Here is a 72,089-nt window from a genome sequence, read left to right on the forward strand (position 1 = left end):
AGTTAATCCCACTATTCTTTAGTAATAGAGTAGCTCAAGAGTTGGCGGTGGATGGTGGTGACTAGCTGCCTTCCCTCCAGTCTTACACTGCTAAATTAGGGACGGCTAGTAAAGACAGCCCTCGTGTAGCTTTGCGCGAAATTCAAAAAAGACAAACAAACAAATAATTGAGTATTCACCGCATTTGGTGCAACAAATATTTTATAAGCCTATCTGTCTTATAAAGAAAGTTGTTACATAGTTACAAACACTTCATGTTTAGAATACTTTGAAACAAAAAGTAAACATTTTGTTTACATCAAGTTTTGATAGTCTATGCAATACTTTTCTTCCTATAAATACACAGGATTTTATTATTTTCATATCTACGTAAATATAAATTCTTAAGGGTAAGAAAAACTGTATTTGATGTTTCGTGTGTATAAGGATACCATAACTTTCTAGTAGAGATGGTTTATCCTACATTAAAATTAAAAAAAATAAATAATAATTTAATACTTAACCACCCTGATAAAACAAAATAGAATCTTTTTTATCACAGAAACATAAAATAAAATTTGTTTCCAGCAAAAACGATACAAAATTTTATCACAGCTTTCAAGTAAAAATGTTTTAAGTATCATTAAATGAATTAGAGAGTTTTGTTATTGAAATAATCTGTTTGTTTTTTTTAGAGCAAAGACACATTAAGCTATCTGCTGTGTCCACCAGGGGAGGAATTGAGCTTGGGGTTTTAGCAAGACAGTTAAAATTATAATTAGACATCTCTGTAACGAAATAATTTATCTGTAACGACTGAAAGCTGTTTTATTGTCACAGAAATCTTTAGACTACAGTCGAGAGTTACATATTTTAGAGTTACGTAGATGTAACTAAGAATTACACGTATTCAGTTGAGAGTTACAGTTAAGGGTTACATAACCTAAAGATTCACGTATTTAGTCGAGAGTTAAGGTTGAATAATAGAGGTAGATCTCAAGTGTCGTTGAACGTGGCCCCTAGTGTGAAATAATGAAAGTAAATCGAATTATCAGTGATCGATATCTCTAACAGAAATCATTGACCCTGTCTTCCGCCACGTGACGTAAATGTTCACTGAGGTCTTTGCGCTATGTGATACATGTACAACCGCATTTCCTTCGCGCACAAGCGCTCGAGACAATAAGTAACCACAGTCGTAGTTTGCAACATTACCAGTTTATTACTGTCTCTAATATCTACTTTAATGTCACAATGATCGATAGCTGAAGGCTGCTGCCTATTTTATCCTACGAAAATTTCATAAACAAATATTAAGATAGTAAATAAATTAATTATTCAATCCATCATCACGCTACCAACCCTTCTCTGTCGTTCGTTAGCTAAAACGTTGTCTTTTAGTGTGAGGAAAAATGAATTTTTGGACTCAGTATCATCTGGAAACGAGGAAATTAACTCGATATGAGTTTTCTCGCTGTACGTTCTTTATTCTTGCTACACAGTTACTAACACATATTTGTGTCACTAGATGGCGGCATAAACAATTCATATTTTAAGATCATATATGGTGTTAGTAAGAGTGATGAAGAATACCTTCAACTGTAATGTATTACATTCATGGGAAGGAAACTTATTATAATTTAATATTGTTAGTACAGAAGAGTCGAAGTGAAAAGACTTTTCAACAATTACAGATGTTAGAACGACACATGCTAAGAGAGTACAACAACAATGTACAGAGTACAATAACACTAATATACTGCTGGTTCTTCTACAGCAAAACTTGGGTCATTAAACCAACAATTAGGTCATTATAACAATACTTAGGTCACCACAACAACAATTAGGTCATTATAACAAAACTTAGGTACCACAATAATAATTAGGTTATTATAACAATTCTTAAATCACCACAACAATAATTAGGTTATTCTAACAATACTTAGGTACCACAATAATAATTAGGTTATTATAACAATACTTAGGTACCACAATAATAATTAGGTCATTATAACAATACTTAGGTACCACAATAATAATTAGGTCACTATAACAATACTAAGGCACCACAATAATAATTAAGTCATTATAATAACGGCTCGGCATGGCCAGGTGGTTAAGGCACTCGACTCGTAATCTGAAGGTCGCGGGTTCGAATCCCTGTCACACACGTGGGGGCGTTATAAAGTGATCTTCAATCCCGCTATTCGTTGATAAAAGAGTAGCCCAAAAGTTGGCGGTGGGTAGTGATGACTAGCTGCCTTCTCTTTAGTTTTATACTGCTAAAATAAGGACGGCTAGCGCAGATAACCCTCGTGTAGCTTTGCGCGAACTTCAAACCAAACCAATTATAACATTATTTATTATTGCTCAGTAATTACGTCATTACAATAATGCCTATTTATGTCCAAAACCTGGTAATGTTAATTACAAAGGATAACCTGTTTACTATCCTTCCAAGGTTAACGTGAGATTATACAACTGGCGGTTACAGACATTACACCTGAGCCATCTGAATATGAGACAGTAAGTTTTGTTCATTTTTAAGGAGAAATCTCCACAACAAGCTATGTATAATATGCCTACAGCAGAACTCGAACTGGGTAGTTACCGTTATAAGCCGTCAACCTTATCGCTGAGTCAGAAAGCTTTGTACACTATACGATCGGTGTCTTTAGGAAGCCAATCTCTTTACAATGTATTAAATGAAAACCGTATCAACCAGTTATTTTTATCATAATTACATGTATAAAATTAGTTACCATATCAAATAATTATTTAACAACAGCTGAGTATAAAAAACCCAGCAAGCAAAACGAATAAAAATTGACAATTTAAAAACCTGTCTGTCTGTGTGTCTGTGTTCTCTTACAGCAAAGCCACATCGGGCTATCTGCTGAGTCCACTGACGGGAATCGAATCACTAATTTTAGGGTTGTAAATCCGTAGACTTACCATTGTACCAGTAGGGTGACAAACCTGTAAATAGTGATCGTAATAAAGTGAAGAAACAAATGGTGTGCTCTGGGTTTAATTATAACATTCATTTCACTAACATAACTCAGATATTTTATTATCCTTTGTATTTTTATATAGCCCTATTACATAAAATAGACCTCTAAGGTCTGTTGCAAAATACAGAACTAAAAACACTGTGAAACCACTCTCTCCCCCTAGAAGTGATTTATATGCAGTTACATTTCTGCGTTATAAAACTAATTAACGATTGTGACTCATATTTTGAGACATATGGATAATGTTAAGTTTCCCTCAAAAGATGGCAGCACCATAGTTTGATAGTCGGGCGCATCAAGATTTCCAAGTAATTCAAGTGCCGAAAACCAACCTATTGAATTACTAAGCGAAACACCAACAATTCAAAGTATTGGTTGAAATATATTATGCACATATATATTAATAATACGTTAATACGGTATGACAATTCACAAATTTCTGAAACAACAACTTTATTGTCTACCACCTACCTGATCATGTCAACGGGGCTAGTCCCTAGACGGCTCTGACTATTCCTACAACAACTCTTCAGATTACCTGACTGGTCTATGGATATCCGCTTTTAATATTTCTATAAACATATATATATATAGTTTTTATAAATGGTAAACATATTATACACGTACTTAAATATTAAATATCTTTTCAATCCAATTCAACTGGCCCGGCATGGCCAAGCGTGTTAAGGCGTGCGACTCGAAATCTGAGGGTCGCGGGTTCGCATCCCCGTCACGCTAAATATGCTCGCCTTTTCAGCCGTGAGGTCATTATAATGTGACGGTCAATCCCACTATTCGTTGGTGAAAGAGTAGCCCAAGAGTTGGTGGTGGGTGGTGATGACTAGCTGTCTTCCCTCTAGTCTTACACTGCTAAATTAGGGACGGCTGGCAGAGACAGCCCTTGAGTAGCTTTGTGCGAAATTCAAAACAACAAACAAACTCAACAGATGACGCAACATACCAACAGGGTAGATGCGCGACAGTATCTGAAGCTATCTATATACCTTACATTGGTATAGCATAAAAGTAAACAAAAGAGAATATTCCAAATCATGAATTTTAAAATGAAATATGGGCTCTGTTATCAAAAGTACTAAAACAGGAATCAAAACCACAATCACAAACTTATAAAACTTAATCCCAAATTTGGCAGCAGTAGACATATGTTTGTAGGCCTAAGTAAGAATTACATTTTATAACTTTGTAGTTATGTTTTTATTGCTTGTAAACCTTATAGTTATCAGTTATAGTTGAAAACGTTTAGTTTTTGTATCCATTTCATGAACATATAAAATAAACAGAAAAAAAAATAAAATTTTAACACGAAGGTAGGAATCGTTTTAAAATTATCCAATTAATACCAACCACCTTACTTGATTCTGTACATTTACTCTGTTTTGGATACTTCTTATAACCACCTTACTTGGTTCTGCACATTTACTCTGTTTTGGATACTTCTTATAACCACCTTACTTGATTCTGTACATTTACTCTGTTTTGGATACTTCTTATAACCACCTTACTTGATTCTGTACATTTACTCTGTTTTGGATACTTCTTATAACCACCTTACTTGATTCTGTACATTTACTCTGTTTTGGATACTTCTTATAACCACCTTAATTGGTTCTGTACATTTACTCTGTTTTAGATACTTCTTATAACCACCTTACTTGGTTCTGTACATTTACTCTGTTTTGGATACTTCTTATAACCACCTTACTTGATTCTGTACATTTACTCTCTTTTGGATACTTCTTATAACCACCTTACTTGGTTCTGTACATTTACTCTGTTTTGGATACTTCTTATAACCACCTTACTTGATTCCGCACATTTATTCTGTTTTGGATACTTCTTATAACCACCTTACTTAATTCTGTACATTTACTCTGTTTTGGATACTTCTTATAACCACCTTACTTGATTCCGCACATTTACTCTGTGTTGGATACTTCTTATAACCACCTTACTTGATTCCGCACATTTACTCTGTTTTGGATACTTCTTATAACCACCTTACTTAGTTCTGTACATTTACTCTGTTTTGGATACTTCTTATAACCACCTTACTTGGTTCTGCTCATTTACCCTGTTTTGGATACTTCTTATAACCACCTTACTTGGTTCTGTACATTTACTCTGTTTTGGATACTTCTTATAACCACCTTACTTGATTCTGTACATTTACTCTGTTTTGGATACTTCTTATAACCACCTTACTTGGTTCTGCACATTTACTCTGTTTTGGATACTTTTTATAACCACCTTACTTGATTCTGTACATTTACTCTCTTTTGGATACTTCTTATAACCACCTTACTTGGTTCTGTACATTTACTCTGTTTTGGATACTTCTTATAACCACCTTACTTGATTCCGCACATTTATTCTGTTTTGGATACTTCTTATAACCACCTTACTTAATTCTGTACATTTACTCTGTTTTGGATACTTCTTATAACCACCTTACTTGATTCCGCACATTTACTCTGTGTTGGATACTTCTTATAACCACCTTACTTGATTCCGCACATTTACTCTGTTTTGGATACTTCTTATAACCACCTTACTTAGTTCTGTACATTTACTCTGTTTTGGATACTTCTTATAACCACCTTACTTGGTTCTGCTCATTTACCCTGTTTTGGATACTTCTTATAACCACCTTACTTGGTTCTGTACATTTACTCTGTTTTGGATACTTCTTATAACCACCTTACTTGATTCTGTACATTTACTCTGTTTTGGATACTTCTTATAACCACCTTACTTGGTTCTGCACATTTACTCTGTTTTGGATACTTTTTATAACCACCTTACTTGGTTCTGTACATTTACTCTGTTTTGGATACTTCTTATAACCACCTTACTTGATTCTGCACATTTACTCTGTTTTGGATACTTCTTATAACCACCTTACTTGATTCTGTACATTTACTCTGTTTTGGATACTTCTTATAACCACCTTACTTGATTCTGTACATTTACTCTGTTTTGGATACTTCTTATAACCACCTTACTTGGTTCTGTACATTTACTCTGTTTTGGATACTTCTTATAACCACCTTACTTGGTTCTGTACATTTACTCTGTTTTGGATACTTCTTATAACCACCTTACTTGGTTCTGTACATTTACTCTGTTTTGGATACTTCTTATAACCACCTTACTTGATTCCGCACATTTATTCTGTTTTGGATACTTCTTATAACCACCTTACTTAATTCTGTACATTTACTCTGTTTTGGATACTTCTTATAACCACCTTACTTGATTCCGCACATTTACTCTGTTTTGGATACTTCTTATAACCACCTTACTTGATTCCGCACATTTACTCTGTTTTGGATACTTCTTATAACCACCTTACTTAGTTCTGTACATTTACTCTGTTTTGGATACTTCTTATAACCACCTTACTTGGTTCTGCTCATTTACCCTGTTTTGGATACTTCTTATAACCACCTTACTTGGTTCTGTACATTTACTCTGTTTTGGATACTTCTTATAACCACCTTACTTGGTTCTGTACATTTACTCTGTTTTGGATACTTCTTATAACCACCTTACTTGGTTCTTCACATTTACTCTGTTTTGGATACTTTTTATAACCACCTTACTTGGTTCTGTACATTTACTCTGTTTTGGATACTTCTTATAACCACCTTACTTGATTCTGCACATTTACTCTGTTTTGGATACTTCTTATAACCACCTTACTTGATTCTGTACATTTACTCTGTTTTGGATACTTCTTATAACCACCTCACTTGATTCTGTACATTTACTCTGTTTTGGATACTTCTTATAACCACCTTACTTGATTCTGTACATTTACTCTGTTTTGGATACTTCTTATAACCACCTTACTTGATTCTGTACATTTACTCTGTTTTGGATACTTCTTATAATAATTCTACGAATTACCAAAGTTAGTATTTTGTTTGTTTTTCCTGTTTATATAAATAGTTGTTACAAAGTTTCTGAACTTTCTGGTTGGTCTATCACAGTCTCTGAAAACTGGTAATGTCAGTTACAAAGGAAGCGATAACCTATTGACTGTCCTTCTAAGGTTAAAGGTTAAAGTTTAGCGTGAATTGTACAGGTTCACATTTTTACACATCAACGTTCTTTGAACATATCAGTGTGGCCTGTGAATTTTGACATTATTTCTCATAAAACTAAATTACGTCTACTATTTAAATCATTATATCAACATTCTGTAATTATTTTCTCAGCGTCAGCACAACAACACAAGCAAACAGGCAGAACAGCATTTTCACACATGAACACAAAGAGTTGTCTTCAGCTAGACAAATAACTGATCAAGAAGTTATGTTGACTTAAAGTTGTAACTAAAAAAATAAGGCTTGTGTCGAACTAAAGTTATAACTAAAGATATAAGGTATATGTCGAACTAAAGTTGTAACTGAAGACATAAGGCTTATGTCGAACTAAAGTTGTAACAGAAGACATAAGGCTTATGTCGAACTAAAGTTGTAACTGAAGACATAAAGCTTATGTAGAACTAAAGTTGTAACTGAAGACATAAGGCTTATGTCGAACTAAAGTTGTAACTGAAGACATAAGGCTTATGTTGAACTAAAGTTGTAACTGAAGACATAAGGCTTATGTCGAACTAAAGTTGTAAGTGAAGATATAAAGCTTATGTTGAAGTAAAGGCATAACTGAAGGAAGACAACTTATGCTGAGGTGAAGTCGTAACCAGTGAAGTGTGACTTATGGTTAGCTAAATAAGACAATTTTCTGTCAGTTCATAATATCAGACGGTAATGATGAATTTACAGAAATCAAAACTTACAAAGACTGGAATACAAACAGATTCTGAAATTAACAACAACGTTTACCACTTTAAAAGTGGAGTAAGAATATATGTAGGTAAAAACAAAAGAATACTTGATAAAAATATATTATATATAGAATCTTAGACAGGGAGCTAAATATTCCTTTTTAGGTATCCACTATTCAAAGTTTTCTTTTTATATAATGTATCGTTTGTTTGTTTTTTGAATTTCGCGCAAAGCTAGACGAGAGTTTTCTTCGCTAGACGTCCCTAGTTTAGCACTGTAAGACTAGAGGGAAGGCAGCTTGTCATCACCACCCACCGCCAACTGTTGGGCTACTCTTTTACCAACGAATAGTGGGATTGGTCGTCACAATATAACGCCCCTACGACTGAAAGGGCGAGTATGTTTGGTACGACGGGGATTCGAACCCACAACCCTCAGATTAGGAGTCGAACGCCTTAACCCACCTGGCCATGCTGGGCCGTTTATATAAGTTAACAAGTGATTCTTGGTGTACGTGAATGGTTAATAATGAAGCTATTAGTATAATAAAGTGAGATAAACTTCTTTGAAAATTATTCAGTTCAAATAAAATATTTTATGTGCTTTGATTCTTGGAAACGAACGAACGCTATAAATATTTTTTGAATCCAAACTGTGTAACTTAAACAGAAACAAGATGTTAAACAAACAGATTAACATCTCATAAAATAACTTTTTTTTTACTCTTCGCTTGTTTTTTTAATTATATTTTTACGACACAATATACGGATTATAAAGATATTTTTAACCTGGCATCGTACTCTTACGAAAGTCTTGTTTATCTTTTATAGAGGGCTCTAAAAATGCTACCCTAGCGGCAGTGAACCTCGTTTTTCTCTCCTACCTTAGGGAATATGAGCGGGAAAGCTAAACACGTATTATTTTAGTAATGCTTCAGTGAGAAAAAGAAAAACCATTCGTTAATAAGACCTCACCAAACCCCTTAAGGTTTAATACAGAATGGCATAGGCTTAAGGAACAGTAGAGCCTTAGAGAAAAGACAGCATCGTGCAACGCAACCGTTTATTATACGAGATTTAGAGCCCCTTCACCTATTCCTAAGACACCGAAACAAATAAATAAAAGTTGAAGCCATTGTTGTTACTAAAATGCCATACTTACAAGTTAAGTCTCTTCGTTCAATCCGCTTCAGTGAGTTGCTGAACTAATGAAGCGTAAATCCAGACATTTACAACTGTTTCTAACATTCTATCGAGTCTCTTCATGACTTCGACACACATGAATTAGGCTTAGGAAAATACCACAGAACTTGCACTTCGTAAAGCAGTGGTTTAGTTTACTGTTAAGCGAAGGTATGCTTTGTTTCAGGTTGATAGAGATGTCAACGCCATCTTGGGTTAATGACATCTTCACTGATCTCGTGTCTTAGACCTTTCCATGGTTGGTAATACTCCAAGACTTAAAAAAAAAACTAAAAGAGGCTGGAAGATGAGTGAGGCTGCGTTACGTGTTTTCTTGAATGATCGTTGATGCACAAACTTAATATTTTTTTTTTATTCTAAATGGTAGATAAATGTAAAACAAATGTTTGAGGAAACGATTAGAAACAGATACGGAAATGTGGAAGGTCACATAATACAAGTTTCAAAAATCATTAAGCCTAATAAAAATCGGGACAACACACGGAAGTGTTGTATAAAATATAGTGAATTAGTCGCAACAGCCACTAAACCTAATAACAATCAGGACAACACAGGAAAGTGTTGTATAAAATATAGTAAATTAGTTGCAACAGCCACTAAGCTTAATAACAATCGGACAACACAAGGAAATGTTGTATAAAACGTAGCAAATTAGTCGCAACAGTCGCTAAGCCTAATAGAGATCGGAATACACTATTATTTTTTATCGCCATCATTTAGAAAACAAATTCTTTACATTTTATACATTGCTTATTAGCAGAAACAGTTAATCAATTATTGTACGGGAAGCATTATTTAAAGTTAGATTCTTCTCATAATACAAAAGGTTCTATCTCCTCACAAGTAATCCTTTTGTGTTATACAAGAAGTTACATTTTTCGTTACAATAACGAAACGTCAGCCTCTGTGCAGCTCTCCTCTCCTGTCTAAGTTAGAGCGTCTTCACTTCGACGTATTTATAGAAAATATAAAATACGAAAAAACAGAATCTCGAGAGACCTTTAAAATAAGACCAGAAATACAATATTTGAACGTAAAAAAAAAACAAAATATAGAATGTATTAGTCGGATGCAGAACCTTTGGAATTGTTTGTATGTCAGAGTAAAGCTACATATAGGGCTATCTATACTGTGCCACTGTTCGTTATAAGCCGAGAGCTTACCGCTAAACAAAAAATGGGGTTATATATTGGAGAAACCAGCAAAGCTTTTCAGATGTAAACTAACGAGAAAAAAAAAATCCATCTCTTTCGTAATGAGAAAAAATCGATTTTTCCTGAATATTAGTTTAGCTAAAACTGAAGCAGAAAAGGAACATTCTGGATCAACAAACGGAAGAGCTGAATAATCAACTTGAATCGTTATGACGGTAAACAAATTGTGGAAACACAGTTCTATTGTTTTAACGTTGTCTCTCAGTTACCAGCATGTTTTGAGTTATGGAATGATAATAATTACTTGTATTAAAGAGTTACCTGCGCCCTGTCTACTGTCAGCTAGCAACAGATTTAAAGGTTTAGACACATTATTAAATTTGTTTGCTCGTGGTTTGTAGCGATGCAAGTCCGCAGACATACAGCTCTGCTACTAAGAAAGAGGGGATATTAAACTTACCTATGCTACAAGACATCGTAGTAACAACGGAGCCTACGCGGAATTATTCTGTCATTCGCAATTTTGGGGGGACAGGTCTCCGCTAAATCCTTATTCGAAAAATATGAATCTTTTCAGTAATTCGAACGATAGTAGAACAATGACTGTTATATATATGTGTGCCTGAAAGTAATTAGCTAATCCTAATTCTCAGCTGTTCTCGTTTCATTGATTGTGGTCATGTTGAAAGTCAGATTAGCTAAGCCTACTTTTCAAATACTTCTTTGTGGTCTAACAGATTTTTTTTTCTTAAGCTTTCGTCAATGCAACCCAGAAAGACGTAACAGACCAAAGCGAAATTAAAATTTACAACGTCTTTTTTAATTACTCAAGTTTAAAATTCTTTTTTCATTATTTCATATTATTATTTATGTCTTGATCTTACATTTGTGAGCGTAGTGGTACACTTACTCCATTAGATGTATCAGATGTGGAAAATAAGAACAGTAGATTCTAACGTGCAGCGACGTGAGAATCTCGTGCTGCCATTATCTACAAATTTCATTGTGCTCTTCAGGTCAAAAAGGGAGAGTGGATTACCTGGATCTGGACCTCGAATCGTAAAGCAAAGAGCAAAACAAACATAAAACAACAAATTAATAAATCAGTTTCTGCAACTTAAACAAAAATTTCGTGTGAAAAATATTTTTGAAATGTTTATTTGTGATTAAGTACAAAGCTTCACAATGGACTATCTGTGCTCTGCTCCCACGGGTATCGAAACCCAGATTTTAGTGGTAAGAGGCCACACACATGCCACTGTGCCACTAGGAGTTTTTTAAATATTAATTTTTATTAATTATTTTATATTTTTGAGTTGAGCTTGGCCTATTAATTGGAGAGTATGTGTGTCTGGACATTGAATCCAAAGGGTCATGGCTCACGTCCCGTTGCCACATATTTCAATCAGATGGGGGTAACGCAAGAGTTGGCGGGTGGGCCGTTTTGATTATCTATCTTTCCTATAGCATATAAATTCAAAATTAAGGATTGATATATACGGATTTACCTCTGGTAGCTTGGCATGAACAATTGAAATGAAACAAGGGAACAAAACTTTATATTCGCCACAACAAATTAACTGTCAGGCTTAAAACTGTTTTATCGAGTCGATGTCTTAACTATGGATCAGAAGAGTCTCTTTCGTAGCCACACTTTTTTATTGTTCCCTCTTAGAATATAAAATAAACTGTGATCGTCCATATTTCCATATAGTACTTAATACGTCACACCCCAGTTTTTTATAAGGCTTATTTTTAAGTCTAATATTTAAATCTAAATGTAGATTACAACAGTATTAGGTTCTGATCCAATGTTTAAACATCGCTAGTGAAAAGTATTGCAGGTAATTTAATGCTCCAGATTTAACTGTAAGTTTATTTATGAACCACTAGGTGGCTACAAACATACATAAATTTTGACGGGCGTTAACAAATCAAGTATGTGTAATCTCGTACTCAGTCATATGTAATCTCGTACTCAATCATATGACATAGAAGTGCGTGATAAAAGGTGAAAAACGGTTGTGAGCAGCGACTCATTCAGCGGTTTTTTTTTTTGTGTGTGTCCAAGTGCAAAGTGTTAGCTCATAGTTCCGTTATTTCTTGTCCGGTTTGAGATCTAATTTCAGTTTTGGACTCAGAATGTCAAACCCTTTCGGTTGGTGTATTTTACTACTGTCTAAAAACAATTTCAATTTGAAGACAGGTTCGTAGAAGTCCTGGCAAAGAATAAAATCCAACAGAGTACACGCGCACCTCCAGGACTACTTCCTTTGCAGTTTTATTTTCCACCTCATACACTCCGGGACTACGTCCTTTACGGTTTTATTTTCCACCTCATACACTCCAGGACTACTTCCTTTATGGTTTTATTTTCCACCTTATACATTACAGGACTACTTCCTTTACGGTTTTATTTTCCACCTCATACACTCCGGGACTACTTCCTTTGCAGTTTTATTTTCCACCTCATACACTCCAGGAATACTTCCTTTACGGTTTTATTTTCCACCTCATACACTCCAGGACTACTTCCTTTACGGTTTTATTTTCCACCTCATACACTCCAGGACTACTTCCTTTACGGTTTTATTTCCCACCTCATACACTCCAGGACTACTTCCTTTACGGTTTTATTTTCCACCTCATACACTCCAGGACTACTTCCTTTATGGTTTTATTTTCCACCTCATACATTAAAGGACTACTTCCTTTACGGTTTTATTTTCCATCTCATACACTCCGGGACTACTTCCTTTACGGTTTTATTGCCCACCTCATACACTCCAGGACTACTTCCTTTATGGTTTTATTTTCCACCTCATACACTCCAGGACTACTTCCTTTACGGTTTTATTTTCCACCTCATACACTCCAGGACTACTTCCTTTACGGTTTTATTTTCAACCTCATACACTCCAGAACTACTTCCTTTACGGTTTTATTTTCCAACTCATACACTCCAGGACTACTTCCTTTACGGTTTTATTTTCCACCTCATACACTCCAGGACTACTTCCTTTACGGTTTTATTTTCAACCTCATACACTCCGGGACTACTTCCTTTACGGTTTTATTTTCCACCTCATACACTCCAGGACTACTTCCTTTACGGTTTTATTTTCCACCTCATAGACTTCAGGACTACTTCCTTTACGGTTTTATTTCCCACCTCATACACTCCAGGACTACTTCCTTTACGGTTTTATTTTCCACCTCATACACTCCAGGACTACTTCCTTTATGGTTTTATTTTCCACCTCATACATTACAGGACTACTTCCTTTACGGTTTTATTTTCCACCTCAAACACTTCGGGACTACGTCCTTTATGGTTTTATTTTCCACCTCATACACTCCAGGACTACTTCCTTTACGGTTTTATTTTCCGCCTCATACATTCCAGGACTACTTCCTTTATGGTTTTATTTTCCACCTTATACATTACAGGACTACTTCCTTTACGGTTTTATTTTCCACCTCATACACTCCGGGACTACTTCCTTTGCAGTTTTATTTTCCACCTCATACACTCCAGGACTACTTCCTTTATGGTTTTATTTTCCACCTCATACACTCCGGGACTACTTCCTTTACGGTTTTATTTTCAACCTTATACACTCCGGGACTACTTCCTTTACGGTTTTATTTTCCACCTCATACACTCCGGGACTACTTCCTTTACGGTTTTATTTTCCACCTCATACACTCCAGGACTACTTCCTTTACGGTTTTATTTTCCAACTCATACACTCCAGGACTACTTCCTTTATGGTTTTATTTTCCACCTCATACATTAAAGGACTACTTCCTTTACGGTTTTATTTTCCATCTCATACACTCCGGGACTACTTCCTTTACGGTTTTATTGCCCACCTCATACACTCCAGGACTACTTCCTTTATGGTTTTATTTTCCATCTCATACACTCCAAGACTACTTCCTTTACGGTTTTATTTTCCACCTCATACACTCCAGGACTACTTCCTTTACGGTTTTATTTTCAACCTCATACACTCCAGAACTACTTCCTTTGCAGTTTTATTTTCCACCTCATACACTCCAGGACTACTTCCTTTACGGTTTTATTTTCCACCTCATACACTCCAGGACTACTTCCTTTAGGGTTTTATTTTCCACCTCATACACTCCAGGACTACTTCCTTTACGGTTTTATTTTCCACCTCATACACTCCAGGACTACTTCCTTTACGGTTCTATTTTAATTCAATAAATCTTAGGCCTACTTTTGTTATATAAGTCTTAACTTTAATACTTTCTCAACAACTAGAACAAATATACTACGTATATCTCTTTTCATTCTATGTGATTGAAGTCCACTACGCATGCGTTACGATTCAGAGTAGATGATCTAAAGAAACCATTGCACGCTGCTTCGAGCTTTACTGCCACCTAGCGGCAGTGAGGAGAAGTTTGATCGGATGAAAGTTTACGATCGAATTCACTCATAGTGACGTATATAACAAGTGAACAATAACAGTATAAATAATAAAAAAAAAAAAAAACGCTGTTGCTAAATTGCTAAATGCCGTATCATGAGTAACTCTTGATGGTCAAGGTTTTATTACTTGACTTTCTACAACCTGCTAGTAACAACAAGAGGAGGGCTCTTCAGATCGTATCAGAAACTTTCCCTCGCCACCGAACATAGAGTATTGTCAATTTCTAAACTCGCTGGTGAGGGTTGTCAGTTTCATAGCACGTGATGGTATATCAGATCTGAATGTAAGTAGGAAATAGATTATTTGTGCATCAATGTTTGTGTGTTGACGTGGTTATCATATATCATAATTATATATATATATTTAAGTTGTCATCTATTAAATGCGGAAATACTTTAAGTGACATTAATTTAATGTTACAGATAAATCTAGATTTAATGTTTAACCCTATTTCTTAAATTACTGTCATATTTCTTAAGCCACTATCCTATTTCTTAAGCCACTATCCTATTTCTTAAGCCACTGTCCTATTTTTTAAGCCACTGTGTCAAGAGTAAACCACATTCGCAAGCGATATCGGAATATTTTCGCAGAGATTTAATTAGTTCATGACTGGCTATAGAGATATCCATATTATTACATAGTGCGAGAATACTATGGATCTTTGTATTCCCCGAGTGTACCACGAGTTGTTTTCAAACGAACAATACAGCTGACCTGTCGTTCTGGTCATTAAATCAATCGATAACTGAAAACTGATAACTTGACAATTTGTTATTCAGTTTTTTCTTCGAAACAAGTTTTGTCAAATCTAACTAACATTTACGCGACTGAATACGTTTCAGTTGCTCCAATGTTTTTCTTTCGTATTAAACAATCTCATGACAATATGTCACTTATAAAGTGAGATAGTATAATATAAATTAATTGTTATGACAATATATCAGACGTCATGTGTTATTACATAACATAGTAATGACTAGGAGATATAACAGTATATCAGTCGTCAAGTGTTATTGCATAATATAGCAATGGTCAGGTGTTATAACAGTATATCAGTCGTCAAGTGTTGTTGCATAATATAGCAATGATCAGGTGTTATAACAGTATAATCAACTCTACCTTTGAACAACTGACCAGAGTCATGGAAGCTGCAAGACTCTTGTTCAGAGTTATGTAAAACGAGTAGTTTTGATATGACTAGATATAATCCAAATATCTCTACAGCTCTGTTGCACGTTGTATGTACATAACCAAAGTTAAGTTCCAGTAACGTAACTAGTCTCTCAATTCTTGCGTGGTTTCGGATAATCCGGAGCTGCTAATTATGCTGACCATCAGTGAAGGAAAGGAAGTTACTCAACATCACGCACCGCCAACTCTTTAGCTTACATTTTTTATCTACATAGCACTCTTAGAACGTAACCAGAACCTCTTAGAACGTAACCAGAACCTCAAAGCACGAAATGTTAAATTTATTTTACTTCTAACGGGACACAGACTTGGATTCCACAGACTGATAGTTCACGCTTTGATCTTTAAATCCTGTCTACACTGGTGGTACACTAAACAGATATGTTTTCTTATCATAAATAATTATTTCATTTAAACAAATGAAAATTATAAGGCGATATGAGAGGAGACGGTCCGGCATGGCCAGGTGGGTTAAGACGTTCCACTCGTAATCTGAGGGTCGCGGGTTCGAATCCCCGTCGCACCAAACATACTCGCCCTTTCAGCCGTAGGGGCGTTATAATGTTACGGTCAATCTCACTATTCGTTGGTAAAAGAGTAGCCCAACAGTTGGCGGTGGGTGGTGATGACTAACTGCCTTCCCTCTGGTCTTACACTGCTAAATTAGGGATGGCTAGCGCAGACAGCCCTCTAGTGGCTTTGTATGAAATTCAAAAACAATTATGAGAGAGGATTATTGTACAAATCGATATTTTAACCAGTTTTTAACAGTATTGTTAAACAAATATCAAAACCAGTTTAGAATAAAACCTTTATCAAACTTACAAGTTTGGGAAATAATTAGAGAAATTGTGAAGAAAAAATAATTGAATGATAAAGAAATATAAAAATATTTATCAATAACACAAGTAATAAATTAATTAGATCCCAAAACGTACAGATAAACCCTAAAACCTATTAAAATATCCATATAAACCACGATGAATTACCTACACACTGCATCCATGGAAATTGAACGAGTGTCACACCGAGCTATGGATTAGCCTAAAACACCTGACATGCGATTAGCCTAGATTTCGTGTCAGATAAAGCGGTTAAAGTAGGACGTTGCGTTTTGTTTTCAACGTTGTTCTGACCTATAAAGAGAGCATAACTTTGAAACACGAAACACTGCGTGTTTGTATGTATTTGTTTTTACTTAGCTACTATCAAGCATTTAATAACTGTACGAGACAGCAACACTGTACACCAAGAATACTGAAAGGGCTTATTACCGTTGTTAAGTGGGTGCCTGACAACGGTAACTATAGTGACACAACGAAGCAAAAGCCTACTGAAGATTGCAAACCTTTGGCGGTCAAATTCTGTATCCCTGGTTCTCACCATACGTATAACCACTTTTGTCCAATGTCCCAGACCTCGTGTGTTTGGCCTTAATAAAATTGTTACAGTGTCTTTGATACATATATGTTTCACCAGTATCATGGTACAAACCGGTATCCCAGTTGTTAATAAATAAATGAATATATATATTTAGTCTTAGCTTGAATGTTAAAAACATATATATATGTAATGAAACGTTATCAGAACAATGTTATTGTAAGGAACAACCGACGAAAATTTGTTAATCAACACGAAAAATGAAAACGTAAATTTTCGGAATAAAACAAGTTAACACAGAATTTTACTTCCTATTTCTAAATACCGAAAGATGGCGCTATATTCGGACTTGATAATCCATCACGTACCTTCCTCGGGTGATTTTCTTCCTTTGTTTTGTTTGTTTGTTGTAGAGTAAAACCACGTTGGGCTATTTGCCGTGTACATCGAACCCCGGATTTTAGCGCTGTAAGCCCGTAAACTTACTCGAAGCGATAAACATGTGTTACGACCCACTGGGGTCTTCGTGTTCCAGTTGGCTACAATATTAACTGCAGGTGTCTCTACTTTCATATTATTGTGAGGTGCACACCACAAAAAATTCTCCATTATTGAGAAATACTTGTTGTTTATTTAGCGACACAAGTACAGAACTGGTAGTTATTCGAGTCAACAACTTATCCCTAATCCAAATACATTTTCATCCTGGAGTTAGTGGAAGTTCACTGTTATTAAAACATGAAATGAACTTTAAACACAACAGAGAAATGAAGACTGGTGATGACGAATCTGATGAAGTAAGAGTGGTTTTACAACGTGTTTCTTTTGTTTGTTTGGGAATTTCGCGCAAAGCTACACGAGAGCTACCTACGCTGGCTGTCCCTAATTTAGTAGTGTAAGACTAGGGGGAAGGCAGGTGGTCATCACCACCCACCGCCAACTCTTGGGCTACTCTTTTATCAACGAATAGTGACTGACCGCCACATTATAACGTACCCACGACTGGAAAGGCAAGCGTGTTTGGTGTGACGGGGATTCGAACCCGCGACCCTCGGATTAGGAGTTGAACGCCTTTACCCACATGGCCATGCCGGACCTTGTTTCTTTTGTATAGAAGACATAAACATAAATATAAACAGAGATGAGTGAATATTTTACCGTACTGAGTCAGATACAGAGATGATGGACTTTTCAGAGACAGAGGTAGAGAACATTATTTCACAAGCAAAACGTTTCTAAAAGAAAAAAAAACAAGAAACGTTACTTTGCGTTTACGGATATTTACTAACGGTACTCGAAGGAACTGTGTTGGAAGAAATCTTGTACAATGCCCTGTAGGTTATCACCCTAACCCTTCTACTCTCCCACGCCGCTTATGTTAACATCCAACCATTTACTATGGCGCCCCCTACAGGGCAACAAATATTTTAATTGTCTGGTGCAAACGTGATTCAACCACTTTGATTATTTACCTCATGGGAATAATATATTGTCACTCACGTACTCGGGCATTACTCTCTGTTCCGGATCGTGATGGACGTTGACCTATAGAATATTTTCGCGTCCATCATATCTATATATCTATAAAATTGTTTTTTTATTTATTTGTGTACGAATGCGTTTGTGAAGAACCAACAATGAAGTTGTTTTACTCTGCAACGCCTGAATTTTCCAAAAAAAGACCAAACTTTGCTTGTCGTGTCGAAACGTTGCGTGTCTTTTGAAAAGAATGTTCACTGTTTCGAGTCTGTTGTCAACTTTCGTTCGGTGTAGAAAAGAAACAAAACAGAACGTACTAAGTGGAGTAAACGTGGTCACGTGAATCGTTGTTTTTACTGTCTGAGGAAGAAACTGTTCACCTTTTAAACAATGGTAATGCTGTAATGTGAATATTAATCCCAGTATTCGTCTATAAAGAGAAGCCCAGAAGTTGGTGGTTGATCGTGTTCCTTTATGTCTCTATCACTTCTAAATTAGGGACAGCTGGTGCAGATGGTGGATTTCTAATGATACCTTTCTTGTGTCGTCGTTACCACATGGTAATAATCGTGGATTTCTAATGATACCTTTCTTGTGTCGTCGTTACCACATGGTAATAATCGTGGATTTCTAATGATACCTTTCTTGTGTCCTCGTTACCACATGGTAATAATCGTGGATTTCTAATGATACCTTTCTTGTGTCCTCGTTACCACATGGTAATAATGGTGGATTTCTAATGATACCTTTCTTGTGTCCTCGTTACCACATGGTAATAATGATGGATTTCTAATTATACCTTTCTTGTGTCCTCGTTACCACATGGTAATAATCGTGGATTTCTAATGATACCTTTCTTGTGTCCTCGTTACCACATGGTAATAATCGTGGATTTCTAATGATACCTTTCTTGTGTCCTCGTTACCACATGGTAATAATCGTGGATTTCTAATGATACCTTTCTTGTGTCCTCGTTACCACATGGTAATAATGATGGATTTCTAATCATACCTTTCTTGTGTCCTCGTTACCACATGGTAATAATCGTGGATTTCTAATGATACCTTTCTTGTGTCCTCGTTACCACATGGTAATAATCGTGGATTTCTAATGATACCTTTCTTGTGTCCTCGTTACCACATGGTAATAATGGTGGATTTCTAATGATACCTTTCTTGTGTCCTCGTTACCACATGGTAATAATGATGGATTTCTAATCATACCTTTCTTGTGTCCTCGTTACTACATGGTAATAATCGTGGATTTCTAATGATACCTTTCTTGTGTCCTCGTTACCACATGGTAATAATCGTGGATTTTTAATGATACCTTTCTTGTGTCCTCGTTACCACATGGTAATAATGGTGGATTTCTAATGATACCTTTCTTGTGTCCTCGTTACCACATGGTAATAATGATGGATTTCTAATCATACCTTTCTTGTGTCCTCGTTACCACATGGTAATAATCGTGGATTTCTAATGATACCTTTCTTGTGTCCTCGTTACCACATGGTAATAATGGTGGATTTCTAATGATACCTTTCTTGTGTCCTTGTTACCACATGGTAATAATGATGGATTTCTAATAATACCTTTCTTGTGTCCTCGTTACCACATGGTAATAGTGATGGATTTCTAATGATATTTTTATCGTGTTCTCTCAAAACTTTCGGTTACCAGCAGTCACCAACAGCCAGCAAGCCTGGATTGGTAAAGGAAACAGTTGTTTCTTAATGCTCTTATTTTCGTAATTTATAGATAAACAGAAAAGGAAACACATGATAACCAAACATGTTTGTGTTAGAACAAAGTCACATTGAGCAATGTGTTATATCTACTGCAGGGAATCTAACCCCGGATCGTGGTTCTACAAAAATTAACCATCTCTTTGTATTTAATATGGCTTGTTTGTTTGTTTGTTTGGAATTTAGCGCAATGCTACTCGAGGGCTATCTGCGCTAGCCGTCCCGAATTTAACAGTATAAGACTAGAGGGAAGGCAGCTAGACATCATCACCCACCGCCAACTGTTTGGCTACTATTTTACCAACGAATAGTGGGATTGACAGACACATTATAACGCTCCCAAGGTTGAAAGAATGAACATCTTTGGTGTGACAGATACTCGAACCCACGACCCTCAGATTATGAGTCGAGCGCCCTAACCACCTACCCATACTAGGCCAAGAGGGATAACTCTATTTATTGAGTGAGATTACCTATACGTAGGACCTTCTTACAGTAAAACATGAGTCTGAATGTTTCATGTGTTACTGTGTGTTTTAAGTTTCCTATAAACCACATTATTAACTTTAACACGTTAATGATCCCTGTTAAAGAATTAACATTGAACTAATATTTGTAAATATATAAATTTAGGAAAACAACGACTCTTGTTTAGCGACATCTAGTGACTCAGCGGTAAATCTGAGGTTTGCAATGCAAATAATCTGGTTTCGAACCTCGTGGTACACACTGGCCTAACACACCAAACAGACGACCTCTAGGATTGGCTCCCTCCCGGTGACGCCGTGATAATTCTGAGAACTTATAACTCTAAATTCGAGTTTCTATTCCAGCGGTAAAAGAGCACTTGTAGCGTGTTGTGTAGCTTTGCGCTTATAAAACGATCATTAGAGATATTTCTCTAAACGTGTTTGAGGATTAAGAGTAATATTTGGCAAGTTCTGTACATGTGTTAGATGTTTAGAATTAACATGACAAAAATTGTTTCGGGTGTCAGTCTTCTCCACTGCCATAGTGCCCTACTTTTTCGTTTAGCGTTTTTGAGCAAGAGAGAGTGGTCATCGAGAGGTTAACAGCCAGCAGAAACAAACGTACAAGTTGTCATGTTGTAATCAACAGGTACCCACGCGCTAACAACGCAAAAGCGTGACATGTCATTCGAGAGCGTGCTGAGCGCGCGCGTTTGATAAGCAGAGCAGTTTATTAACCATCCCAGATATAGAGAGGTCCACAAAAATACAACAACAACACACTATAACCAGATTTTTACTTTAAAATATTTGTTTGGTGACCGATTGAGATTTATTTTAAATTTTACACTTAATATATTTGTACAGTTAAAAAGTAGATTTACAGCCCAGTAAATCAACGCCAAGTGTACGGACTTACAACGCTAAAATCCGAGGTTTAGTTCTTCTGCTGGACAGCAACATTACATAGCTTTAGTTCTTACTGAAGTTACAATGTCTTCCGACAGGTCTCTCTATAAAAAATAAGCAAATAGGAATTTATTGTTTTTAGGCCTGACACTCATTTATCCTTATAGCACCACCTTGCGGGTTTTCTTCATTCTCTGCTATATCAAACAGATATATTTTGGTAATAATAACCAACTGTTGTATTTCTATCGTAGTTAACGAGTACCACACATGTGTTTGGAATATAACAACAACTGATTGTTTTCTTATTGTTGTAACTGACATACACCTCACATGTGTATATTTTGCTATTAATAATTGACTGTTTTATTTTTATATATCACACATTCTGAGTTTTGTTTGGTTTTTACAGCTCTGCCCCCTAAAAAATCATTAAAATAATTGAGAATAATAGTTGAGTCAGAGTGAATGTGTGGGTGGTTGGGTGGGTGGGTGGTGGTGATTCACAGATGGTTTGTTTTTGAATTTTGCGACAAACAATTCGAGGGTTGTCTCCCATTCTAAATTACGAAGGAACAATTCAAAGTAAGGCAGCCAGTTAACACCACCCACCATCAACCCTTGGGCTACTCTTTATTAACACCACCCACCACCAACTCTTGGGCTACTCTTTATTAACACCACCCACCGTTAGCTCTTGGGCTTTTCTTTATTAACACCACCCACCGTTAGCTCTTGGGCTACTCTTTAATAACACCACCCACCACCAACTCTTGGGCTACTCTTTATTAACACCACCCACCACCAACTCTTGGGCTACTCTTTAGTAACACCACCCACCACCAACTCTTGGGCTACTCTTTATTAACACCACCCACCACCAACTCTTGGGCTACTCTTTATTAACACCACCCACCACCAACTCTTGGGCTACTCTTTAGTAACACTACCCACCACCAACTTTTGACTACTTTATTAACACCACCCACCACCAACTCTTGGCTACTCTTTATTAACACCACCCACCACCAACTCTTGGCTACTTTTATTAACACCACCCACCGTTAGTTTGGCTTTTTTTATTAACACCACCCACTGTTAGTTTGGCTACTTTTTAATAACACCACCCACCACCAACTCTTGCTACTTTTATTAACACCACCCACCACCAACTCTTGCTACTTTATTAACACCACCCACCACCAACTCTTGCTACTTTTATTTAGCGCCGCCCTCCACCAACTCTTGGCTACTTTTATTAACGCCACCCACCACCAACTCTTGGCTACTTTTATTAACACCACCCACCACCAACTCTAGGCTACTCTTTAGTAACACCACCCACCACCAACTTTTGACTACTTTTATTAACACCACCCACCACCAACTCTTGGACTATTTTATTAACACCACCCACCACCAACTTGGCTACTTTTATTAACACCACCCACCGTTATCTCTTGGCTTTTTTTTATTAACACCACCCGCCGTTAGATTTTGCTACTTTTAATAACACAACCCACCACCAACTCTTGGCTGCTTTTATTAACACCACCCACCACCAACTCTTGGGCTATTTTATTAACACCACCCACCACCAACTCTTGGGCTACTCTTTATTAACACCACCCACCACCAACTCAGCGGCTACTTTTATTAACACCACCCACCACCAACTCTTGGGCTACTCTTTATTAACACCACCCACCACCAACTCTTGGGCTACTCTTTATTAACACCACCCACCACCAACTCTTGGGCTACTCTTTAGTAACACCACCCACCACCAACTTTTGGACTACTCTTTATTAACACCACCCACCACCAACTCTTGGGCTACTCTTTATTAACACCACCCACCGTTAGCTCTTGGGCTATTTTTTATTAACACCACCCACGCTAGCTCTTGGGCTACTCTTTATCAACTAAAATGGGGATTGAACGTCACATTATAACGTTCCTACAGCTGAAAGAGTCAGCATGTATGGGCATCGCAGTTGAATCTGCAACACACGGGTTGCGAGTCGAGTATTCTTACTTTATATATAGATACATATGTTGTCGTGTTTTCCAGATTTTAATATTCAAACATTTCTATCAAGTGGAAGCAAAACGATATATTTCTCGGGCACCACGTGCTTTGAATCAAGTATTTTAACTTTAAATCAAGCATTTTAACTTTAAATCAAGTATTTTAACTTTGAATCAAGTATTTTAACTTTGAATAAAGTATTTTAACTTTGAATCAAGCATTTTAACTTTGAATCAAGTATTTTAACTTTGAATCAAGTATTTTAACTTTAGATCAAGCATTTTAACTTTAAATCAAGTATTTTAACTTTGAATCAAGCATTTTAACTTTGAATCAAGCATTTTAACTTTGAATCAAGTATTTTAACTTTGAATCAAGCATTTTAACTTTGAATCAAGCATTTTAACTTTAAATCAAGTATTTTAACTTTGAATCAAGTATTTTAACTTTTAATAAAGTATTTTAACTTTGAATCAAGCATTTTAACTTTGAATCAAGTATTTTAACTTTGAATCAAGTATTTTAACTTTAGATCAAGCATTTTAACTTTAAATCAAATATTTTAACTTTGAATCAAGCATTTTAACTTTGAATCAAGTATTTTAACTTTGAATCAAGTATTTTAACTTTGAATCAAGCATTTTAACTTTGAATCAAGCATTTTAACTTTGAATCAAGCATTTTAACTTTGAATCAAGTATTTTAACTTTAAATCAAGTATTTTAACTTTGAATCAAGCATTTTAACTTTAAATCAAGTATTTTAACTTTAAATCAATTATTTTAACTTTGAATCAAGCATTTTAACTTTGAATCAAGTATTTTAACTTTGAATCAAGCATTTTAACTTTAAATCAAGCATTTTAACTTTGAATCAAGCATTTTAACTTTAAATCAAGCATTTTAACTTTGAATCAAGCATTTTAACTTTGAATCAAGCATTTTAACTTTGAATCAAGTATTTTAACTTTGAATCAAGCATTTTAACTTTGAATCAAGCATTTTAACTTTAAATCAAGTATTTTAACTTTGAATCAAGTATTTTAACTTTTAATAAAGTATTTTAACTTTGAATCAAGCATTTTAACTTTGAATCAAGTATTTTAACTTTGAATCAAGTATTTTAACTTTAGATCAAGCATTTTAACTTTAAATCAAGTATTTTAACTTTGAATCAAGCATTTTAACTTTGAATCAAGTATTTTAACTTTGAATCAAGCATTTTAACTTTGAATCAAGCATTTTAACTTTAAATCAAGCATTTTAACTTTGAATCAAGCATTTTAACTTTGAATCAAGCATTTTAACTTTAGATCAAGCATTTTAACTTTGAATCAAGCATTTTAACTTTAAATCAAGTATTTTAACTTTGAATCAAGTATTTTAACTTTTAATAAAGTATTTTAACTTTGAATCAAGCATTTTAACTTTGAATCAAGTATTTTAACTTTGAATCAAGTATTTTAACTTTAGATCAAGCATTTTAACTTTAAATCAAGTATTTTAACTTTGAATCAAGTATTTTAACTTTGAATCAAGCATTTTAACTTTAAATCAAGTATTTTAACTTTGAATCAAGTATTTTAACTTTGAATCAAGCATTTTAACTTTGAATCAAGTATTTTAACTTTGAATCAAGCATTTTAACTTTGAATCAAGTATTTTAACTTTAAATCAAGTATTTTAACTTTGAATCAAGCATTTTAACTTTAAATCAAGTATTTTAACTTTAAATCAAGCATTTTAACTTTGAATCAAGTATTTTAACTTTAAATCAAGCATTTTAACTTTGAATCAAGCATTTTAACTTTGAATCAAGCATTTTAACTTTGAATCAAGCATTTTAACTTTGAATCAAGTATTTTAACTTTAAATCAAGTATTTTAACTTTGAATCAAGCATTTTAACTTTGAATCAAGTATTTTAACTTTGAATCAAGTATTTTAACTTTGAATCAAGTATTTTAACTTTGAATCAAGCATTTTAACTTTGAATCAAGTATTTTAACTTTAAATCAAGTATTTTAACTTATGAAACATGAAATATCAGTGTGAAAATAGTGTTATGGCTGCCACTCGGATGCGTCTAGAAACAAAGACCGAGATGGCTTCCCGCCTGATTGGAACAGATATTATTGTTACTGACCAGCTTCCATCCGTGGAAATATTTATTGTTATTCAAGTTTTTAGTTCCGCAAAACTCAGTCGTGTCAAACAGTTCCGTACTATCTATAATTCTCTATTAAATAATATGTATAATAGACAGCAATAGTATGACTGGAAGACACCAGAACGTTCAGAAATGTATGGCATTTTACTTTAGCAGTGACAATAACTATTGGCATAAGTTAAGACTAACCATTAAGTTGATTTATTCAGATGCTTGACAATAAGGTGGTTTGGAAGGATACTTAAGGTCCTGGTACAAGACCCCAGGACAACAAATAAACTCGGACACAAGCAATCACAGAGTGATAAAATCTGTCAGGGGAAGAATAGAAAGTGATTTTATTAGGCCTACTGACGATAAGTATGTTCAAACAAAGAAGCACTAAATGCGCATGCTCTGTGTCAATAACCTTGCTCACTGCGTGCGTAATGGAAATTGAGCTAAACAAACTGCGAACGCGTGCAATTAAAAATTATAACAAAATTGTCCACCAGAGGGCATTGAAAGAAACTTAACTTGTTGCAGAAAACAGTCATTTTTCAGAGAGTTTTAGATGATATTACGTCACCTTAGACGTATCTGTTTAGTTCTATATCAACTTTTATCCATTTCTTATCGGTATCTGTTTGTGAGATGACCTTCCAGTTATCACGCCAGGTACACGAATCCTAGGATGCAAGGGTCGCGTCCCGTAGCTGCAAAATCGTGCTCAGTACTTTAAAATCGTCGGTTCGCTATAAGAGTGATACTCAAACCTCAATATTGGGCAGAATAAAATAGCCCATGAGTTGGCGGTTGGTACTGTTGACCAGATTAAACAAGATAACTGTTATATTGATTAGAAGAACTGACCACTGTGTAAACTGGACTAGGTGACAATTATGATGAGTAAGAAAACTGACTACTATGTGTGTACTAAGAGAGCTAACCACTGTGTAGACCAGACAAGTTGATTATTTGGACAATACGAAGTCACCGTTGTGTAGATTAAGTGAACTGACCATTATGTAGACTGGACAGACTCACCGTTTTGACAGCTAAAACAAAGGTTTTGTCTATACGTACGCATTGACCACAAGAAACAAACAATATAGTTTCAACGAGAATCGATATTGGCCGATGATCGTCTAAGATATTTATTACCACGTTTTTGACGAAATTCTGTTTTTGTAGAAACACAACAAATCAGTCGCACCTTTAAAAGTAGGCATTGTTGTATGTTGGAGTAAACAGTGTTATGTGCTGGACATAAACAGTGCTATCTGTTGGAAATAAACAACGTAATAAATTATGAACAATCTTACAAGTTAGAAATAAACGTGGACAAAGTTAGTGGGCAAAACCTCGTTACAAAATATTTAAAAAGTGAGTAAAATAACAAAAATCACAGAAAGTGATAACAAAAGAAACAGAATTTAAAATGATGGAATTTATTAGTAGTTTAAACTTGTTTATACACAAACAGCCACATTAGAAAGCATAGTGTTAAGGGATATCTGTCCCTAGTCCTATTTCTGAATTACTCACCAATCAGCAACGCTCACTGTCCGACTTTTAAATAATTAACTCGATAGACTGTCACTCTTATAACTCATCCATAACTTAAAGTGCAGTGAGTGTTCAATAGTTTCGCGATGTAAACCTTGGACCTATCGATCTGATACCCGACACGTTAAACAGCATTGCGTATTCTATTCAAACGAGTAGCAGTATAAAGGTTTGTTCGTTTAAGGAAAGAATTTGAACTGAAATGAATTCGAAATTTCTTGAAGGATTGTTTGTTTTGGTTTTGAATTTCGCCCTAACCATCCCTAATTTAGCAGTGTAAGACTAGAGGGAAGGTAGCTAGTCATCTATACCTACCACCAATTCTTGGGTTACTCTTTTACCAACGAATAGTGGGACTGACCGTCACATTATAACGCCCCCGCGGCTGAAAAAGCAAGCATTTTTGATACGACAGGGATTCGAACTCGCGACCCTCTGATTACGAGTCGAACGCCTTAACCCACCTGGCCATGCCGGACCTTCTTGAACGAATGGACATTAGTTAATAAAGCGTGAAACACTTTTGTGATTCACACGAGAGAGAGCAAGAGAGAGTATATTACGTAAGAGAGAATAAAATGGCTGAAAACAAACAGACGATATGCGAGAAGTATAATCATGTTTTTTTGGGAAACATTTATGATTAGCTTGTGAAATAGTTAAGCCTATTTTGTGCCTTCCAAACAGCAGAAAATATACCTGGTTCGATTGTAATAGGGTTAACTCTACATTCTGCTTTGTTAATAGTGCAAAATATTTCTGGTTAGACTATAACATAGTAAAGTCTACTTAATTCCTGCTAAACAGTGGAAAATATTTCTGGTTAGACTGTAACATAGTTAAGCCTACTTTGTCCTTGCTAAACAGTGGAAAATATTTCTGGTTAGATTGTAACATAGTTAAGCCTACTTTGTTTTTGCTAAACAGTGGAAAATATTTCTGGTTATATTGTAACATAGCTAAGCCTACTTTGTACTTGCTAAAAATGCTTTGTTCTCGTTACTTATCCTAATAAAGATTTTTTTCCTGAAGTTTAAACAAACAAAGTTTCAGAAGTAGGGTTTCACTGTCGTTTATCATACTTTTAATTCCCAGAGTTTGAACTGAATTTGTTCTTTATGAATTGTAATATGATGTCTTTTTGTCAAGCTCCTACATAAAAACAACAATTTGTTATTGGTAGGTACGTTACTGTCTAAAGTTAACTAGGAATGAGCCTGATAGCTTGTGCATCGACATGTATATTTCTGTCTAAAGTTAGATAAGAATGATACTGTTGTACTTTGTGTATAATTAGGTATATTTCTGTCTAAAGTTAGATAAGAATGATACTGTTGTACTTTGTGTATAATTAGGTATATTTCTGTCTAAAGTTAGATAAGAATGATACTGTTGTACTTTGTGTATAATTAGGTATATTTCTGTCTAAAGTTAGATAAGAATGATACTGTTGTACTTTGTGTATAATTATGTATATTTCTGTTTAAAGTTAGATAAGAATGATACTGTTGTACTTTGTGTATAATTAGGTATATTTCTGTCTAAAGTTAGATAAGAATGATACTGTTGTACTTTGTGTATAATTAGGTATATTTCTGTTTAAAGTTAGATAAGAATGATACTGTTGTACCTTGTGTATTATTAGGTGTTTATGTGCCAGGAGAGTGAATCCTATCTTATTTATGACAGTATTAGAAGTGTTAGACAGTTCGTATGGAATTAGGACCGTCATTTATCTTTAATAACGCGTGTTAGCGTCACAAACTACCATTGGATGATTTTATTTATGCTATTGTAACATTTAGAAACTATAGGCTTGTCCCTTAAACCTCATTAGACCAGATGGCTTCTCATGTCTTCTGTAGCTACATGACTCACGTTTTATATGCTTCTCTTTGTAGCTGTTTGACGTATTGTAAAGTACCACATGTTTTAGTTTGTTCTCTGACCATTAGGGGGAGCATGATCACTTTTATTAAAATAAAACTGCTTTTCTCAGTTAAACCTCAAAACTCGAACCCATGATACGGCTAACTAAGCTCTATTAGAAAATAATCTGATCCTGTGTATACAACAAATAGCTTCACTCAAATAAGAAAGAACCACGTGCTTGATAGTTGAGTGACCAAACTGGTCAGTACTCTATATATGCAAAAACGGCTCGTTTGGATTGAGAAAATATTTTACGTAGAAGAGCGAACAACGTTTCGAACTTCTTCGGTCATCGTCAGGTTCACGAAGAAAGAAAGAGGTAACTGACCGGAAGCTGACCACATGTTTGGAAGGGGTTGTGTAACTGAGTGTCGGATTGTAAAGGGTGGTGTTAGATGTTTGAATATATAATTTTATTTTATTATATTTAATATAATAATATTTAATATATTTAATTTAATACTATATTTAATATTTCCATTAAAAACCTAAACCAAGACAAAAACATAGAAATTATAAAAGCAGATAAAGGTAACGCTATAGTCATAATGAACACGAATGAATACATCCAAAAAATGAATAACATCCTATCAGACACGAACAAATTTAAACCAATACACACAAATCTAACCAAGACACACGAGACGCAACTGAACAAATTACTACTACAAATGAAAAAAGCCAACACAATTTCACAAACACTTTATTCCTACCTACGTAAAACCGACTCACGCACACCGCAAATATACGGCATCCCCAAACCTCATAAGCCAGATTGTCCATTACGACCAATAATGTCCACATACGAATCGTTTAATTACAATCTTGGTAAATACATAGCATGGGCATTCTCCAAATATGTAACATCAGCCAGCTCATTCATCAAAGACTCTTTTAATTTCAAGTCTAACCTAAATCAACTTAATCATAAAGCCTTAATGGCCAGTTTCGATGTTATATCCCTCTTTACAGAAGTTCCAACCACTGAAGCCTGCAAGATAGCCTTAGAACTCTATATCCGAGACCCTAACCCAACTATAGACATTCCCAGTAACCAGTTAGCTAACCTCATAGAATTCACCACGATAAAGACAAACTTCATGTTCAACAACCACAACTATATACAAACAAATGGCCTAAGCATGGGCAACCCAGTATCACCAGTTCTAGCCAATATTTTTATGACACAAGTTGAAACACAAGCAATTAACACAGCATTACATCCACCACTATACTGGTACAGATATGTAGATGATACGGTTGCTGGATTCAGATCTACAGAACACATACTTAATTTTTTCAATCACATTAACTCTATACATCCCAACATTAACTTCACATGTGAACAGGAAGAAAGCAATCAAATATCATTTCTTAACCTCAAAATTACAAGAACCGACACACAATTCAAAACAGAAATCCACCGAAAAATCACCCATACTGGACTATACATTCCTTGGGACTCAGCACATGAAACAAAACAAAAACTCAACATACTAAGAAACCAAATAAACAGAGCCATAAAACTATGCTCACCAGATAAAATTAACGATGAATTAGACAAAATAAAACAATACTTCATCAACATCAATAAGTTTCCTCCACAAACCGTAGAAAACATTATACGCACACACCTAGACAGAAAGCAAAATCAACCAACAAAAGTAAATATATCTCACGAATCAAAAACCACGAAACCATATACTGCTGTATACCATATATTCCTGACATCAGCAAACAAATAACCAACATTTGGCAAAAATTAGTAACAAAATATGACATTCCAGTTAATACCAAATTTATTCAAAAACCAGGCACAAAACTGAGGTCTATACTATGTAAAAACTACACTGACAAACACCACACCAACATTATTTACAAAATACAATGTTATAACTGCCACGACTTCTATATTGGAGAAACAAGTAGAAAAATGGAAACCAGATTCAAAGAACACAAAAAGTCACCTTCACACGTTTTCAAACACTGCAAGTCAAATAAACACAACATAACCATAGAAAACACTCAAATACTAAATAAAGAAACAAACATAAACAAACACAAAATTAAAGAAGCCTTACTTATACAACAACTTAAACCCAAAATAAACCAATACAAAGGAACACCTTTATACCTATATTAAATATAATAAAATAAAATTACATATTCAAACATCTAACACCGCCCTCTATATTCCTCTACATTCAACCTCTTCCAAACGTGTGGTCAGCTTCCGGTCAGTTACCTCTTTCTTTCATTGTGAACCTGACGATGACCGAAGAAGGTCGAAACGTTGTTCGCTCTTCTATGTAAAATATTTTCTCAACCCAAACGAGCCGTTTTTGCATATAAATTTCTCTACAAGTGGGTTTCTCGACATCACTGATCAGTTCTCTCCTCCATGAGTTCTATACAGTAACAGCGCCCTCCAGAGGCCGGAAATAAAAACAAAATACATTTTGTTACGTTTAAGTTTTCACCCATTTAAAGATAATTTTGAAACAATAAAAGAAGAATACATTCTGATCAAACAGAAACTCGGTGAATGAATTGCACAGGAATTGTACTCTGAGCATCAAACACTTCGACCGAACGTTTGTTATTGTTCATTGTTTTCTACGATTAAAACAAGCAATCAAAAAAAAAAAAAAACGAAACAGAGAAAACACTCATTCAACAGTAGCCACGTATGCCATAGTTTTATTCTCTGTTTGTTTTGAATTGTGAGCTAGCTGACCCTAATTTAGCAGTGATAGAGAAGAGAGAGAGCATACTAATCATTAAACAATGTCCACCTCCAAGCAGTTAATGTAATTTTCAACATTTTCGTTTGAATCTGTGATGTTTTTCCATGAAATTAACGGTAACTGCTATACATTGAAACGATCCTCTGAGATTTTATATAAATAACGTTATTAGGTGATTTGACAAGTGAAATAAACTAATTAGGTATTCTGTTAATTAACAGCACTACGTGAAAAGCTGGCGGTGAAGGACATTAAAAAGAACATTCTAGTAATAGTTTAATTCTAAAATCAGCGTAGCAAGTGCTTTCACGTAAATACCGTGTAATGAACTGTCTCACATTGTCTCACGCATGATGGTGTAGGGGATACAGAAGGGGCAGTGTCACGTGCTCTTCCATAATCTAGCATATAATCGTGTGAAAAATAACGTAAGTTTCCCATATAATAGCGTGAAAATTATCAAAGTAAAAAATACAGGTATGGGAGTGTTAAGAAAGTAGCGCAATGAAACTAATTTAACTCCACAAACAGGTGTATTTTTCTTTAATCCAGTAAGACAGGATGAAAAACGGACAACAGTATCCTTGGGTCATAATGGGTAAAGTCTGTGGTCATAGCAAACAAAATCGTTTAGGATATTCAATTGTACCGATTTAATTCGCGATGTAATTTATTAGGACGTATTTCATCAAAGTCAACTTACTAGATGTCGCTGTTGTTGTCCTGGTCTGTGTGACAATATTTATTTAAATATGTAAATTTTTATAAATAAATAATTATATTTATTATTATTATTATAACTTGGTTAAAATACATTCTGATATGTTGGAACAGATGAGAAAGTCGTGACTTTCAATATATATGTGAGTCTATTGTTTTTATATTACAGAAGAATAATGCCGATCAGGACTTTTGCTTTTACAACAGTTCTGTTGGTAAGTCAAACACGAGAAATATTTGTATTCTGTTTCGTGAAGAACTGAATGTTTTTAATTTTCATTTTATCCACTTACTTTGTTCTTTAGTCGAATCCAATTAACCATCTCATTTTTTTTCATTAATTACCATTATTATATAATTTTAATTATAAACACCCGTTTTCTTGTAACGGTAGTTACACAGATTTTATGTTAAACTTGTTCCAATTCTCTTACTTTAAATTCAACAATATTTTATCCTTGTGAGCATGTCAAGTAGTTTGTTTTACTGCCATCTAGTAGTTACATTTGGTACTAAATAACAGTTCTTTATTTTTTTATAAATATAATTAATTGTTAACCAACGACTATAGGTAATGATTCTATTATTCCATTATTAGAATATAATATATTGTTGTGATATGAATCCATTTTCTTTACTACACCGACACAGTTTTACAGTATGTAAAATATTAATAATACTAACAATTATTATGTTTTCATCTCTTTAATCTGACTCTTAACAACTTTTAGATTTCCGTGACGGGGGCACAGAATTTTCACTCAAACGTCAGCCACGTGGACAAAGATGTCGGCAGCGAGATGGTCACGAGCAGGACACGAGGTAGTTAGTCCCGTCTTAATAATAATTTAAATGCATCTCAAGGAGTTGAGATAATTGCTTCGTGTAAAAGACTTGTAGAGTGGGAACAAAGCTGTACGACTGTGAGAGGCATAAGTTGAACACAGGGTAGGAATTATTAAAAACATTACAGATCTTGACGTCACACGAAGTGGTCCAGGAACATGCAGTGGACCAACAGTAATATTTGTTTGTTTGTATTTAAGCACAAAGCAAGCCATGGGTTATCTGTGCTGTGATCACCATGGGTGTTGAAACTTGGTTTAAATGTTATAAGTCTTACATTTACCGCTGAGCCATTAGTAAGCAAATATTAAAATCGTTTAGACTTTAGACGAGGAACAAACTGAGATACCTTGCAATTATGATGTTCAGGTATTAACAAGTATGATATCCAAGTATTAACAAGTATGATATCCAAGTATTAACAAGTATTATGTCCAGGTATTAACAAATATGATGTTCAGGTATTAACAAGTATGATATCCAAGTATTAACAAGTATGATGTCCAGGTATTAATAAGTGTGATGTCCAAGTATTAACAAGTGTGATGTTCAGGTATTAACAAGTATGATATCCAAGTATTAACAAGTATTATGTCCAGGTATTAGCAAGAATGATATCCAAGTATTAACAAGTATTATGTCCAGGTATTAGCAAGTATGATATCCAAGTATTAACAAGTATTATGTCCAGGTATTAGCAAGTATGATATCCAAGTATTAACAAGTATTATGTCCAGGTATTAGCAAGTATGATATCCAAGTATTAACAAGTATTATGTCCAGGTATTAGCAAGTATGATATCCAAGTATTAACAAGTATTATGTCCAAGTATTAATAAGTATGGTGCTCAGATATTAACAAATATTATGTCCAGGTATTAATAAGTGTGATGTCCAAGTATTAACAAGTGTGATGTCCAGGTATTAACAAGTATTATGTCCAGGTATTAACAAGTATGATGTCCAGGTATTAATAAGTGTGATGTCTAAGTATTAACAAGTGTGATGTCCAAGTATTAACAAGTATTATGTCCAGGTATTAGCAAGTATGATATCCAAGTATTAACAAGTATTATGTCCAGGTATTAGCAAGTATGATACTCAAGTATTAACAAGTATTATGTTCAGGTATTAACAAGTATGATATCCAAGTATTAACAAGTATTATGTCCAGGTATTAGCAAGTATGATATCCAAGTATTAACAAGTATTATGTCCAAGTATTAATAAGTATGGTGCTCAGGTATTAACAAATATTATGTCCAGGTATTAATAAGTGTGATGTCCAAGTATTAACAAGTGTGATGTCCAAGTATTAACAAGTGTGATGACCAGGTATTAACAAGTATGATGTTCAGGTATTAACAAGTATGATATCCAAGTATTAACAAGTATTATGTCCAGGTATTAGCAAGTATGATATCCAAGTATTAACAAGTATTATGTCCAGGTATTGGCAAGTATGACATCCAAGTATTAACAAGTATTATGTCCAGGTATTAGCAAGTATGATATCCAAGTATTAACAAGTATTATGTCCAGGTATTAGCAAGTATGATGTTCAGGTATTAACAAGTATGATGTTCAGGTATTAGCAAGTATGATATTCAAGTATTAACAAGTATTATGTCCAAGTATTAATAAGTATGGTGCTTAGGTATTAACAAATATTATGTCCAGGTATTAATAAGTGTGATGTCCAAGTATTAACAAGTGTGATGTCCAAGTATTAACAAGTATTATGTCCAGGTATTAATAAGTGTGATGTCCAAGTATTAACAAGTATGATATCCAAGTATTAACAAGTATTATGTCCAGGTATTAACAAGTGTGATGTCCAAGTAATAACAAGTGTGATGTCCAAGTATTAACAGGTGTGATATTCAGGTGTTAACAAGTATTATGTCCAAGTATTAATAAGTATGGTGCTCAGGTATTAACAAATATTATGTCCAGGTATTAATAAGTGTGATGTCCAAGTATTAACAAGTGTGATGTCTAAGTATTAACAAGTGTGATGTCCAAGTATTAATAAGTATGATATCCAAGTATTAACAAGTATTATGTCCAGGTATTAGCAAGTATGATATCCAAGTATTAACAAGTATTATGTCCAGGTATTAGCAAGAATGATATCCAAGTATTAACAAGTATTATGTCCAGGTATTAATAAGTGTGATGTCCAAGTATTAACAAGTATGATATCCAAGTATTAACAAGTATTATGTCCAGGTATTAACAAGTGTGATGTCCAAGTAATAACAAGTGTGATGTCCAAGTATTAACAGGTGTGATATTCAGGTGTTAACAAGTATTATGTCCAAGTATTAATAAGTATGGTGCTCAGGTATTAACAAATATTATGTCCAGGTATTAATAAGTGTGATGTCCAAGTATTAACAAGTGTGATGTCTAAGTATTAACAAGTGTGATGTCCAAGTATTAATAAGTATGATATCCAAGTATTAACAAGTATTATGCCCAGGTATTAGCAAGTATGATATCCAAGTATTAACAAGTATTATGTCCAGGTATTAGCAAGAATGATATCCAAGTATTAACAAGTATTATGTCCAGGTATTAGCAAGTATGATATCCAAGTATTAACAAGAATTATGTCCAGGTATTAGCAAGTATGATATTCAAGTATTAACAAGTATTATGTCCAGGTATTAGCAAGTATGATATCCAAGTATTAACAAGTATTATGTCCAGGTATTAGCAAGTATGATATCCAAGTATTAACAAGTATTATGTCCAGGTATTAGCAAGTATGATATCCAAGTATTAACAAGTATTATGTCCAGGTATTAGCAAGTATGATATCCAAGTATTAACAAGTATTATGTCCAGGTATTAGCAAGTATGATATCCAAGTATTAACAAGTATTATGTCCAAGTATTAATAAGTATGGTCCTCAGGTATTAACAAATATTATGTCCAGGTATTAATAAGTGTGATGTCCAAGTATTAACAAGTGTGATGTCCAAGTATTAACAAGTGTGATGACCAGGTATTAACAAGTATGATGTTCAGGTATTAACAAGTATGATATCCAAGTATTAACAAGTATTATGTCCAGGTATTAGCAAGTATGATATCCAAGTATTAACAAGTATTATGTCCAGGTATTAGCAAGTATGACATCCAAGTATTAACAAGTATTATGTCCAGGTATTAGCAAGTATGATATCCAAGTATTAACAAGTATTATGTCCAGGTATTAACAAGTATGATGTTCAGGTATTAACAAGTATAATATCCAAGTATTAACAAGTATTATGTCCAGGTATTAACAAGTATGATGTTCAGGTATTAACAAGTATAATATCCAACTATTAACAAGTATTATGTCCAAGTATTAACAAGTATTATGTCCAGGTATTAATAAGTATGGTGCTCAGGTATTAACAAATATTGTGTCCATGTATTAATAAGTGTGATGTCCAAGTAATAACAAGTGTGATGTCCAAGTATTAACAGGTGTGATATTCAGGTGTTAACAAGTGTGATGTCCAAGTATTAACAGGTGTGATATTCAGGTGTTAACAAGTATTATGTCCAAGTATTAATAAGTATGGTGCTCAGGTATTAACAAATATTATGTCCAGGTATTAACAAGTGTGATGTCCAAGTATTAACAAGTGTGATGTCCAAGTATTAACAAGTGTGATGACCAGGTATTAACAAGTATGATGTCCAGGTATTATTAACAAGTATGATATCCAAGTATTAACAAGTATTATGTCCAGGTATTAGCAAGTATGATATCCAAGTATTAACAATTATTATGTCCAGGTATTAACAATTATGATGTTCAGGTATTAACAAGTATGATGTTCAGGTATTAACAAGTATGATATCCAAGTATTAACAAGTATTATGTCCAGGTATTAGCAAGTATGATATCCAAGTATTAACAAGTATTATGTCCAGGTATTAGCAAGTATGATATCCAAGTATTAACAGTATTATGTTCAGGTATTAACAAGTATGATATCCAAGTATTAACAAGTATTATGTCCAGGTATTATTAACAAGTATGATATCCAAGTATTAACAGTATTATGTTCAGGTATTAACAAGTATGATATCCAAGTATTATCAAGTATTATGTCCAGGTATTAACAAGTATGATGTTCAGGTATTAACAAGTATGATATCCAAGTATTAACAAGTATTATGTCCAGGTATTAGCAAGTATGATATCCAAGTATTAACAAGTATTATGTCCAGGTATTAGCAAGTATGATATCCAAGTATTAACAAGTATTATGTCCAGGTATTAGCAAGTATGACATCCAAGTATTAACAAGTATTATGTCCAGGTATTAGCAAGTATGATGTTCAGGTATTAACAAGTATGATGTTCAGGTATTAGCAAGTATGATATTCAAGTATTAACAAGTATTATGTCCAAGTATTAATAAGTATGGTGCTTAGGTATTAACAAATATTATGTCCAGGTATTAATAAGTGTGATGTCCAAGTATTAACAAGTGTGATGTCCAAGTATTAACAAGTATTATGTTCAGGTATTAATAAGTATGGTGCTCAGGTATTAACAAATATTATGTCCAGGTATTAATAAGTGTGATGTCCAAGTATTAACAACTATGATATCCAAGTATTAACAAGTATTATGTCCAGGTATTAATAAGTGTGATATTCAGGTGTTAACAAGTATGATATTCAGGTGTTAACAAGTGTGATATTCAGGTGTTAACATGTATGATATCCAAGTATTAACAAGTATTATGTCCAAGTATTAATAAGTATGGTGCTCAGGTATTAACAAATATTATGTCCAGGTATTAACAAGTGTGATGTCCAAGTATTAACAAGTATGATATCCAACTATTAACAAGTATTATGTCCAGGTATTAGCAAGTATGACATCCAAGTATTAACAAGTATTATGTTCAGGTATTAGCAAGTATGATATCCAAGTATTAACAAGTATTATGTCCAAGTATTAATAAGTATGGTGCTCAGGTATTAACAAATATTATGTCCAGGTATTAATAAGTGTGATGTCCAAGTATTAACAAGTATTATGTCCAGGTATTAATAAGTATGGTGCTCAGGTATTAACAAATATTATGTCCAGGTATTAACAAGTGTGATGTCCAAGTATTAACAAGTGTGATGTCCAAGTATTAACAAGTGTGATGACCAGGTATTAACAAGTATGATGTTCAGGTATTAACAAGTATGATATCCAAGTATTAACAAGTATTATGTCCAGGTATTAGCAAGTATGATATCCAAGTATTAACAATTATTATGTCCAGGTATTAACAATTATGATGTTCAGGTATTAACAAGTATGATGTTCAGGTATTAACAAGTATGATATCCAAGTATTAACAAGTATTATGTCCAGGTATTAGCAAGTATGATATCCAAGTATTAACAGTATTATGTTCAGGTATTAACAAGTATGATATCCAAGTATTAACAAGTATTATGTCCAGGTATTATTAACAAGTATGATATCCAAGTATTAACAGTATTATGTTCAGGTATTAACAAGTATGATATCCAAGTATTATCAAGTATTATGTCCAGGTATTAACAAGTATGATGTTCAGGTATTAACAAGTATGATATCCAAGTATTAACAAGTATTATGTCCAGGTATTAGCAAGTATGATATCCAAGTATTAACAAGTATGATATCCAAGTATTAACAAGTATGATGTTCAGGTGTTACTCTGTCTTCTCTTTATAAGTAGGTCCGCCATGGCCAAGCGTGTTAGGGCGTGCAATTCGTAATCTGAGGGTCGCTGGTTCGCATCCCCGTCGCGCCAAACATGCTCGCTCTCCCAGCCATGGGGACGTTATAATGTTTCGGTCAATCCCACTATTCGTTAGTAAAAGAGTAGCCCAAGAGTTGGCGGTGGATGGTGATAACTAGCTGCCTTCCCTCTAGTCTTACACTACTAAATTAGGGACGGCTAGTGTAGATTGCCCTCGAGTAGCTTTGTGCGAAATTCAAAAACAAACATACAAACAAACAAAAAACTCTTTATAAGTATCTAGTGGCCTGATAGCTAGGGTGTTGCGCTTGGTTCGTAATGTGAGGGTCACAGGCTCGAATCCCGCCACCGAACATGCTCATTCTTTGAGTTGTGAAAGAATTATAGTTTTAAAGTCCGTCCCAGCCAAGCGATTAATTTATCAAGCTGTCAATTGCGGGTTCCAGGGTTCGAGTTCTATTACCTTTGAATATGGTCCGTACATAAATCCAGTTAGTCACTCGGTACAAAGACCCGAGAAAAGACGTTTTGGCAGGGGTCGCTTCTGGCTGATTGTCTTCCTTCTGATGAGTACTGATCCAAATGTAAGGGTGGTTAATCCTACGGTGGGAAGGGTCCATGACCTAGCATCAGGTTAAAAATTTAAATTCTAGCTCATTAATTCATGATGGTTTTAATTAGTACAATTACTGTAAAGTTTTGTAATATTTCATTTTATGAGTCGTTATTAAACTCGAGAACAAGTCGTAATGCAGGAATGAAACCAACCCAGAAGCAATTACTGGTAGCGAAATATAACAAACACTAAATATACTGTTGTTTTTCAAAATGTCTAGCACATACTGACATATGAGTAATAAAACATCGTGTACTATCTATTTAATCGTAAAAACTCTTATTTTATCCAACGTTCTTGCATTACGTTTTGTTTGTTTTAGAGTAAATCCATATTGGACTATTTGTTTCCAACGCAGGGTATCCAACCCCTGATTTTAGTGCTATAAGTCCCCGTAAACTTATCGCTGTCCCCCTAGCCTGATAATGATGAAATGGTAAAACTGTGGTTGAAATAAAAAGTTATTTTATTTTTATCTGGAGCGTAAAGGTCCAGCTTTATACGTTAGATGGCTGAGCTCTAAAGATGGATTTTTTTTAATGTTTACCTAATAGACTTAATTAACTGAGGTTTCATTTTGTGGGTGAAAACGTTGCTTTGCAACAACAGGGTTGTATCGCCAACCGTTGTTTTATAGTAGCAACATTCTATTATTCAAAGTGTATCACCGAGTATTATCCATAGAAAACCACCGTCAAATAATACGTTTTCTTTTGTTTTTTTCCTCAGCTTATCTCTCATGTGAGTCTGGAGAGATGGTCCTTAATATTAATTTTACCAAACCTTTCCGAGGAGTTATATACATCAATTACAATTATTCAAACCCTTGCAACCTCTATGGCCATGGTGGGCGGTATTACGAGTTGCGAATTCCGTTAACAGCTTGTGGAACTAAACAGGTAAGTGAATAATTCTACCTATCCATAGAACTGTTGATTAATGTGTTAGTTGCAAGTCTGGTTTACAGGAGAGGGAACTTGGCTCACTTTAAGGTTAGGCCACGTCTAGGCAGTTGCCATTGTTTGGTTCAGTGTAGGCTTACAGTCGCGACGAGAAAAAGTTCTAACCCATGTAGGCCTAACTTATACCTCACAAGAAATACAAACATACGTGCATATAAAGTATTAAAAGTATTTTGAACTGCTTTGGAGACGAGATATTCACTCAGCGTAGAATAAAGTATTCTACAAGGGCTTAGCTACGAAATTCTTCATGGTTTTTGTAAAGATAAAATTTAAAATCCAGAAGTTACGACTTGAGTTTTATTTCTAGTCTATTTGGAAGTGTGTGTGTGTGCTTGAGGGTGGTGGTGGTAGTAACGTATTATTTATACACATACAATTTTGTTAGGTGACCTAATTGTGAGCGGACATTTTGGATTCCAACCCTTGCGTAAATGCAAACTGTTACTTACTGCATCGCATTACTAGGCTTAGGAAGTCGTTTAATTTTGTTTCGTGTAAGTGGTCAAGACTGGACAGAGCATGGTATTTATTAAGCTTAATTGTAGAAGCTGTAAAAAGGTAAATGACTTCAAGTTGTCCGCGATATTAACGTGACGTTACCTGGTGGAGTTATTTATAACTAATTCAGACAGCTTTTCAGGTGACAGCAATTTTCAAGACGTAATTGCAGGATGTGTAAAAATATATTGTAAAGATGCCTAGTTGTCAGTTTCACGAGCTTGGCATTGTACAAGAGAAGCCTGAACAATGAATTAAGTTGTTTTTTAATGTAGCGATTTTTGTAGAATCATTATAACACATCCAACAACAGCTGGTCTTATTCATTACAAGACTTTTCTTCAGTTGGTGTTCCAACCAATCAATTGTTTTAGGCTTAGGTTCCTTAATTACGTCATTTTTAAAGGTCAAATAAAATATTTACAACTCGTTTCACAATCTCCAACGTAGGAGACTCCAAGGGCCTTCATCAACAACGTTGTGGTCCGTTTCCACCGTTCCCTGGAAGTGGACGAAGACGAATTTAAGACAGTGATATGTCGTTACCCTCCGCCTCTGGCCTCACATCCGAATGATGTCATCACACCCAGGTTTGTATGTTTACAGTGGATGATGCAGCTAAGTTTAATCGCGAGCGGTTCGCTGGTGTTTACATCAGATTAAAGTTTCGTGTTCACAACAAGTTTCTATGAGAACTTGTTCGATAATTCTTTACTTGGTTACAAGATGAATTTTACAGACGAGAACGTTAGACCTTTTTCCAGTGTTTCTTTTAGATAATTAGGTTCTCGTCACTTCATAAAATTACCTCACTGTTTCCAGTAGTTAGTTTATAAAACCAAGGACAATTTCATTCTATTCGCGGGTAAGTAGAGGCTCCATATCTTGTGGTTACAGGTACTGCAACATATAGGAACTAAAGAAACTTTAACAATAATCGTTATTTGTGGGGTGAAAAGCTGCAGGTGAAGCTTGGCATATTTTGGGGCAGCTGCAGCCACAGGAAGTACAAGGAAGAAAGGCACTCCTTAGCGCCACTGTTGTAACACTCTCTGTGGTTTTATGTACATTACTATATAAGGAAAATAATATTTGTAAACTGTTTATAGAATTAAGTGGTGAAGTGTTAGAACACCAATGTAATTGTTTGTAGAATTAAGTGGTGAAGTGTTATAACACCAATGTAAATTGTTTGTAGAATTAAGTGGTGAAGTGTTAGAACACCAATGTAATTGTTTATAGAATTAAGTGGTGAAGTGTTATAACACCAATGTAAACTGTTTATAGAATTAAGTGGTGAAGTGTTATAACACCAATGTAAACTGTTTATAGAATTAAGTGGTGAAGTGTTATAACACCAATGTAAACTGTTTATAGAATTAAGTGGTGAAGTGTTAGAAAGCAAGTAACACCAATGTAAACTGTTTATAGAATTAAGTGGTGAAGTGTTAGAACACCAGTAACACCAATGTAAACTGTTTATAGAATTAAGTGGTGAAGTGTTATAACACCAATGTAAACTGTTTATAGAATTAAGTGGTGAAGTGTTATAACACCAATGTAAACTGTTTATAGAATTAAGTGGTGAAGTGTTAGAACACCAATAACACCAATGTAAACTGTTTATAGACTTAAGTGGTGAAGTGTTAGAACAGCAATGTAAACTGTTTATAGACTTAAGTGGTGAAGTGTTAGAACAGCAATGTAAACTGTTAATAGAATTAAGTGGTGAAGTGTTAGAACACCAATAACACCAATGTAAACTGTTTATAGAATTAAGTCGTGAATGTTAGAACACCAGTAACACCAATGTAAACTGTTTATAGAATTAAGTGGTAAAGTGTTAGAACACCAATGTAAACTGTTTATAGAATTAAGTGGTGAAGTGTTAGAACACAAATAACACCAATGTAAACTGTTTATAGAATTAAGTCGTGAATGTTAGAACAGCAATAACACCAATGTAAACTGTTTATAGAATTAAGTGGTGAAGTGTTAGAACACCAATAACACCAATGTAAACTGTTTATAGAATTAAGTGGTAAAGTGTTAGAACAGCAATAACACCAATGTAAACTGTTTATAGAATTAAGTGGTAAAGTATTAGAACACCAATATAAACTGTTTATAGAATTAAGTCGTGAATGTTAGAACACCAGTAACACCAATGTAATTTGTTTATAGAATTAGGTGGTAAAGTGTTAGAACACCAATAACACCAATGTAAAGTGTTTATAGAATTAAGTGGTAAAGTGTTAGAACACCAATAACACCAATGTAAACTGTTTATAGACTTAAGTGGTGAAGTGTTAGAACAGCAATGTAAACTGTTTATAGACTTAAGTGGTGAAGTGTTAGAACAGCAATGTAAACTGTTAATAGAATTAAGTGGTGAAGTGTTAGAACACCAATAACACCAATGTAAACTGTTTATAGAATTAAGTCGTGAATGTTAGAACACCAGTAACACCAATGTAAACTGTTTATAGAATTAAGTGTTAAAGTGTTAGAACACCAATATAAACTGTTTATAGAATTAAGTCGTGAATGGTAGAACACCAGTAACACCAATGTAAACTGTTTATAGAATTGGGTGGGGAAGTGTTAGAACACCAATAACACCAATGTAAACTGTTTATAGAATTAAGTGGTAAAGTGTTATAACACCAATAACACCAATGTAAACTGTTAATAGAATTAAGTGGTGAAGTGTTAGAACACCAATAACACCAATGTAAACTGTTAATAGAATTAAGTGGTGAAGTGTTAGAACACCAATAACACCAATGTAAACCGTTTATAGAATTAAGTCGTAAATGATAGAACACCAATAACACCAATGTAAACTGTTTATAGAATTAAGTGGTAAAGTGTTAGAACACCAATAACACCAATGTAAACTGTTAATAGAATTAAGTGGTGAAGTGTTAAAACACCAATAACACCAATGTAAACTGTTTATAGAATTAAGTCGTAAATGATAGAACACCAATAACACCAATGTAAACTGTTTATAGAATTAAGTGGTAAAGTGTTAGAATACCAATAACACCAATGTAAACTGTTTATAGAATTAAGTGGTGAAGTGTTAGAACACCAATAACACCAATGTAAACTGTTTATAGAATTAAGTTGTGAAGTGTTAGAACAGCAATAACACCAATGTAAACTGTTTATAGAATTAAGTGGTGAAGTGTTAGAACACCAATAACACCAATGTAAACTGTTTATAGAATTAAGTGGTAAAGTGTTAGAACAGCAATAACACCAATGTAAACTGTTTATAGAATTAAGTGGTAAAGTATTAGAACACCAATATAAACTGTTTATAGAATTAAGTCGTGAATGTTAGAACACCAGTAACACCAATGTAATTTGTTTATAGAATTAGGTGGTAAAGTGTTAGAAAACCAATAACACCAATGTAAAGTGTTTATAGAATTAAGTGGTAAAGTGTTAGAACACCAATAACACCAATGTAAAGTGTTTATAGAATTAAGTGGTAAAGTGTTAGAACACCAATAACTCCATGGAATACTGTTTTTAGTATTAAGTGGTGAAGTGTAAGAACACCAATAACACCAATGTAAACTGTTTTTAGAATTAAGTGGTGAAGTGTTAGAACACCAATAACACCAATGTAAACTGTTTTTAGAATTAAGTTGTGAATGTTAGAACACAAATAACACCAATGTAAACTGTTTATAGAATTAAGTGGTGAAGTGTTAGAACACCAATAACACCAATGTAAACTGTTTATAGAATTAAGTTGTGAAGTGTTAGAACAGCAATAACACCAATGTAAACTGTTTATAGAATTAAGTGGTGAAGTGTTAGAACACCAATAACACCAATGTAAACTGTTTATAGAATTAAGTGGTAAAGTGTTAGAATACCAATAACACCAATGTAAACTGTTTATAGAATTAAGTGGTGAAGTGTTAGAACACCAATAACACCAATGTAAACTGTTTATAGAATTAAGTTGTGAAGTGTTAGAACAGCAATAACACCAATGTAAACTGTTTATAGAATTAAGTGGTGAAGTGTTAGAACACCAATAACACCAATGTAAACTGTTTATAGAATTAAGTGGTAAAGTGTTAGAACAGCAATAACACCAATGTAAACTGTTTATAGAATTAAGTGGTAAAGTATTAGAACACCAATATAAACTGTTTATAGAATTAAGTCGTGAATGTTAGAACACCAGTAACACCAATGTAATTTGTTTATAGAATTAGGTGGTAAAGTGTTAGAACACCAATAACACCAATGTAAAGTGTTTATAGAATTAAGTGGTAAAGTGTTAGAACACCAATAACTCCATGGAATACTGTTTTTAGTATTAAGTGGTGAAGTGTAAGAACACCAATAACACCAATGTAAACTGTTTTTAGAATTAAGTGGTGAAGTGTTAGAACACAAATAACACCAATGTAAACTGTTTATAGAATTAAGTGGTGAGGTGTTATCACACCATTAACACCACTATTATCTGATGCAGAATTGTCAAACACATCATTCTTTGTTTTTAGACTCGCACCAATTCCTCCACTATCTGATGTGTCTACTTCCAAGATATCTGAAGTGGAACTTCTACTGATTGTCTGTGGTCTATTCTTCTTGACTCTGTTACTGCTCGGAGTAGGAGTATCCTACTACTGCTTGAAGAAACGAAACGTCAAGGTTGTGCGACGAAAGCGAAATGTGTCTTCTGTCCCTAGTAGCGAGATTACAAAACTTAGCAGCTCAGGAGGTGGACAAGTGTTTGGACCAATTATTATTCCTCGTATCTTTGCTGTGTCGAGTTTGGGGTCTGAGACCACCAAATTCTCATCTGGATCTTCTCAGATCGATTCTGGCGGAACCATTGAGACCTTTCCTTCTGATTATTTCACCGAATCTCCTTCGTACAATAACTCTGATGAAGATCTAGAGAGCCGAGGTGCTTTAAGTCTGGAAGACGCTGGTTGTCAGCTCGATAATAGATGTTTTGTTTCTTCTGGAGGTGGAGAGAGATCGATCTTTCCTCCAGATCAGGAATGTCTGCAGACATTAACCTTTCTGTCTGCAGAATGTCTTAGAAAATTTTCCAACCTTCCAAACAGTGCTAGAAGACAGCTTTTGACAAGAAGTAAAAAGAATGATCAGAAATCTGAAACAGAAACTCTGAATGAGCACTTAATTAAAGCAGGAAATCTTTCTAAAACGAACTTCTGTTCAAATTCGGAATGTATATTTAACCCACCGGTGTATGTAGAAAATCCAGAAAGTAACGCGGTTGCGGATCCTTATTGGACACATTCAGAAGCGTTTGAACCAATTAACAGGGTTTGTAATCCTTATTGGATACTTTCAGAAGAATTTGAACCAATTAATCCTTCTCCTAAACTTAGCTCTCCACATGCATATTTAATATGTGGAAACGGACCCGACAATAACAACAGATCTCACAGAAAGGTTGAAACTAATCCTTCAGCAACGATGTACCTCCAAAATCTGAGAAGACTCCACCTCTCTAACGTAAAGAATTGTCCTGTTAGTACGACAACAACAAATGTCGAAGAAACCAAGAGTGTGGAAAGACAACACTTGCGAACTGAAAATCAAGTCGTTGAGTACACACAAAATAGAAGCTCCCAGAAAACTGTTACCTCGAATGTACAGTCTCAGAAGGAACCTCGAGGCGCTGGAAAGAGCAGTTTCAACAGCAAAGCGGATGAGATTAGTTCAATGGAATGCTTGAAAACATACAAAACTAAAGCCACGAGTCGAAACTCAAGAGCCCCGAGTGCCGTGAATTTTCGACAATATTCTGTAGGGTCAGACGCCGACGAAGAGGAAGGCGCATCTTTATCGCAGGGTGAGGTCGCAGGTGCATTTTCCATTGAAGAGATGGTTTTTCGAGTATTATACCCTCTGTCCGCATCTGTAGCCAAAGATTTGACGATAAAAGATAAGCAGAAGTGGATGATTATGATTTCTTTAGATGCAGTGTTTCGATCCCTCATTCATAAAGCCACAACAATTAAAGACTTTACTAACGTTATTCAAGATAAGCGATATAAGAATTTATACAGCCCGGAAAAGTGGGAAGTCATAATTCGTACGTTAACAACACCAAATAACCGCAATAACAGGAGGAATCGAAAGGATATGAAGTGTTCTTGCTACACGAAGAAGGACAATAACAACTCAGACAGCAACAGAAGATCCCTTTCTCCACTTCATGACACAGAAAACTATGTTACAGACAGATGTTCAAGTAGTGTCCATTGTCGTTCAGCCTCTAGAGATTTTGGTGGACGACAGCCAATGACGGGATTGGATATATACTTCAAATGTACTGATAAGGAATCTTTATGCAGCTTGGACTCTAGTTACACTAAGAGAACAGTTCGCAGCGCGGCTGAGAGATCTTGTTTTGAATATGTAACAGAAGTGCCAACAATTTCTAGTTATCGCAGCCTCTGTGAGCGGAAGCAACCAGCTATAGAATATTTCCACTCACCAGAGGAATGGTACAATGACAATAATGATAACCACAGCAGACCACTACCGACATCTGGTGGTAAGAGAAGAAGATTTTTATATAGCTGCCTCAATCGGCCAGTATTGGAGCGTTCTACCTCAGAAATTACGATAACAACGCCCATTTTGACGACCTTGGATAAAGCGTCGAGTGTAGATTTGAGAGAAAAGATAAGTACCACTGAAGCTGACATTTACGATTAGCGACAACAAAATTCAATATGAATAATTTTTACATAAAAATATGAGTAATATTTAGCCAAAAATATTCATTTCTGAACATTATTTATAAGTTTAATATATTCATCAGAACATAATTTACGAGTCCAGTGTTAATACCTTGTTTATTTGTAAATGAGATGCAATCTGAATCCTTAAATATACTTTGTAATAATTAATTTTGTTATTGCTCTAAGTGATTAAATCTAAACTCAATGTACTCTGTAATAGTTAATTTTGTTATTGCTCTAAGTGATTAGATCTAGACTCAATGTACTCTGTAATAATTAATTTTGTTATTGCTCTAAGTGATGAAACCTAAACTCAATGTACTCTGTAATAGTAATTTTGTTATTGCTCTAAGTGATTAGATCTAAACTCAATGTACTCTGTAATAATTAATTTTGTTATTGCTCTAAGTGATTAGATCTAAACTCAATGTACTCTGTAATAGTAATTTTGTTATTGCTCTAAGTGATTAGATCTAAACTCAATGTACTCTGTAATAGTAATTTTGTTATTGCTCTAAGTGATTAGATCTAAACTCAATGTACTCTGTAATAGTAATTTTGTTATTGCTCTAAGTGATTAGATCTAAACTCGATGTACTCTGTAATAATTAATTTTGTTATTGCTTTAAGTGATTAAATCTAAACTCAATGTACTCTGCAATAGTTAATTTTGTTATTGCTCTAAGTGATTAGATCTAAACTCAATGTACTCTGTAATAATTAATTTTGTTATTGCTTTAAGTGATTAAATCTAAACTCAATGTACTCTGTAATAGTTAATTTTGTTATTGCTCTAAGTGATTAGATCTAAACTCAATGTACTCTGTAATAATTAATTTTGTTATTGCTCTAAGTGATGAAACCTAAACTCAATGTACTCTGTAATAGTAATTTTGTTATTGCTCTAAGTGATTAGATCTAAACTCGATGTACTCTGTAATAATTAATTTTGTTATTGCTTTAAGTGATTAAATCTAAACTCAATGTACTCTGTAATAGTTAATTTTGTTATTGCTCTAAGTGATTAGATCTAAACTCAATGTACTCTGTAATAATTAATTTTGTTATTGCTCTAAGTGATGAAACCTAAACTCAATGTACTCTGTAATAGTAATTTTGTTATTGCTCTAAGTGATTAGATCTAAACTCGATGTACTCTGTAATAATTAATTTTGTTATTGCTTTAAGTGATTAAATCTAAACTCAATGTACTCTGTAATAGTTAATTTTGTTATTGCTCTAAGTGATTAGATCTAAACTCAATGTACTCTGTAATAATTAATTTTGTTATTGCTCTAAGTGATGAAACCTAAACTCAATGTACTCTGTAATAGTAATTTTGTTATTGCTCTAAGTGATTAGATCTAAACTCGATGTACTCTGTAATAGTAATTTTGTTATTGCTCTAAGTGATTAGATCTAAACTCAATGTACTCTGTAATAATTAATTTTGTTATTGCTCTAAGTGATGAAACCTAAACTCAATGTACTCTGTAATAGTAATTTTGTTATTGCTCTAAGTGATTAGATCTAAACTCGATGTACTCTGTAATAATTAATTTTGTTATTGCTTTAAGTGATTAAATCTAAACTCAATGTACTCTGTAATAGTTAATTTTGTTATTGCTCTAAGTGATTAGATCTAAACTCAATGTACTCTGTAATAATTAATTTTGTTATTGCTCTAAGTGATGAAACATAAACTCAATGTACTCTGTAATAGCAATTTTGTTATTGCTCTAAGTGATTAGATCTAAACTCAATGTACTCTGTAATAATTAATTTTGTTATTGCTTTAAGTGATTAAATCTAAACTCAATGTACTCTGTAATAGTAATTTTGTTATTGCTCTAAGTGATTAGATCTAAACTCAATGTACTCTGTAACAATTAATTTTGTTATTGCTCTAAGTGATGAAACCTAAACTCAATGTACTCTGTAATAATTAATTTTGTTATTGCTCTAAGTGATTAGATCTAAACTCAATGTACTCTGTAATAATTAATTTTGTTATTGCTCTAAGTGATTAACTGAAAGTTAAGTTTAGTTTTGTTTTGACTTTAGTTGTTGCTGTTTCTGTTGTGGTTGAGATTTATTTTTACTAATATATTCTTCATAAGGCAAAAGTTTGGTTTCTGTATAACAATAATTACTTCTTACTTCATCGAAATGCACACTATGACTTTAAATTAATGTTCGATGCAAGCTGACTTCGAATGCTGCATTAGTTTGAGCATTTGTATGTCTCTGTCTGTTATAATATTCAAAGTAAGCTTATTTTCTGTGTAAAATGTTAGAAGAATCCCAGCACTAGTAAGTGCGATCATTGGCAGTATTAATAGTAATTTTGTATATCTTATATATGTTTGTATATATATATTGTCATATTGAACCAATGCATTTATGGATCCAAAATGAAATTAGGCCTAACTTTCCATGGCCCATGTATAGAGAAGTTTTCTTTTTTATGACATACCTTAAAATAAAGAAAAATTTACGTAAATAGCGTGGGTTTTATCATTTTACAGAACACGATATCATGTCGTTATGTTAAATAACAGATTACTGAGGATAACTGGCAGAACACTGATTATGTTAAATAACAGATTACTGAGGATAACTGGCAGAACACTGATTATGTTAAATAACAGATTACTGAGGATAACTGGCAGAACACTGATTATGTTAAATAACAGATTACTGAGGATAACTGGCAGAACACTGATTATGTTAAATAACAGATTACTGAGGATAACTGGCAGAACACTGATTATGTTAAATAACAGATTACTGAGGATAACTGGCAGAACACGGATTATGTTAAATAACAGATTACTGAGGATAACTGGCAGAACACGGATTATGTTAAATAACAGATTACTGAGGATAACTGGCAGAACATTGATTATGTTAAATAACAGATTACTGAGGATAACTGGCAGAACACTGATTATGTTAAATAACAGATTACTGAGGATAACTGGCAGAACACTGATTATGTTAAATAACAGATTACTGAGGATAACTGGCAGAACACTGATTATGTTAAATAACAGATTACTGAGGATAACTGGCAGAACACTGATTATGTTAAATAACAGATTACTGAGGATAACTGGCAGAACACGGATTATGTTAAATAACAGATTACTGAGGATAACTGGCAGAACATTGATTATGTTAAATAACAGATTACTGAGGATAACTGGCAGAACACTGATTATGTTAAATAACAGATTACTGAGGATAACTGGCAGAACACGGATTATGTTAAATAACAGATTACTGAGGATAACTGGCAGAACACTGATTATGTTAAATAACAGATTACTGAGGATAACTGGCAGAACACTGATTATGTTAAATAACAGATTACTGAGGATAACTGGCAGAACACTGATTATGTTAAATAACAGATTACTGAGGATAACTGGCAGAACACGGATTATGTTAAATAACAGATTACTGAGGATAACTGGCAGAACACTGATTATGTTAAATAACAGATTACTGAGGATAACTGGCAGAACACTGATTATGTTAAATAACAGATTACTGAGGATAACTGGCAGAACACTGATTATGTTAAATAACAGATTACTGAGGATAACTGGCAGAACACTGATTATGTTAAATAACAGATTACTGAGGATAACTGGCAGAACACGGATTATGTTAAATAACAGATTACTGAGGATAACTGGCAGAACACTGATTATGTTAAATAACAGATTACTGAGGATAACTGGCAGAACACTGATTATGTTAAATAACAGATTACTGAGGATAACTGGCAGAACACTGATTATGTTAAATAACAGATTACTGAGGATAACTGGCAGAACACTGATTATGTTAAATAACAGATTACTGAGGATAACTGGCAGAACACTGATTATGTTAAATAACAGATTACTGAGGATAACTGGCAGAACACTGATTATGTTAAATAACAGATTACTGAGGATAACTGGCAGAACACTGATTATGTTAAATAACAGATTACTGAGGATAACTGGCAGAACACTGATTATGTTAAATAACAGATTACTGAGGATAACTGGCAGAACACTGATTATGTTAAATAACAGATTACTGAGGATAACTGGCAGAACACTGATTATGTTAAATAACAGATTACTGAGGATAACTGGCAGAACACGGATTATGTTAAATAACAGATTACTGAGGATAACTGGCAGAACACTGATTATGTTAAATAACAGATTACTGAGGATAACTGGCAGAACACTGATTATGTTAAATAACAGATTACTGAGGATAACTGGCAGAACACTGATTATGTTAAATAACAGATTACTGAGGATAACTGGCAGAACACTGATTATGTTAAATAACAGATTACTGAGGATAACTGGCAGAACACTGATTATGTTAAATAACAGATTACTGAGGATAACTGGCAGAACACTGATTATGTTAAATAACAGATTACTGAGGATAACTGGCAGAACATTGATTATGTTAAATAACAGATTACTGAGGATAACTGGCAGAACACTGATTATGTTAAATAACAGATTACTGAGGATAACTGGCAGAACACTGATTATGTTAAATAACAGATTACTGAGGATAACTGGCAGAACACTGATTATGTTAAATAACAGATTACTGAGGATAACTGGCAGAACACTGATTATGTTAAATAACAGATTACTGAGGATAACTGGCAGAACACTGATTATGTTAAATAACAGATTACTGAGGATAACTGGCAGAACACTGATTATGTTAAATAACAGATTACTGAGGATAACTGGCAGAACACTGATAACTGGCAGAACACTGATTATGTTAAATAACAGATTACTGAGGATAACTGGCAGAACACTGATTATGTTAAATAACAGATTACTGAGGATAACTGGCAGAACACTGATTATGTTAAATAACAGATTACTGAGGATAACTGGCAGAACACTGATTATGTTAAATAACAGATTACTGAGGATAACTGGCAGAACACTGATTATGTTAAATAACAGATTACTGAGGATAACTGGCAGAACACTGATTATGTTAAATAACAGATTACTGAGGATAACTGGCAGAACACTGATTATGTTAAATAACAGATTACTGAGGATAACTGGCAGAACACTGATTATGTTAAATAACAGATTACTGAGGATAACTGGCAGAACACTGATTATGTTAAATAACAGATTACTGAGGATAACTGGCAGAACACTGATTATGTTAAATAACAGATTACTGAGGATAACTGGCAGAACACGGATTATGTTAAATAACAGATTACTGAGGATAACTGGCAGAACACTGATTATGTTAAATAACAGATTACTGAGGATAACTGGCAGAACACTGATTATGTTAAATAACAGATTACTGAGGATAACTGGCAGAACACTGATTATGTTAAATAACAGAACACTGGCAGAACACTGATTATGTTAAATAACAGATTACTGAGGATAACTGGCAGAACACTGATTATGTTAAATAACAGATTACTGAGGATAACTGGCAGAACACGGATTATGTTAAATAACAGATTACTGAGGATAACTGGCAGAACACTGATTATGTTAAATAACAGATTACTGAGGATAACTGGCAGAACACTGATTATGTTAAATAACAGATTACTGAGGATAACTGGCAGAACACTGATTATGTTAAATAACAGATTACTGAGGATAACTGGCAGAACACTGATTATGTTAAATAACAGATTACTGAGGATAACTGGCAGAACACTGATTATGTTAAATAACAGATTACTGAGGATAACTGGCAGAACACTGATTATGTTAAATAACAGATTACTGAGGATAACTGGCAGAACACTGATTATGTTAAATAACAGATTACTGAGGATAACTGGCAGAACACTGATTATGTTAAATAACAGATTACTGAGGATAACTGGCAGAACACTGATTATGTTAAATAACAGATTACTGAGGATAACTGGCAGAACACGGATTATGTTAAATAACAGATTACTGAGGATAACTGGCAGAACACTGATTATGTTAAATAACAGATTACTGAGGATAACTGGCAGAACACTGATTATGTTAAATAACAGATTACTGAGGATAACTGGCAGAACACTGATTATGTTAAATAACAGATTACTGAGGATAACTGGCAGAACACTGATTATGTTAAATAACAGATTACTGAGGATAACTGGCAGAACACTGATTATGTTAAATAACAGATTAGATTACTGAGGATAACTGGCAGAACATTGATTATGTTATGTTAAATAACAGATTACTGAGGATAACTGGCAGAACACTGATTATGTTAAATAACAGATTACTGAGGATAACTGGCAGAACACGGATTATGTTAAATAACAGATTACTGAGGATAACTGGCAGAACACTGATTATGTTAAATAACAGATTACTGAGGATAACTGGCAGAACATTGATTATGTTAAATAACAGATTACTGAGGATAACTGGCAGAACACTGATTATGTTAAATAACAGATTACTGAGGATAACTGGCAGAACACTGATTATGTTAAATATCAGATTACTGAGGATAACTGGCAGAACACTGATTATGTTAAATAACATTACTGAGGATAACTGGCAGAACATTGATTATGTTAAATAACAGATTACTGAGGATAACTGGCAGAACACGGATTATGTTAAATAACAGATTACTGAGGATAACTGGCAGAACACTAAGGTGAGGTTCTCTTTGATCTCGGACACTTTTGAGTTTAAACCAATTTCAAACATCTTATGGTTTCGAAATTTTACATTATAACCTTGGCTCAAACATGCAGAATAATTTATTATTTTCTTTGTTGCTACCTCTGTGGTATTCTCAAGTACACTGATTTACCATTAAATAGTATCCGCAAATAACAGGAGGTTCGAACGGATAATGTATTTATGAAATAACGGCCTGGCATGGCCGAATCCTGGGTTCGAATCCCCGTCGCACCAAACATGCTCGCTCTTTTAGCCGTGTGAGCGTTATAATGTTACGGTCAATTCCACTATTCGTTGGTAAAAGAGTGGCCCAAGAGTTGGCGGCGGGTGATGATGACTAGCTGCCTTCCCTATTGTCTTACACTGCTAAATTAGGGACGTTCAGTGCAGATATCCCTCGTGTAGCTTTTCGCGAAATTACAAAACAAAACAAACAAATTTATGGAATAATTGTGAATTCTGTCTTTGGATAAGTTTTGAGTAAGGTAGAGTATAGCAATACCTTAAGCAAATAATTCGTTATCTTCCAAAATAATAAAAACAATGAGTGCACTGGACAGAAAATAACAGTTGTAAAGGAAATATGAAAATATCTAGCTAGATCTATTAAAAAATCAGTATATCTGTTTTGGGCTAAGAACTCATCACAATGTATGCAAGAATCTACAATGCCAATCTTCTCAGTAAGCATGCACTATAAACTCAATTATGATAATTCCAACAGAAATATAAAGAGGATTATATCCTCAAGACATCATTTGACCCGCCAGTGGAAGATATCACTGCATCAATTTACACAGTATATACTATTTTATAGCAATCTTTCATGCGAAAAAGCGTACGTAATCTCGTATGGGGAAGGCTCAGAACAATGAGTAACTACAGAAAGAGAAACTAAGCCATATTCCTTGATCAACGTTTTATTTGAGCAACGTGTAAAAACGACTACACTTGTATATGTGTGAAATATTTTGAAAATGTTATAATATTCGTCTTACTAAATTTAGGAAGGTAAGAAGTTCTAGCTAAGGGGTGCATGCATATCAAGGTGTTAATTGTTTAATATCATTTTTATTAGTCTTGGAAATATTTTTTCGGAATGAACAATAACTTTCTTTATTGGTTTGTTTATCGTTGAACACAAAACTGTATAATGGATCACTTGCGCTGTGCTATAGTCACAGAATAAATCAAACTATGAACTTAAGAGTTATAAGACCTTCAACTTACACCCTGCGTTCCACCTCCCCGGTCACTCAGCAATAAATCTAAAGGCTTATATTTGCTTTTTGTTTGTTTGTTTTTTTCAATTTCTCGCAAACCTATACGAGGGTTAACTGTGGTAACTGTACCTAGTTTAGCAGTGTAAGACTAGAGGAAAGGCAGCTAGCTTTTACCAAGAAATAATGAAACTGACCGTCACATTATAACGCCCCCACCGCTGAAAGGGCTAGCATGTTTGATGTGATGAGGATTCGAATCCGCGACCCTCAGATTACGAGTCGAGCGCCCTAACCCGACGACGAACGTATAAATAACGTTCGTTTATTGCTTTGTAACAACAAAAATTTGGCAAAACTCTTGACGTGAAGACTGAATTATTTTAGGTTTTATTTCTAGTTTAAAAAATTGAGATATTAAGTAGAAACAATGGGCAGTGGAACCGGGGAAGAGGGGCTGGGGGCACGTTCCCCCCCTTTTTTGACAAGTGGTAAAGTGTCCCTGTCCAAAAAATAAAAAATGTAACATTAAATATATATATAATGAAGTCAGTAAAACAGCAGGTTATCAACATTAAATATATATATAATGAAGTCAGTAAAACAGCAGGTTATCAACATTAAATATATATATAATGAAGTCAGTAAAATAGCAGGTTATCAACATTCTCACTGGCTCCTCATAACACTGGATCCTCCTAACACTTGATCCTCACAAAGTGGTATGTTTTTATTTTAATATATCAGCAAATAAATCCAAAACGTGTCCATCTTCTGCCTTTTACGGAAGAGATGATCAACCAATAGGAAGTTATTGTGATGTCACGAAGGTTAAGCCCACCAGTGACACAGCGGTATGACTGAGGACTAATACCGTTAGAAACCGGGTTTCAATACCCGTAGTTGGCAAACGCAGATAGCCCACTATGTTCTTTTATGCTTAATTCTAAAGAAATAAACGAGACGTGCAGGTTAGAGAGATGACATTGTTAAGAAAGAGATAGTACCCTGACAGTGTGGGCCCCCTAGTGGCTCAGCGGTATGTCTGTGCACTTACAACGCCAAAAACCGGGTTTCGGTACCCGTGGTAGGCAGAGCACAGATAGATCATTGTGTAGCTTTGTGCTTAACTCAAAAACAACAACTAGACAGTATGGTTCTTACACTACTGAAGAATCACCAAATATGTTACGAAGATCGAATTATTTTATTAAAAACCAAACAAAGATGTTTGTTTCTACATCTTCCATGTTCTTTCTTGAAGTGAAAATAACTAACAAAGATTTACGGGATCTTCAACTGTAAACCATGAAGTTAAACCTGTACTCAGCTACACTCTCTTGGAAAACTTGATACGTTTTGTGGTGTTTCACCTGTTGCTGAATTACCCACGAAAACACGAGAATCCACATGCACCCCGCTAGTACAGCGGTATGTCGCCGGATTTACAACGCTAAAATCAGGGGTTCGATTCCCCTCGGTGGGCTGAGCAGATAGCCCTTTGTGGCTTTGTTATAAGAAAACACACACACACGAGAATCCACAAAAGACCAGCCCATAAAACGTTAGAGTGAAACTCAAAAGCGTCCCCCAGCGAGGAGTTTGCAAGTTTATGAGACCGACATGTAAAATGAGAGATCCAAACAAAAACCCCAGTTCGTGTCTTTATTGCATTCGTTAGACTAGCTGTAACCAAAATGGAGCCAATCTCTACATGATTCTTTTCACGTCTGATTTATTTATGAGAGAGAACTAACTAGTTTAAAAACCAGAACTATAACATACAAACTAATATTCAAAGTTTTACTTAAGATATACCTGAACAACTAAAACTATCAACATTTTCCTTAATATTAAAATTAATCTTAACATTAAAGTTAACATAAGGCTTCATACAGGTCTTCACACTACCTAAACATTAAGCTGAGTTTCCATACTAAAATCTGAACATGATAATTAATTAGTTATAGCTGGAGGAAGCTGAGTTTCCATACTAACATCTCAACATGATAATTAATTAGTTATAGCTGGAGGAAGTTGAGGTTCCATTCTAACATCTGAACATGATAATTAATTAGTTATAGCTGGAGGAAGTTGAGGTTCCATACTAATATCTGAACATGATAATTAATTAATTACAGCTAGAGGAAGTTGAGGTTCCATACTAACATCTGAACATGATAATTAATTAGTTATAGCTGGTGGAAGCTGAGGTTCCATACTAACATCTGAACATGATAATTAATTAGTTATAGCTGGAGGAAGTTGAGGTTCCATACTAACATCTGAACATGATAATTAATTAGTTATAGCTGGAGGAAGCTGAGGTTCCATACTAACATCTGAACATGATAATTAATTAGTTATAGCTGGAGGAAGCTGAGGTTCCATACTAACATCTGAACATGATAATTAATTAGTTATAGTTGGAGGAAGTTGAGGTTCCATATTATCCTCTGAGCATGATAATTAGTTATAGATGGTGGATGTTTAGGTTCCATATTAACTTTTGAACATTATAATTAATTAGTTATAGCTGGTATAAAATCAGTTCTAATACTAACTTCTTAACATGATAATTAATTAGTTATAGCTGGTATAAAATCAGTTCCAATACTAACTTCTTAACATTATAATTAATTAGTTATAGCTGGTATAAAATCAGTTCCAATGCTAACTTCTTAACATTATAATTAATTAGTTATAGCTGGTATAAAATCAGTTCCAATACTAACTTCTTAACATTATAATTAATTAGTTATAGCTGGTATAAAATCAGTTCTAATACTAACTTCTTAACATTATAATTAATTAGTTATAGCTGGTATAAAATCAGTTCTAATACTAACTTCTTAACATTATAATTAATTAGTTATAGCTGGTATAAAATCAGTTTCAATAGTAACTTCTTAACATTATAATTAATTAGTTATAGCTGGTATAAAATCAGTTCCAATACTAACTTCTTAACATGATAATTAATTAGTTATAGTTGGTATAAACTCAGTTCTAATACTAACTTTTTAACATTATAATTAATTCTCAAGTGTTATGGACTTTTGTGGGATCTATATAACTTTTCATATAGTTTAGCTGACACTATTAGGCCTAGTTTGGTTTGACAATAAAATGAATCGTGAAATAAACTGGATATTTCTTAAATAGAATTATTTTCATTCCGCTTGTTATGTCTTCATTATTTCATATTTGCCTACTTGTAACGGAAGGAAAACGTCCTCACACAGTTTCATTAGTTTTACGTCGTGTTGTAGCAGAACGTGTTTCAGTTGAAGTGGTTATTACAGCGTGGTTTCTCACTTGAGGACAATGAACCTATTGGATGCTCTTAATAAACGTAATGCTTTTACTTGCACATGCTACTATCGTGAATATAATTCTTTCTGTGCCAGCTACCATATTCGCTCTCATATAGTTTATTTGACAATATTGTTTGTTTATTTTTTTAATTTTCTCGCAAAGCTACACGAGGGCTATCTGCGCTAACCGTCCCTCATTTAGCAGTGTAAGACTAGAGGAAAGGCAGTTAGTCATCACTACCCACCGCCAACTCTTGGGCTACTCTTTTACCAACGAATAGTGGGATTGACTGTCACTTTATAACGCCCCCACCATAATAATTCATTATTATTGTCTTACAATTACCATTTTAGTTAAATATTATAATGTTTAGCAGAATAGAGCAAGATTGCTCAATCTTTACTGACGAGGGCGCTGCGGTTTGAAACACTGAAATACTCTCACACAGTTAGAAACGCCTCTTCATTAATAAGTACAACAACAATGGATAAAACAAAAGATGAACCAATTTGTTAGAAACATTGTCGGTTTGCATTGTTTAAGATTTGCTCATTCAGATGAAACAACACAATAAATTTCGCGCGTGTCTATTTCGCGGTGAAGGAGATAAGAAAAAAAAACACTCGGTACTCAAAGTCTTAGATAGAAAACACAACCTCACTCTTTCATTCTACGTTCTGTTAGCTCTCCTGTAAGTAAATAGTGATTATTGTTGGGTAAAACCTAAAGCATTATTTGAATGAAAAAACTAACATGTTTTAGGCCTACGAGTAATTAAATTAGAATATATCTTTGGTGTCGTCGTCATTTATAAACAAACTGTTTTGGAATGGAAACATCAGGATATGAAACCAGCAGGAAACGCGGCGCCCTCTGTATTTGAAATGTGAACAAATATTTATTTTAAAAACTAGTTGGAAAAACAACGCTTGCTGCTCATGGTAACGCTTATTTGCCTTAAAAATTACGTTTCAACAGATTAAGTAGCGAAAACATAGATTTATCTGTCATTTCTCTTAATTTAGTAATGTTATATGTCAACTGTTAATTTAATAATGTTAAATGTTAACTGTTAATTTAATAATGTGAAATGTTAACAGTTAATTATATTGTCTTTCCTCATAAAGGTGTCTGTGATGCTTAAAATATATTATTCACTCACTTGAGGTTCCTGGACCAACAAGGTTGTCAATAATGCCTAGAGTGCCTTAGTGAGTTAATGTTGGTTGGGTGGCTATCTCGAGCAGAACCAGATAATGTGTGAGAGATATCGAAGCCTGTGTACGACAGTGTTTGTCGTATTATCTATTCACTGTTCTTCATAAAACAATTAGGTAAGAGTCGCTTCAAAACACTATTTCTGTATCTTCTTGTAAATCTCACATCTGTATTTCACAGAAACGCCGAAAGGCGTCGCTTTCGAGCATTAGCTGAACAGATAGCAAGTGGGAAACGGAAACTTCAGAAAAGACAGTAAATATACTTATGAAGGATCGCAGACAAAATCCAGCCTCGGAAATAGTTGACAGGGAATATAGGTGTTAGTGGTTAGTTGGTGTGTAATTTAGAGGACTTCCTAAACCACAGTATTGGTTTAGAATTTAGGGTTTCGCCTTCTTGAAGGAGGTAGACCTGATCAAAAGGTACGTATAACAATGAAGATTTGGTTTTTATGTTGTTTTTAATATAGTTTAATCCAATCAGACTTATCATTAAATAACTAGAGTGATCTACATTTGCACAACCACATGTCTCTGGGTGGTACAAACACTTGTACAAATGTATAAGTAAGTCTGAGTTAGAATGAGAAACATATTCTAATTTAAACAATGTAAGCATATTTAAACCGCTAACTGGCCGATGTTCCTCACTATTAAGAGCAGTCAACTAACCATTGCTACTTTACCATACATAACAGCTAACTGGTCGATGTTCCCTCACTATTAAGAGCAGTCAACTAACCATTGTTACCTTACCATACATAACAGCTAACTGGCCGATGTTCCCTCACTATTAAGAGCAGTCAACTAACCATTGCTACTTTACCATACATAACAGCTAACTGGTCGATGTTCCCTCACTATTAAGAGCAGTCAACTAACCATTGTTACCTTACCATACATAACAGCTAACTGGCCGATGTTCCCTCACTATTAAGAGCAGTCAAGTAACCATTGCTACCTTACCATACATAATAGCTAACTGGTCGATGTTTACACACTATTAAGAGCAGTCAACCAACCATTGTTACCTTATCATACATAACAGCTAACTGGTCGATGTTCACACACTATTAAGAGCAGTCAACTAACCATTGTTACCTTACCATACATAATAGCTAACTGGTCGATGTTTACACACTATTAAGAGCAGTCAACCAACCATTGTTACCTTATCATACATAACAGCTAACTGGTCGATGTTCACACACTATTAAGAGCAGTCAACTAACCATTGTTACCTTACCATACATAATAGCTAACTGGTCGATGTTTACACACTATTAAGAGCAGTCAACCAACCATTGTTACCTTATCATACATAACAGCTAACTGGTCGATGTTCACACACTATTAAGAGCAGTAAACTAACCATTGTTACCTTACCATACATAATAGCTAACTGGTCGATGTTTACACACTATTAAGAGCAGTCAACCAACCATTGTTACCTTATCATACATAACAGCTAACTGGTCGATGTTCACACACTATTAAGAGCAGTCAACCAACCATTGTTACCTTATCATACATAACAGCTAACTGGTCGATGTTCACACACTATTAAGAGCAGTAAACTAACCATTGTTACCTTATCATACATAACCGCTAACTGGTCGATGTTCACACACTATTAAGAGCAGTCAACTAACCATTGTTACCTTACCATACATAACAGCTAACTGGTCGATGTTCCCTCACTATTAAGAGCAGTCAACTAGCCATTGTTACCTTACCATACATAACAGCTAACTGGTCGATATTCCCTCACTATTAAGAGCAGTCAACTAGCCATTGTTACCTTACCATACATAACAGCTAACTGGTCGATGTTCCCTCACTATTAAGAGCAGTCAAGTAACCATTGCTACCTTACCATACATAACAGCTAACTGGTCGATGTTCACACACTATTAAGAGCAGTCAACTAACCATTGCTACCTTACCATACATAACAGCAAACTGGTCGATGTTCACACACTATTAAGAGCAGTCAACTAACCATTGTTACCTTACCATACATAACAGCTAACTGGTCGATGTTCACACACTATTAAGAGCAGTCAACTAACCATTGCTACCATACCATACATAACAGCTAACTGTTCGATATTCACACACTATTAAGAGCAGTCAACTAACCATTGTTACCTTACCATACATAACAGCTAACTGGCCGATGTTCACACACTATTAAGAGCAGTCAACTAACTATTGTTACCTTACCATACATAACAGCTAACTGGCCGATGTTCACACACTATTAAGAGCAGTCAACTAACCATTGCTACCATACCATACATAACAGCTAACTAGTCGATGTTCACACACTATTAAGAGCAGTCAACTTACCATTGCTACCTTACCATACATAACAGCTAACTGGTCGATGTTCACACACTATTAAGAGCAGTCAACTAACCATTGTTACCTTACCATACATAACAGCTAACTGGTCGATGTTCACACACTATTAAGAGCAGTCAACTAACCATTGCTACCTTATCATACATAACAGCTAACTGGTCGATGTTCACACACTATTAAGAGCAGTCAACTAACCATTGTTACCTTACCATACATAACAGCTAACTGGTCGATATTCCCTCACTATTAAGAGCAGTCAACTAGCCATTGTTACCTTACCATACATAACAGCTAACTGGTCGATGTTCCTCACTATTAAGAGCAGTCAAGTAACCATTGCTACCTTACCATACATAACAGCTAACTGGTCGATGTTCACACACTATTAAGAGCAGTCAACTAACCATTGCTACCTTACCATACATAACAGCAAACTGGTCGATGTTCACACACTATTAAGAGCAGTCAACTAACCATTGTTACCTTACCATACATAACAGCTAACTGGTCGATGTTCACACACTATTAAGAGCAGTCAACTAACCATTGCTACCATACCATACATAACAGCTAACTGTTCGATATTCACACACTATTAAGAGCAGTCAACTAACCATTGTTACCTTACCATACATAACAGCTAACTGGCCGATGTTCACACACTATTAAGAGCAGTCAACTAACTATTGTTACCTTACCATACATAACAGCTAACTGGCCGATGTTCACACACTATTAAGAGCAGTCAACTAACCATTGCTACCATACCATACATAACAGCTAACTAGTCGATGTTCACACACTATTAAGAGCAGTCAACTTACCATTGCTACCTTACCATACATAACAGCTAACTGGTCGATGTTCACACACTATTAAGAGCAGTCAACTAACCATTGTTACCTTACCATACATAACAGCTAACTGGTCGATGTTCACACACTATTAAGAGCAGTCAACTAACCATTGCTACCTTATCATACATAACAGCTAACTGGTCGATGTTCACACACTATTAAGAGCAGTCAACTAACCATTGTTACCTTACCATACATAACAGCTAACTGGTCGATGTTTACACACTATTAAGAGCAGTCAAGTAACCATTGCTACCTTACCATACATAACAGCTAACTGGTCGATGTTCACACACTATTAAGAGCAGTCAACTAACCATTGTTACCTTACCATACATAATAGCTAACTGGTCGATGTTTACACACTATTAAGAGCAGTCAACCAACCATTGTTACCTTATCATACATAACAGCTAACTGGTCGATGTTCACACACTATTAAGAGCAGTCAACTAACCATTGTTACCATACCATACATAACAGCTAACTGGTCGATATTCACACACTATTAAGAGCAGTCAACTAACCATTGTTACCTTACCATACATAACAGCTAACTGGTCGATGTTCACACACTATTAAGAGCAGTCAACTTACCATTGCTACCTTACCATACATAACAGCTAACTGGTCGATGTTCACACACTATTAAGAGCAGTCAACTAACCATTGTTACCTTACCATACATAACAGCTAACTGGTCGATGTTCACACACTATTAAGAGCAGTCAACTAACCATTGTTACCTTACCATACATAATAGCTAACTGGTCGATGTTTACACACTATTAAGAGCAGTCAACCAACCATTGTTACCTTATCATACATAACAGCTAACTGGTCGATGTTCACACACTATTAAGAGCAGTCAACTAACCATTGCTACCTTACCATACATAACAGCTAACTGGCCGATGTTCACACACTATTAAGAGCAGTCAACTAACCATTGCTACCATACCATACATAACAGCTAACTGGTCGATGTTCTCTCACTATTAAGAGCAGTCAACTAACCATTGCTACCTTACCATACATAACAGCTAACTGGTCGATGTTCCCTCACTATTAAGAGCAGTCAACTAACCATTGCTACCATACCATACATAACAGCTAACTGGTCGATGTTCACACACTATTAAGAGCAGTCAACTAACCATTGTTACCTTACCATACATAACAGCTAACTGGTCGATGTTCACACGCTATTAAGAGCAGTCAACTAACCATTGTTACCTTACCATACATAACAGCTAACTGGCCGATGTTCACACGCTATTAAGAGCAGTCAACTAACCATTGTTACCTTACCATACATAACAGCTAACTGGTCGATGTTCACACACTATTAAGAGCAGTCAACTAACCATTGTTACCTTCCATACATAACAGCTAACTGGCCGATGTTCACACACTATTAAGAGCAGTCAACTAACCATTGCTACCTTACCATACATAACAGCTAACTGGTTGATGTTCACACACTATTAAGAGCAGTCAACTAACCATTGTTACCTTACCATACATAACAGCTAACTGGTCGATGTTCCCTCACTATTAAAAGAAGCTAACTAACCATTAACGTAATTTAACTGACCACTGTTCTATTATTATCAACAGTAGCTAACTGTCTATTGTTCGGTCACTTGACAACAACTGACCATTGTTCTGTTCCTGCTAATGAACAATAACTGGTTTACTTATTTGTAATACACATTGTTGTAAAAACCAAAATTCGTGGTTAAATTTTAGCCATCACCACTACTACTAGACACTGTATTATTGATTCGCGGTATAACATATCTTGAGATACTGTTTCCGAACTACAGTATTGACTACTATCTATATGACTCTCACGAACTTTATTTTAAATTTGGTTTAAGCCAAGACATTATATTATAGTATCTTAACTTTTATGAATGTTAACAGATAAAAGAAAGTTTTGTCATAATGTTACAAAGATAATCTATCCTCTGTTGGAAATCTGATGGAAGCTAATCAACTCTCAAATCACTGATTTTCACAACGTTGTCTACCGGGCGGATCCACATATTGCATCGTGTGATCTTTTTGCATGTTTCAACACCAACTGCAAGGAACTGAGCGAAACATTAAGTAGAAGAACGAATATTTTCTTTCTAAGGTACAAAGACATCTTCACTAGTAAATTTGTGATGTTTTCGATATTTATTCTTTACATTTCGTTTGTGTATACAGCTAATATATTTTTATAGATCCTCCAGCTAACAAGACGGGGACTCATAAGAAATCTAGTGCATAAATAGTTTATAAAATAAGTTTACAAAACCAGTAAGATCTATAAGAACGGTTCCTTTAGGTAATTCTAGGATTAGAATGTTGTACTTTGTTAATGTAATAATTCTCTTCCATCTGTAACAATAATCTAAACTGAAAACGAATTTTAGTTTGAGCTTGGAAAACTTTCAACATGTTTTTAATAGCTGGAAGCAATCAATAGTTGAAAACGTAGTCTATCCAAAATAATGTAAATAAAAACAAAGAAATCTAACCAGAATAATACAAAAGTCAAAGCCAAAGAAAACAATTTAAAAAAATGAAATAATTATATCTATCGTATTATTCGAAATAGGTTATGTAATTTAAGAACAAAATAAATTAACCTGTAGCTATTTTTTTTTGTTGGGAAAAGCAAATCATTGTATCTAAAGTAAAGAAATTATAGCATCTTAGGTTAGAGTAGAAAAAAATAATTCATTTTTAAAATGGTTTTAGAAAAATTACAATAATATATTTTTATTGACTTTATTCATAAAAGGGATTTAATAATATTTGGTTTAAGTAGCAATCTTCAATAATCTATACTTTTAATATAATGCATGCGGACGTATGAAAACTTTCCTTTTTAAGTAGGCCTAACTTTTCAAAAGATAAGTTCTTCCTTTCTTAAGTAGGCCTAACTCTTTCCGAGTATGATTCTGAAGTTAATAAGTCTTCCTTTCTAAAGTAATCTAGTTATTTCTGAGTAGGATTATAAAGATAAAAAGTTCTTCATTATTTAAGAAAGCCTAATTTGTGGATATGATTCTAATGATAATTTGTTCTTCCTTGTGTAAGTAGGCCTAACTTTTTCTGAGTACGATTCTAAAGGTAGTAAGTCGTTGCTTACAAGAGTGAAGCAAAATCTGACAACTCTTAAGATAAAATTAATACAATGATTGATTTCCATTAAACAATCTAAATCTTTCAAAATGGTTAAACATGAAAAAAATCACTTATCAATCAAAAATCTACATTTACATCTGTACATTAAAAAATGTTCACAATTCATACACAAATAATAAAATGTATTAGTTTTCATAAAAACATGATATGTTATCCTAGACTACAGGGAAATTATACTCAATTGGGTTCTTGTGTGTATCTCCTTGTCTATTTCCGCGCGCATACATCAAAACAAATAGACCAATGTGCATAAAAATGTTATGTAAGATGAGAAGACAATCCGCCCCAAATTTGGCCGCAATCCAAATCCAGAATGAACAGTTTCGCGGTTTGGGGCTACAGCTTTGTAACGTTTGGTTAGATTTATACTAAATTTCATGGGCACATTAAAGTTGAGACGTCTCAATGCGCTGCAAAACATGATCCGAATCGTTGAGCATTCTGGATCTGAGAAGGATTTTCTAAGTTTTTGAAGCTGAGATCTGGCGTTATTCAATATAAACACATGCAATCTTTGAAAGGAGCGGCGAGAGAATACAGTATATCTGTTTGGTCTTGTTATTTCTGGAAATAAAACTACGACTTGTCGTCATTTCCTATGGTCATTCCAAACTCGTCAGTGAGTTATACTTTGTGTAAAAAATTACTTCAGTATAGTTTGTTTATTTGTTTCTTAATTTCGTGCAAAGCTACACGAGGACTATCTGCGCTATCCATCCCTAATTTAACAGTGTAAGACTAGTGGGAAGGCAGCTAATCATCACCCACCGCCAACTCTTGGGCTACTCTTTTACCAACGAATAGTGGGATTAATCGTCACATTATAACGCCCCCACGGCTGAAAGGGCGAGTATGTTTGGTGCAATGAGTATTCGAATCTGCGACCTTCAGATTACGAGTCGAACACTTTAACCCACCTGGACATGCCGGGCCTTACTTCAGTATAACACATATTTTTGGATACAAGGTTAGGACTAAACCAATGAGCTGAAAACCTACGTATTGCTAAACTAATTAAAATAATGACATGACGAAAACACAAAAACTAAATGACCACCAGGAGAACAGTAATAAAAGCCAGGTAGAAGAATAATTAAAATGGTGATTGTTCTCGTCACCAGTTGATAACTCAACAATTCACCATTAATAAGCTTGTTAACGTTTTGTGCGAATGAATTATTATAATCTTATACAGAATGTTGATTTAGGCCTAGGGAAACTCATCTCTTCCCTTCAGCTGTTGACTCGTGCCGTCAGTTGTCATTTGTATGTAACATGTCTCTGAGTTCACGAGCTTTGAACACGTCGACCCACCCATATGGTTATAGAAAAATAAAGTTGTCTTGTGGTTGGGTTAATACATTCACTTTAAGTAACTAAGGGGCAAATATCAAAGTTAGTAAACCAATAATATTTGAAATAAGACACGAGAAAAACCATTGACAACGAAAGCGCCACAGTACGAAGGTTCTGTTAAATTTTGAAAGATGCGTCACAACAATACTTAGGTTGAACTTGAGGGAATTATTTATTACCCATTTTACTTGAATACGGTCAATAAATAACTGAAGTTATACAAATAAGTTCTAGGAATAACTCTATAAAGCTCCATAGTCATATAGAATGATTCTATAAAACTCCATAATCGTGAAGAATGATTTTATATACCTCCAGAATCACGTAGATTGATTCTATAAAGTTCCAGAGTCACGTAGATTGGTTCTATAAAACTCTAGAATCACGTGGAATGGTTTCACAAAACTCCATAGTCGTGTACAATGGTTCTATAAACTTCCAGAATCAGGTAGATTGGTTCTATAAAGTTCCAGAACACGTAGATTGGTTCTATATACTTCTAGGTCAGGTAGATTGGTTCTATAAAGTTCCAGAATCATGTGGAATGATATTATAAAACTCCAGAATCGTGTAGAAATAAAACGTTTTGGTTGTTTGCTACTCAACAGTTACTTTGTTTACTATTGGTCAGTGTGTAGAAAGTGTTTATTGATTACGTCATGTTTGTGATGTGTTTCATATTTTAATTCTGTATTGGAAATTTAGCTCATTCTACTGTTAAGTACTACCTTAATTATGATTGTATAAATTTATACAATATTCATGATATACACATATTCATATAATGTCGACCTCTTTATCGTGTGAAAGTGATCTGAATCAGAGTATAGTCACGTGCTGATATTTTACACTATGAGTGGTTGTCATCCAACCAATGGAATGTGCCACACCAGTACAAGGTGTATAGAAATACAGGTAGTCGTATTGTCCAGTAGTAGTAGCGAGGTCCAATCATGGCATTCACGACTGAAATGTCACACGACTAGAATGTATAGAACTAAGAGTTTTGGGTGATCAAAGATACTTTAGGTTGTGGCAAGGTCACAAATCAATAGCAGCTTTATGCGAGATTCCTAATATAACAAGTACCACAGGCTTTGTTAGTAACAGAAGTGATTGAGGTAGACATCCCAACCTCTCCAAAGGTCATATTAATTATCAAAGAATACGGCCTTCAGAACTTCTAATTTTCTACAGATTTAATATTTGCAATTGAAAAATTATATACGAAATATTTATTTATAAAATTCAGGTATCAGTTTCGTAGGGGTACAAGTACATACTATTGACCAACCTCGTAACCATCGTGTGTGTTTTACATTGTAACATTAAATTGTGACATTGAAATACATGTAAGGATAACCTATGTATGTGTTTGTCATCCACATATTCTTGTTTATATTTCTCCTTGCATCTCTACATTATTTTACGTTTACAAAATGTTTTCATTACTTCTTAGGTTGTTGGCCTGACATAGCCAGGTGGTTAAGGCACTCAACTCGTAATCTGAGGGTTGCGGGTTCGTATCACCGTCACACTGAAGATGCTGGCCCTTCAGCCATAGAAGAGTTATAATGTGACGTTCAATTCAACTATTAATTGGTAAAAGAGTAGCCCAAGAGTTGGCGGTAGGTGGTGATGACTATCTGCCTGCCCTCTAGTCTTACACTGCTAAATTAGCGATTGCTAGCGCAGATAGGACTCGTGTAGCTTTGCGCGAAATTCCAAATTTTTTAGGTTAGCTGTATTGTTGTTCAGTTTTCATTGTTATAATTTTTAACCTTTAAGTTGCACCTTTGACCTTTTCAGGTCAAAATCCAACTAGTAATTTAGAACACTAAATATTGACCACTTCTATTATCTTTTCAAGCACAAGAATGAAATTCTACTTGGTTAAAATCAAGATAGAATAATAACATCATGTAAGGTTAAAAATCAAAACACAACGATAACATCATGTAGGGTTAAAAATCAAAACACAACGATAACATCATGTAAGGTTAAAAATCAAAACACAACGATAATATCATGTAGGGTTAAAAATCAAAACACAACGATAACTTCATGTAGGGTTAAAATCAAAACGCAACGATAACTTCATGTAGGGTTAAAAATCAAAACACAACGATAACATCATGTAGGGTTAAAAATCAAAACACAACGATAACATCATGTAAGGTTAAAAATCAAAACACAACGATAATATCATGTAATGTTAAAAATCAAAACACAACGATAACTTCATGTAATGTTAAAAATCAAGACACAACGATAACATCATGTAATTTTAAAAATCAAAACACAACGATAACATCATGTAGGGTTAAAAATCAAAACACAACGATAATATCATGTAATGTTAAAAATCAAGACACAACGATAACATCATGTAATGTTAAAAATCAAAACACAACGATAATATCATGTAGGGTTAAAAATCAAAACACAACGATAACTTCATGTAGGGTTAAAAATCAAAACGCAACGATAACTTCATGTAGGGTTAAAAATCAAAACACAACGATAACATCATGTAGGGTTAAAAATCAAAACACAACGATAACATCATGTAAGGTTAAAAATCAAAACACAACGATAATATCATGTAATGTTAAAAATCAAAACACAACGATAACTTCATGTAGGGTTAAAAATCAAAACGCAACAATAACTTCATGTAGGGTTAAAAATCAAGACACAATGATAACATCATGTAATGTTAAAAATCAAAACACAACGATAACATCATGTAGGGTTAAAAATCAAAACACAACGATAACATCATGTAAGGTTAAAAATCAAAACACAACGATAATATCATGTAGGGTTAAAAATCAAAACACAACGATAACTTCATGTAGGGTTAAAAATCAAAACGCAACGATAACTTCATGTAGGGTTAAAAATCAAAACACAACGATAACATCATGTAGGGTTAAAAATCAAAACACAACGATAACATCATGTAAGGTTAAAAATCAAAACACAACGATAATATCATGTAATGTTAAAAATCAAAACACAACGATAACTTCATGTAATGTTAAAAATCAAGACACAACGATAACATCATGTAATGTTAAAAATCAAAACACAACGATAACATCATGTAGGGTTAAAAATCAAAACACAACGATAATATCATGTAATGTTAAAAATCAAAACACAACGATAACATCATGTAATGTTAAAAATCAAAACACAACGATAACATCATGTAGGGTTAAAAATCAAAACACAACGATAACTTCATGTAGGGTTAAAAATCAAAACACAACGATAACTTCATGTAGGGTTAAAAAAACACAACACAACGATAACATCATGTAGGGTTAAAATCAAAACACAACGATAACATCATGTAAGGTTAAAAATCAAAACACAACGATAATATCATGTAATGTTAAAAATC

At 34.3% G+C, this 72,089-nt stretch overlaps 1 protein-coding gene across 1 annotated transcript; it reads left to right on the forward strand.

Annotated features, from left to right (window-relative positions):
* Positions 1–14,777: 14,777 nt before the first annotated feature.
* On the forward strand, positions 14,778–48,481 carry LOC143228003 (uncharacterized). Its single transcript, XM_076459352.1, has 6 exons — positions 14,778–14,909; positions 33,122–33,167; positions 33,684–33,774; positions 40,907–41,076; positions 42,091–42,230; positions 46,179–48,481. Exons 2-6 carry the CDS (start codon positions 33,129–33,131, stop codon positions 48,376–48,378), a joined length of 2,640 nt encoding a protein of 879 aa, XP_076315467.1. The 5' UTR covers positions 14,778–14,909; positions 33,122–33,128; the 3' UTR covers positions 48,379–48,481.
* The last annotated feature ends 23,608 nt before the right edge of the window (positions 48,482–72,089 follow it).

Source organism: Tachypleus tridentatus, chromosome 10 (genome assembly GCF_004210375.1).
Source record: "Tachypleus tridentatus isolate NWPU-2018 chromosome 10, ASM421037v1, whole genome shotgun sequence".
Taxonomy (NCBI): domain Eukaryota; kingdom Metazoa; phylum Arthropoda; class Merostomata; order Xiphosura; family Limulidae; genus Tachypleus; species Tachypleus tridentatus.

What these genes read in the sequence shown, in the direction of transcription:
- LOC143228003 (XM_076459352.1), top strand. Translation starts at nt 33,129, where the DNA reads ATGCCGATCAGGACTTTTGCTTTTACAACAGTTCTGTTG. An exon ending in CTTTTACAACAGTTCTGTTG is followed by an intron (nt 33,168 to 33,683) that starts GTAAGTCAAACA and finishes AACAACTTTTAG; the next exon opens with ATTTCCGTGACGGGGGCACA. An exon ending in GGTCACGAGCAGGACACGAG is followed by an intron (nt 33,775 to 40,906) that starts GTAGTTAGTCCC and finishes TTTTTTCCTCAG; the next exon opens with CTTATCTCTCATGTGAGTCT.